Consider the following 72,089-nt stretch of genomic DNA (forward strand, 5'->3'; position numbering starts at 1 on the left):
GTTCCTTCGCAGGTGACCTAGCGCTTCACTTATAGGCCACTTCCTTGGTCCCTAATCCGCTGTACCAAAAGCTCACCATTTTAATTGAACCAAGGCTGGTCAAGACTTTGACCGACCTTGCCATGCAAGACATCCTTCTTTGACTCTCCGTCAGTTGTTGTAACATTTTCCACTTAGGTCCCCACAACCTCATTCCATAAGATAGTCAAAATGCTTCCCCCAACATTCTTGACGTAAAACAATCTTTAAAAAACAGGTTTTACATATAAATACAATGTCCAAACAAAATTCCCATCTTTCCTCATCATTCCACATCCTTTCTCATCATTCCATATCATTCCACGTCATTTCTCATTATTCCACATTTTTCTTCATCAATTCACATCACATCATTTCACATCCATTTACATCCATTCACATCATCCCACATCAATTCACATCCATTCATATCATCCCACATCAATTCTCATCCATTCACATCATTCCACATCAATTCACATCATTCTCACATTCATTCACATCATCCCACATCGTTCCCACATTCATTCACATCATCCCACATTCATTCACATCATCTCACATCGTCCCACATTCATTCACATGATCCCACATTCATTCACATCATTCCACATTATTTTCACATTCATTCACATCATCAAACATCATTTCCACATCATCTCACATCATTTCCACATTCATTCACATCATCCCGCATCATTTCCACATCACTCCACATCATTTAACACATCAATCCACATCACTCTACATTTTTCCACACATCAACCAGATTAAAAGTACAGTTACTCTACTTTTTATACTGACAGGACTTTCTAAGTCTCGACCATTACTTGGCTCAGTTAAAGACAACTTTTCTCGACTCAATTCAGTTAAGTCTAAATTTCCATTCTCTTTTGGACCCTTAATCCCTTCAAGTATTCTAGATTCCTTTCCCACAGGGAATCTAGGAATAAGTCGGTCACAAGTATACATGTTCATCTAACTAAGCGTGTTTCTATTCTTTTTATGGAAAATCCTTTTCCCATTCAGAATGTACTCAAGATTCTACTTTTTGAGAATCTAGACGTATTCCAAAAATCAATTATGTTTGTGATTCCTCTTTTCGATTAAAAGTTTATCCATAGTTTCCCGATGCATTCCTATGAATATTTTCACATTCTTATCTCAATTTTTCCAAAATAAAATATGCTCAATATTCCTCTAAAAGATTTATGCATGGGATTTACAAAATCAATTATACCCATAATTCCTCTTTCTGATTAAAATTTTGTCTATGTTTTCTCTATGCACCCCTATGAATATTTTCACATTCTTTTCTCTATTTTTTCAAAATAAAATATCATGGAAATTCCTCTTTTAGCATAAAATATTTAGGCACACCTACTAATCTATTTTTATCTATAAGAATTATATTTATAATCATTTTTCCATTCAGAATGTACTCAAGGTTCTACTCTTTAAGAATCTAGACATATTCCAAAAGTCAATTATGTTCATGATTCCTCTTTCTGATTAAAAGTTTATCCATGATTTTCCGATGCATTCCTATGAATATTTTCACATTCTTATCTCAATTTTCCCAAAATAAAATATGCTCAATATTCCTCTAAAAGATTTATGCATGCGACCTCATGGGATTTACAAAATCAATTATACCCATAATTCCTCTTTTTGATTAAAATTTTGTCTATGTTTTCTCAATGCACCCCTATGAATATTTTCACATTCTTTTCTCTATTTTTCCAAAATAAAATATCATGGAAATCCCTCTTTTAGCATAAAATATTTAGGCACACCTACTAATCTATTTTTATCTAAATGAATTACATTTATAATCATTTCCATAATTCTCATACTTTGAATGAATCTAGAAAATTTATGCATAACCTTCTTTATTTTTCTAGTAAATCAATAATGCTCAAAACTTCACTTTTAGCATAAAATTAATTATGGATAAACTCATTCTCTAATGATATAAATTTTTCCATAGCTTCCCCACATTTTCTATGAAATGATAATACTCAAAATTACACTTTTAATGCATAAATTCCATTTTCTTATGATAAAGATTTTACCATAACTTCCCCATATTTTCTATGAAATGAGAATGATTAAAATTCCACTTTTAGCATAAAAACTAATTATGCATAAATTTCATTTTCTAATGATAAAAATTTTGCCATAGTTTCCCCACATTTTCTATGAAATGAGAATGCCCAAAAATCCCCTTTTAATATGAAAATTAGTTATGCATGAAATTCATTTTCTAATGATAAAAATTTTGCCATAGTTTCCTCACATTTTCTATGAAATGAGAATGCCTAAAAATCCACTTTTAACATAAAAGTAGTTATGCATAAAATTCATTTTCTAATAAGAAAATTTTGCCATAACTTCCCCACATTTTCTATGAAATGTAAATGCTTAAAATTACACTTTTAGTATAAAGATTAGTTTATGCATAAACCTAAGCTTAAACATAAACATTAATTCATCATAAATCAAGAAAAGCATAGTTTTAAGAGAAAACCTATAAAATAAAATGCTTCCCAAGCATGAGGGAGGTTGGGAAGAAGATTAACAACAAAAAGAGAGCATAAACTTTATTGTTTAGGCTTACCTTTGGTTTGCTTGATTCTTTACCTTGCTAGAATTGTGTAGCCCTCAAAGAAGAAGCTTGGCCACCAAGGGAAAAGGGTAATCTTCAAGAGAAGAAGAGGTTTAGTGAAGCCCCAAAGCTTCACAATGGAGAGCCAATGAAGAGGGAAGAGGAAAATTCACTAAATTAAAAATTACACTAGCATAGTTACTCTAATATGAAAATACAAAGGAATGGGGGTCTATTTATAGGTGAGGGAGGCCCACTAACCAAGTCCAACTAGAATCTAGAGGCTTCCAACTTCAGTACGAAGTTTTGGACTAGTTAGGCCCACTTTTTTGATCTAGTTTGAAAGAGGTAAGAGGAGAGATGAAAATCCTCATTTTTTTCATTAAAAATTTGGACAAGTTTTGGACTAGTAATCATGAGGATTCTAGGTGCCTCCTTCATGAGCTCCACTCCCCCTCCTGAGGTGTCAAAAATCTATTTTTTTACTAATATATCCCTATTTTTTTAATATTAAGTCTTGTACTAGTCAACTCTTCATCTTGTGTGAGAATTTACTCCTTTTTGGGGATTTTATTTTATTCTTGCATTTTTGGCTCTTTAGAACACTCTTTGGACCTTAATCCATGCTTTTCTAAAATTGTGGACCCTTAGGCTAAGGTATCTAATGCACATTTCAATTAATTTCTAATGCACATTAGAAAACTCTCTTTAATAAACTTCTGTTTCAGGGTAATTCATCTTAAAGAAAAGGGATAAATTTATATCCAAAAATATCTTAAAATTGTATTATCTCTCTCTAGAATATTTTCTCTCTCTAGACCAAAAACAAGGGAAAACAATGTTTTCTTGCATTCTGAAATAGGGGATGATTATACGGGACTGAGAGGAGAACTTATATATCTTTTTGGGGCGGAGGAGAAACCTTACATCTGAGAGCTGTCCAGGAAAAAGGATACTGTGTAGAAATGGATATCTACACCGCCGTTTCAAATCCAGCAATGAATCAAGCCCATAGTCCACTCCTTCTAATCCATATTTAGCTAATTGCATGGATCTTTGAATCCTCTTTATTTGTGACAATGGTGTGATTGTCTCAAGAACCTGCTGAACACCAAGCTCATCCAACTCCTCAGTTGCTTCCTCTTACCAACAATCAACATGTCCATGACAATATCTTTGGCAACACCAACTTCAATATTTTTGCAGGACATGAAAGGGTTATTTCTTGCACGGTCTGATACCATTTCATCTAATTTTAAAAAAAAAAACCTCGACTGCTCCCCTCATCAATATGATGCTCATGAACTCCCACATGCACTGCACATCTTGAAGTACGTTCACGATCATGTGGAATGTAGTAGTAAATGAAAGATTTACATTGTGCAACATAGATTGGTATCTCCCCACAATGAATGCATACCAAGGAACCACACTCTCTATCAATTAGACCCACTAGACATGTTTTTCTCAATTTTCTTTTCCATTGTGTTTCATTGCATAGTTTTGTCCAATCGATATAAGGACAATCTAAATTGCAACACCTCAAGTAGCCCGCACATCTACTTATTCGAACCATTCCATTGAAAGAGTCTTGCGAGCTTGTAGAGTATAGCGTCAATACATGACCATCAGAATTTTGATCCATCCCAAACATTGCACACCCCAGAGGAGATGGCGGAAGCTCAAACACAATGTAGCCATTATAGTGTCGTGGCAACTCTCAAACCTGGTGGCACTCAAGAAAATAACATGCAATGAACTATTAAGTGGGAGCTTTTCAAGCAAGTTGATCACACTCATAGTTGTCCCTTGATTTGGCAGAAGGTGTAGCCTCCTATGTCGTTACTATAGAGAACACACAACCATACTTTGGCTCCACCTTGAATCCAAATTCTCTAGCTTCCAGCTCAAGTGCTTGATGAATGGCCCCTACATCTTGAAGTCCTTTCTCCTCTTGGAGGACAATGTCACTACTTTGTAAACCAAAGAAATCAGTGAGTTGTAGTAGTGAAACCTCACAAACAGCAGTGCCATATCTGATTTCCAAAGTCTGAGCACCATGGTTGATAATAAGGAAGGACAGCATTGTGAGAGCTGAGCAATGAGAAATCCAAAAAGATAAGGAATGGCAGGGATATAGAGAAGAGCAATGCTAAGGCAAGGATGGCTACTAGGAGAAAGAAACACAATGAAGAGCAACCAAGAATGAGAGATGGCATCCAAAAGTGTTGATATGGCATAGTCGAACTTGAACGTCGCAAACGGATATGGTGGCCAAATAATGACAACAAATGCCATATTCTGAATTGAATGCTCAATCAAGAAGTGGCGGCTATCTGGTTCACATATAATTTACAGGCACAAACAATTATGTTTTAGTATGCGCCATCTAATGCACTGAGGGTTGTGAGGAGATTGTGCTCCATAACATTTTTTAATTCTGCAAGTCATGGAATATTTTAGTGGATGAGAAAGGGTTTTCTCAACCCCTCAACAAGGGATAGAATGGCTTTGCCATTTATGGCCCGTAAATTACCATTTATGGCAGCTATACTAAATGGATTACTGTGGACCATAGAACGGCTTTCCATTTATGGCTCGTTAATTGCCATTTATGGCCCGTTAATTGCCACTAACCCAATATAGATCACATCATATCTTTGTGAATAATGTTGTACCATACGTCACATAACTCTTCTGCTTGTCAAATTCTAGCCGATTCTAGTTAGTACTTGTAAGTCAGTCTATAGGAGTAGTCTAGGTTAGTAGTTCTAGTTTAGTAGTTAGACTTTAGTCTAGTTTAGCAGTAGTCTTTACTCTAGTTTAGTAGTCTTTACTCTAGTTTAGTAGTCTTTAGTCTAGTTTAACAGTAGTCTTTACTCTAGTTTAGTAGTCTTTACTCTAGTTTAGCAGTAGTCTTTACTCTAGTTTAGTAGTCTAGGTTAGTAGTTTAGTTTTAGTTCTATTTTAGTTAGTCTTTAGTCTTCTTTGGTTAGTAGTTTAGTTTAGTTTAGTTAGTCTTTACTCCTCCCTCCCCTTAGTCTTTAGCCTCCCATCATTTTGTTTACTTCTCCACTCCCCTTAGTCTTTAGTCTTCTTTGGTTAGTAGTTTAGTTTAGTTTAGTTAGTCTTTACTCCTCCCTCCCCTTAGTCTTTAGCCTCCCATCATTTTGTTTACTTCTCCACTCCCCTTACTCCTCCATACCCTCCCTTACTCCTCCACATCTCCTCCCTTACTCCTCCACTCCCCTTACTCCTCTAGCAAAGCGGGTCACAGAGCAAGGGTCGCGGGTCGCACAATATCCTCCAGCAGCGCGGGCACGTCGCACGATGTCCTCCAATAGAGGGGGTGGGTCACACGACATCCTCTAGGTTAGTCTTCTCCAACCTCTTTTCTGCATTCCAGTGTGCCAAAAAAAAAGGGCAGAGAGGGCTCCTTGGAGGCCGCGATATCGCGGACTCCTAGGAGCCCTCTCTACCCATTTTTTTGGCCCATGAAAGGGCAAGGTGATAGAGAGAACTTCAATATTGTCCTTAAGACACTGGCTAACATGGCACCATATGGCCACTGTAGCATGCAGCACTACAGCATGCTAAAGTGGGGGGCTTGAGCTTCTTTGAAGGGCTCTAAAAAATGAGCAAAGGGGGCTCCTAGGAGGCTGTGATTTGCGGCCTCCCGGGAGCCCCCTTTGCTCATTTTTTATGGCCCTTCAAAGAGGCTTAACACTCTTAACAAAGAAGGTAGGATGTCATAACAGTGCAACAAGGTAGGGGTGGTGTGCCCATCTTGTGAAGTAGTGCCATCGTGGCTAAGCAAGGTGGAGGTGGGCAATGTTGAGAATCATGGATCAAGCTCTCCTAGAAACACAACATGTATGTAATCAAAAACTAATCTTACTCTAATGACAACAAGAAGTGATGGCCATCGTGGCTAAGCAAGGTGGAGGTGGGCCATCATGGTGGCTAAGTGAGTCAAGGCTAGCTCTGTCAAGGCATGGCTTTTCTATGCCAGTAAGAGAGAAGAAGGTGACTCATGCCAAGCTTAGCATCAGCAGGAGACACTGGCTGACATGGCACCATGCAGCCACTGTAGCATGCAGCAGTATAACATGCTACAATGGGGGGCTTGACAAGGGCCCTAAAAAATGAGCAAAGGGGGTTCCTAGGAGGCCGCGATATCGCGGCCTCCCGGGAGCCCCCTTTGCTCATTTTTTATGGCTCTTTAAAGAGGCTTACAATCTTACCAAAGAAGAGGAGGTAGTACGTCGTAACAGTGCAGCAAGGTAGGGGTGGTGTGCCCATCTTGTGAAGTAGTGCCAATAGGCAAGAGAAGGTAGGGGTGGTGTGCCCATAATGCTGTAGTAAAGAAGTGATGGCCATCATGGCTAAGCAAGGTGGAGGTGGGCCATCATGGCTAAGTGAGTCAAGGCCAGCTATGTCAAGGAATGGCTTTGCTATGCCGATAAGAGAGAAGAAGGTGACTCATGCCAAGATTAGCAGAAGTAGGCAACACTGGCTGACATGGCACCATGCGGCCACTGTAGCATGCAGCACTACAGCATGCTACAATGGCTGCTCTTCATTTTCTTGGCTAAGCTATGTCACCATGCAACACTACAACATGGTGACGTAGCTCAACCAAGAAAATGAAGAGCAGGTAGTCGGGTTATGAGGCGGTACTAGCTATCTCTCAACAATGCTAATAAGCACCCACTTTAAACTTCAAAGCCTTGGCAACATTGGCTTCTCTTAGCCCCATGTGTTGAAATATACAAGTGAATGGGTGTGTGCGTCGGGAACAAGCCCTTAGCAAGAGGCTGTAAAAGAGAATCTGTAATTGAGTGGGTAGCAGTGAAAAGGTGAGAGGTATCTACTAATGACAGAATCAAGGGTAGCATGAGTGAATATAGGGGTGTGGAAAGATCCTAGGAAAAGGTACCCCTAGATGTAGGTGAGGTGGCACAAATCAAGGAGAAATTTTTGGGATTAGATGCTTGGCATCTTGTGGATGTAAACCCTATAAATTGAGGCATTGGCCTAATGAGTATTTGCTGGTTTTTGAGCATCCATGCCTACATTATCTAATTAGATTAATTTCTCACTAATCTTATCTTAATCATCATCTAATCACTTGCTTATTATGTTGATTCTTGCATTTGATCCACCATAGCCCCTCATGCTTGCATTTTAACACCATGAAGGTGAAAAAAATGGGCAGAGGGGGCTCCCGAGAGGCCGCAATATAGCGGCCTCCTGGGAGCCCCCTCTGCCCATTTGTTTTCACCTTCATGGGGCTTAACTTAAGCATCAAGTATGCAATGAGATTAGCCTCTTTGAAGGGACCTAAAAATGAGCAAAGGGGAGGCTGCGATATCGCGGCCTCCCCGGAGCCCCTTTGCTCATTTTTTAGGCCATTCAAAGAGACTTACATTGAAAAATACTAGGGAATAATTGAGGCATTGTTCGGGCCCTTTGAAGGGAAAAAAATGAAGGCATTTTTTCATATGTAATTCTTTTCTACCGATGTAATTCTTTTTCATATGTAATTCTTTTCTACAGATGGATATGGGCGAAAGTACAACTCTTTGCTTAAAGACTAGAGGGAGGGGAAAAGACAAAACCTCAACACCTCCAAAGAAGATTGGGAGAAAGAGAAAGCGTCCAATTCGTGCAGACACTGAGGAGGGTGATCATGGTGGGGATAGATCCGAGATGGAGGCTCCTACAAGCATAGAGGACACATCTACAGATGTCCATGATTTAGATGGAGGGGGAGATGAGACAAACTCTTTTATTGACAACATTAGCTTGGATCTTGTGGGAGGGGGTGCCATCATTTCTAGATGTAGGCTACTCAGTTCAGAGATGAGTGCCCTAGAATCCCCTTGTGTAGACTCATTACCTATGCTAGAGTAAGGGGATTAAGAAGTGATGTCGTTGCACTTAAGAGTGTGTTCTAGTAGTATGAGGGATACCTCCAAGAAAAGGGTGCATTTATAATTTCTATCTGTACGGGGAGGAGAAGTGATGTCGTTGCACTTAAGAGTGTGTTCGAGTATGAGGGATACCTCCCATAAAAGGGTGCATTTATAATTTCTATCTATACAACAGGCAGTGGGAAGGAGACCCAGGTTACGCCAGCACTGAGGGAGTCTTGGTCACCCATGTGGAGGAAGGGGGATGAACTATTTGAGAAGGAGTTAAAAGTTAAGCCGGAGTTTGAGTACCTTTGTGGGAAGATGTTCTATGTGGGAGGGCAACCATAGAACCATGGCTTAGATGTCCGTGATTGCGGAGTCGTATAGAGAGACTCGAGCACGGCATATTCGAGTCATGTGCACTTTGATAAACCCACGGAAGACAAGTGAAATTATGTTGCTTACAGGGCTAGAGAGGATAAACTCATAATAAGCAGAGAAGTTCTCTGACACACAGAGTCGGAATGTGAGAGTTTTTTACACAGTCATTGATCCTAGGAAGGTCAATGAGATTACGTTGTTGACGGGACTTCAAAGAATGAACATGTGAGTCTTTTATGTTTCTTAATACTTTTTGTGTGGTCCATGTTTGGGTTTATTATCAAAATTTTATCTTCTCAATTAGATTTGTTATGTAGTCTCTCTGTGCATGCACTTGTGATGCCCTCTCTCAAAGATGAGATTGTCAACACTGCAAACATTTGCAAGGCTAACTCTCATGATTATTTTGAGAGAGATTCCGGATTTGTTTGTGAAGACAATAGATGCCATCTATCGGAGAAACACCAAGGGAGTTGAACCATGGTATCCCTTGACATGGGGTTATCTTGGAAAGCTTGTGTATAATGTAAGTTTCCATATGCATTATTAGATTGCCTGTGTATGGATTGTGTTGTGTTTCCTATTGAGTGTGATTTTTTGGTCGATGTAGGTGTAATATCAAAAATTAAAATGCATTGAAGAAGAATCTTGTTCCTTTCAAAGGTCAAGTTTTCAGTGTGAAGAGTTTGCTAAGTTGGAGAAGAAAGAAAATAAATACCTCACCAGGAAGTACTCAGACAGAATAGGCAAGGTATAATTTTTTGGAATCTTTGGCTTCTATTCCACAAAGCTCTTTCATAATGAATTAAGGGGGGAAAGGGTGGTAAAGACAATGGATGTCTTGAAAATCATTTGTCACCGTAGATTTGAAGATTGCTTTTGCTTTGAAAAATCTTAAATATTTTGGATCCAAGTTGGGTGATGAATGGAGGAAGGCAGTACTCTCTTTGAAATGGAGAGAGGATAGTTTTGTTTTGTTGGAGAAGCTTAATTTGCTAGCTATGTGCAATGTAAGCATGGATGTGAGGTTGGGATGGCTTTTTCTTTTTGAAGCAGACAAGAATATAAAAGCTATATTTTCTCTTCTGCTCAAGTGTAAGATTCCTCTCCCCAACTTTTGAGATGTAAAGATGTAAGAATCTTCCTTTCAGTCTCTGTAATCATCCCCTATTTTAGAATGCAAGAAAACATTGTATTTCCTTATTTTTGGCCTAGAGAGAGGTAATACAATTTTGAGATATTTTTGGATATAAAGTTATCCCTTTTATTTAAGATGAATTCCCATGAAACAGAAGTTCAAAAAGAATTTCCTAATATGCATTAGGATAAGGGTCCACATTTTCAAAAAATTATGGCCAATTGTGTTCTAAAGGGCCAATAGGGTTAATCCAAGTGTTGGGATGAGAAAAATGTAAGAATAAAAGAAAATCCCCCAAAAAGATGTAAATTCTCACATAAGATGAAGAGTTGACTAGTACAGGTACTTAATAGTTAAAAAATGAGGGTTTATTAGTAAAAAATTAGAATTTTGACACCTCAGGAGCTCATGAAGGAGGCACCTAGAAAAAACATCATTACTCTAATTTTTTAATCAAAAAAATGAGATATTTTCTCTCTCCTCTCACCTCTTTCAAACTAGATCAAAAAAGTGGGCCTAATTGGTCCAAAACTTGTCCAAATTGGATATGAAACTGAAGCTCGAAGCCTCTAGATTCTGGTTGGACTTGGTTGGTGGCCTCAATCACCTATAAATAGACCCCCAAATCCTTTGTATTTTCATATTGGAATAACTCTATGCTAGTGTAATTTTTAGTTTAGTGTATTTCTATTATCCTTCTACCTTGCCTCTCCTTTGTGTGAAGCTTTGGGGCTTCACTAAACCTCTTCTTCTCTTGAAGATTACCCTTTTCCCTTGGTGGCCAAGCCTTTTATTTGGGAGCTACTCAACTTTTGCAAGGTAAAGAATCAAGCAAACCAAGGGTAAGCCTAAACAATGAAGTTTATGCTCTCTTTTAATGTTAATCTTCTTCCCAACCTCCCTCATGCTTGGGAAGCATTTTATTCTATGGGTTTCCTCTTAAAAACCATGCTTTTCTTGAGTATGATGAATTAATGTTTATGTTTAAGCTTAGGTTTATACATGAACTAATTTTTATGTTAAAAGAGTAATTTTAACCATTTTCAATTCATAGAAAATGTGGGGAAGTTATGGCAAAATTCTATCATTATAAAATGAAGGTTTATGCATAGAATAAATTTTATTCTAAAAGTGTAATTTTAAGCATTATCATTTCGTAGAAAATGTGGGAAAACTATGGCAAAATTTTTAGCATTAGAAAATGAATTTTATGCATAATTAATTTTTATGCTAAAAGTGGAATTTTAAGCATTCTCATTTCATAGAAAATGCAGGAAAACTATGGCAAAATTTTCAACATTAGAAAATGAATTTTATGCATAATTAATTTTTATGCTAAAAGTGGAATTTTAAGCATTCTCATTTAATAGAAAATGCAGGGAAACTATGGCAAAATTTTATCATTAGAAAATAAAGGATTTGCATAAACTAAGCTAAGTGTAATTTTGGGTATTATCATTTCATAGAAAATATGGGGAAGCTATGGAAAATTTTATATCATTAGAGAAGGAATTTATGCAAAATAAATTTTATGTTAAAAGTGGAGTTTTGAGCATTATTCATTTGTCAAAAAAATAAAGAAGATTATACACAAATTTTCTAGATTCATTCAATTTATGAGAATTATGGGAATGATTCATTTAGATAAAAATGAATTAGTTTGGGTGCATAAATGTTTTATGCTGAAAGAGGAAATATGGGTGTAATTGATTTTGTAAATCCCATGAAGTTGTCTTTTATTCAAAAAGAAGAATATTGAGCATATTTTATTTTGGAAAAATTAAGAAAAGAATGTGAAATATTAATAGGAATGCATCGAGAAAACATGGATAAATTTTAATTAGAAAGAGGAATTATGAATACATTAACTTTTGGAATTATGGGGTATACGTCTAGATTCTCAAAAAAATAGAATCTTGGGTACATTCTGAACGGGAAAAGGAACTCCCTGAAAAAAGACCAGAAACATGCGTGGTTGAATGAACGTAAATAATTGTGACTGATTTATTCCTAGATTCCCTGAGAAAGGAATCTGGAATACTTGAAAGGATCGAGGATCCTTAAGTGAACAAAAATTTAGAGATTTAATTGAATTGAGTTGAGAAAAAGTTATCTTTAGTGAGTCAAGTAATGGCCGAGACTTAGAAAGTAGAGAAACTGTACTTTTAATCTGGTTGATGTGTGGAATGATGTGGAGAGATGAGAAGTGATGTGTGGGATGTGTGGAATGATGTGGAGAGATGAGAAGTGATGTGTGGGATGTGTGAAATGATGTGGAGAGATGAGAAGTGATGTGTAGATGTGCAAAATGATGTGGAGAGATGAGAAGTGATGTATGGGATGTGTGGAATGATGTGGAGAGATGAGAAGTGATGTGTGAGATGTGTGGATGATGTGGATTGATGTGTGGATGATATGAATGATGTGGAAATGATGTGGGATGATGTGAGTGAATGTGGGAATGATGTGAATGAATGTGGAAAGATGTGAATGGATGTGAAAATGATGTGGGAATGATGTGGGAAGATGCGAATGGATGTGAAAATGATGTGAGTGAATGTGGGAATGATGTGAATGAATGTGAATTGATGTAGGATGATGTAAATGGATGTGAATTGATGTGATGTGAATTGATGTAGAAAATGTGGGATAATGAGAAATGATGAGAATTGATGAGGAATGATGTGAAAGGATGTGGAATGATGAGGAGATATGAGAATTTTGTTTGGAAATTGTGTTGCCATATATATATATATATATATATATAGGCAGTGATGTGTGTGAACACACTTAGGACCGCCGGGGCACTTTTTCCCTCTTTAGGAGGTTTTTTCCCCCGGCTTGTATATACGCCCATCCTTCTAGGGCTAACTTATCTTTTGTACATTGACACAATCTAATACTTTTTGTGTTGTGTGCATTCTTGCTTCTTCTTCTCCAAGCTTTGTGTGCTTTCCTGCAACCCTAATTCCAACAATTGGTATCAGAGCAGGCATCGGCTTCCAGGGCTACACCGCCAGCACCCTCCGACTCACGTTCTTCGATTGAGGTGAGCTTTCACGAGCGCTTGCAGGTCCCTATACTCTACAAATTAGCCTGTAGGGCTTTGCGTTCTCAGAAATTGCATCTGAGGTCGTTTCGGGCTCCGTTTTTGCATTTCAAGTTCTGCACAGGTGGTTTCGTCATTTTCTGCAAAAATTTTGACAGTGCAGTTTTTTACAAAACAGGCATACGTATTCTATTGTGGACCGTGCTACATAGCACGAGTTGTTCTCTGTTCAGTCTTTGCTTCATTACAGGTAGCTTTTGCATCAGTTTCAGTCAGTGGCCATGGCTGATAACAGCAATGATGTATTTCGCATGTTGTCTGCTGAAGACAAACTGGATGGAGACAACAACTATCCACTTTGGGCATACATGATGCAACATGTTTTGGTTGCAAAAGGAGTGTGGAACATTGTGCAGGGTATGGATGTACGTCCAGGTTCTGTGGATGTAGGATTTGAGGATGTTGCAGGTTCTAGCAGCTCTACTGTTGCTACTGTTTTACCTGCTGAACAAGCTCATTGGGATGGTAGAGATACGCACGCTCATGCCTTGATTGCACTTTCTGTCAAACGTAACATCACCCCACATATTTGTTCAGCTAAAACAGCAAAATAGGCTTGGGATATTCTAGCTGGTTTGTATGCAGGTCGTAACGAGGCAAAAATCTCTTACCTGCGTAAAGAGCTAGAATTGAAGATTATGCAGGAAGATGATGACATGAATGTTTTTCTTGGTGAGATTAAAGATCTCAAAGAACAGTTGATTTCTGTAGGTGAGATTATTCCTGATCATTCTCTTGTGCAGACTGTTCTTAATGCTTTACCTGAGACATATCAGACTTTTGCTTCCACGTGGAGACTGGCTGATTTCATTGTAGTTGGTGTTCCACGGCCGTATGCTGTCAAGTATGATACTTTAGTCTTGCAAGAAGCGCATCCAGGCAAAACAGGGCCAGGTAGTGTGCAGTTGATCAAGCATTTATTGCTACCCAACAGCAGAGAAGAAGTGGTAAGGCAGCCCCTTCCACAGTTGAAGATGATCCGTTTATTTTGGTTCTTCGGTACCCCCAGGGCCGACACCTCTGTGACTATAGATGGTATTCGCATACCTCAGGATCGCTGGGTGTATGACCAAGTGATGCAGGTCTTACCTGACAGAGTACCTGTGTTGGGAAAAACCCCAATCCAGAGTCTACCACCCTTATCATCATTTTTTAGGTCTTAGAAACTACAGCAGAACCCCCATATTTCACCTATGTGGACCACTCTACCCTTATGTCATAGTCAAGCTTAGGAATTTCCCTTGATGGTAAATAAGAATAATTATATTAGTCTCAGATCTTTGTAATAAAACTCGTCCTTGTAAATATTTGGAAATAAAATGATTTTAATGTTTTACTCTCCAAAATAAGTGTTGTGCAAGTATGAATCTTGTAATCTTAAAATTGTTTTTACAATGATGGCCAGGACGATCACCCTCCACTTCCCAATGCGCTTTACACTGATATCCAGGAGAAGAATCTCTTGCTCAAGCAAATGCAATCTCCCTCCTTTAAAGGAGAAGGTTCAAAGATTGAGAAGGATGCTGAAGTCTAGATTGAAGCGATGGACGATTATTTCTCTGCAGCCAGTACTAGAGTAGCAAATCAGTCTATGCTTGCACAGTTTTGCCTCATCGGAGATGCTAAACTCTGGTGGAAACAGTGGTGCTGTGACAAGGGAGTCACCGAGCATTCTCAAACATGGAAAGACATCAAGTAGGCCACGAAGGAAAGATATCTTCCCCCATCCCATGAATCCATAAAGATGAATGAGTTTTTTAGTCTTAGGCAGTGCAGCTTAACTCTTGAGGACTACTATTCCAAATTTATCACTCTTCGAAAGTATGCCTCAGCTATGACTACTTCCCAGCAAGTGGCTCATTTTTGCCAAGGGTTAAATGAACCCTTGGCTCATTTTTGCCAAGGGTTAAATGAACCCTTAGATTCCCGCCTTGAAGCAATGAGGCCAAGCACATTACAGGATGCTCTCATACGAGCAAAGCCCCTTGTGAAAGAAATGAGAACTGACAAACCTAAGCCTCAAAAGAGATCTTACCCTGAGGCAAATCCTAAAGATCAACCCTACAAGAAACCCCAACAGAATTTCCCCTACTACAATAGAGGGCGACAAAGCAACTCTTTTATCCCCCGCTTGTATGCTGCTTCTTCCAAAGAAAGCCCTCTGTGTTTTGAGTGCAATGAGCTGGGACACTTTAGGGCCAACTGTCCCAAGATGGCAACATCATTTCCCCAAGGTGGCAAAGGAAATCAAGGCCGTGGAACCCCTATCCACCAAGGTGTAAGAGGCAGTGGATGTGGCAGAGGCCGCAGAGGAGCAGTTGCTAGGATTACCTATATTATAAGTGAAGAACCGCCCTTGGAAATGGCTGAAGAAGAGCGCACCACCGTCCATGCGACAATAGAACACCAAGATCTGAATAAACAATTTGGTGTAATCCAAACCCCAGCCACTCATCGCGGTAAGCCATTCTAGCTTTTGATTGATTGTGGCAATACCCATTCATTTCTTTCTCCTAGGTGTTTGCAAAAATTAAACTTGGGTCAAAAAACAGCTAGAAGAATGACTGTAGAGTTAGCCAGTGGGAAAGAAGTAGTATCTCGCCACTTTGTAGAAAACCTTGATTTTAAGCTAGGTAACGAGCAAACTCAGGCCACTTTAGAGTCTTGCCATTAGGATTTTACATTAGGACCTCAATGGAAGGCTTCTTGGGCCCTTTTATTTGGCAGTTTAAGGGAGTCAAACCTTTTCTCTTAAGAAGAGACGTTTTCTAATTAGAAGCTTCAAAACGGCTACTTTATTCGAATTTGAATTTTAGAGGGAAAATGGAATTTAAAATCTAGCGGATAAAACCATATCATGTAACATATCTATGGAAAGCTCTTGATGCGTAGATCACGGATCTGTAATCTCCGCTCAAATCGGAGCTTGTATGTAGAAGTTATGGAGGTCCGAAAATTGTAAAATTGCCCCCCTCCCTTTTTGGGGGAAAAAGTGCACCCTTTGACCACTCTTACACCTCTCTTAAAAACCCAACATTTCAATCCACATGGCAACCCCCCATTTGGCTATTCCTTAATCACCTTGATTAGGCTTGGGCAAATTAAAGGGCCCAAGAAGACCCCATTCACTTCCTAATGTGATGGAATCCTTGGGATGGATTGGTTAATTGTAGACAAAGCTAGCATTCATTGTAACCAGGGGAGTATCACTTTTGAAAATGAGCATGGCCAAGTAATATCCGTTCAGGGGATAACAGGAAAACCTAAATCTAGGGTAGTCAAGGCAAAACATCTTCTCAAGGGAACACGTAAGGGTCAGCAAGTTTTCTTAGTCAAGCTCAACAAAGCCATTGAACCTAGTAAGGAGACAGAACCCTCTTGGCTCCAAGAATTCTCTAACATCTTCCCTGACGAGCTTACAGGGCTACCGCCTCCTCGAGAAGTTGATCATGAAATCGAGGTGATCCCTGGAGCTCAACCCGTCTCAAAAACACCCTATAAAATGTCCCTTCCTGAAGCCATTGAGCTTAAAGAGCAACTTTCCCAACTCATTGAGCAAGGATTCATATGCCCCAGTAGCTCTCCTTGGGGGGCACCTGTCCTTTTCCAAAAAAAGAAGGACAGAACTCTCCGCCTCTACATAGATTATCGAGGGCTAAATCAAGTCACTGTCAAGAATAAGTATCTTATCCCTCGCATTGCGAGATGAACTTCTTGATAGGCTTCATGGAGTCAAAGTCTTCTAAAAAATAGATTTGAGGTCTGGTTACTGTCAGATCAAAGTCAAGGAAGTAGATATACCCAAGACAGCCTTCAATACCCGTTATGGCCATTATGAGTTTATTGTAATGTCATTCAGGTTAACCAATGCTCCTGCAACCTTCAACCGCCTACTAATGTAAGATATATTCCGTCCTTACTTGGATGAATTTGTGCTTGTTTTTTTTTATGACATCTTAATCTACTCCGAATCAATGGAAGAGCATAAGGAGCATGTGCGTAGAGTTCTGCAATTGTTGCACAGACACAAACTCTATGCCAAGAAGAGCAAATGTACCTTCTTTACTCATCAACAAATTGAGTATCTTGGGTTTACTGTCTCCAAAGATGGCATCTCAGTAGACCCCACCAAGGTCAAAGATATTCTGGAGTGGCCACCCCCTAAATCAGTTCGTGAAGTTCATGGGTTTTTGGGAATCATGGGATGGTATAGGATTTTTATCAAAGATTATGCCTTGGTAGCTGCACCTTTGACGGATCTTCTTAAGAAGGATTGCAAAATAGTGTGGCCTGCCAATCCATCAAAACAGTTTTGATCAGCTCAAGGTCATTATTACTTCTACCCTAGTCCTGAAACTTCCTGATTTCACCAAGGAATTTGAAGTGGTTATTACTAATGCCAGTAGTCTAGCACTTGGTGGTGTCTTAGGCCAAGAAGGAAGACCAGTCGCTTATACTTCCCGCAAGCTGAAGCAATATGAAGCAAATTATGCCACCCATGATTTGGAGCTCTTAGCAGTTCATTGCCTCAAATTATGGAGACATTATCTCTTGGGGGGCAAATTCCAGCTTGTAACTGACCACAAAAGTCTGAAGTGGATCTTCACCCAGCCTAACCTCAACATGTGGCAAAAGAGATGGATTGAAATTCTACAAGAATATGACTTTGACATCAAATTCTGCCCTGGGAAAGATAATGTGGTAGCAGATGCACTTAGCCACAAATCTTAAGTGCAATTTCAATGCCAAATAATCCCATACTGGTCAAGGTGGAAGAAGTCTCATCTCATGATCCAGATTATCAAAGGATGATGAAGTTAGTAGAAGAAGAAGGGGGAAATTTAGAGAAAGAGAAGAATCTAATCAAGGGATACTCCACTCATGAAGGAAGCCTCTACTTCAATCACAGGCTATGTATCCCTAAGGATCCTGCTTTAAAGAAACTAATCCTCCAAGAAGCTCACGATAGTCCTGCTGCTTTGCAGGACACCCAGGCTATGCAAAAACATTAAATGCCGTAAGAAGGAGCTTTCATTGGGCAGGCTTGAAAAATGATGTCCTTCTCGGTACTTGAAGCAATGTCTCTCATGCCAAAGGATCAAAGCTGAAAGGGTCAAGATGCCTGGGAAACTTCAACCCTTGGATATTCCCCAGTGGGAGTGCATTAGTATGGATTTTGTCACAAGTCTCCCCACTGTACAAGGAGGATATAACTCCATTCTGGTAGTAGTGGACTTACTTACCAAAGTAGCTCACCTTATACCAGCAAAGAAGACCTTCAAAGCTTCTGATGTTGCTTGAATATTCATCAAGGAAGTCCTCAAACTTCATGGTCTCCCAAAAAGGATTTTGACTTCACTTCAAAGTTCTGGTAGTCCTTATTTCAAGCCCTAGGAACTCAACTTTGCTTTAGCACATCTTATCATCCAGAGACCGATGGCCAGGTTGAGAGAGTCAATCAAGTAATTGAAGACATTCTCAGAGCATATTGTGGATGGGAACCAAGAAGGTGGATTCAATACCTTCCTCTGGTAGAATTTGCCTACAATGCATCATCAGAGCATAGGAATGTCACCATTCAAAGCACTCTATGGACAAGAATGCTTGTCTCCTCTAAATTTCTCTGATCCGACCATAAGAGTTGAGGCATCCAGGAAAATGCTCGAAGAGATGGAGGAACAAACCAAGGCAATCCAAAAGGATATTAAAGCTGCCCAAGATCGACAAAAGCATTATGCTGACACCAAGAGGTCTGAAAGGATCTTCAAGGAAGGAGACAAAGTTCTTCTACGTAGCGGTGCGTGTGGACCACACAGTGTGGATGACCATCCTTTGGTTCTTGTGCAGCCATCGTACAGGCACCCTGGTAAGTGTGTACGGTCCAAATTTTGGGGCAAGGTCTCCAAATTTGGGATGTCGGCCTCAATTTGCGTGCCGGACCGTCCTGAGGGTCGATTTTTTTTTGGTCCGGGATGTTCTTCTAGTCATTGGGGTGCAGACCATTCGTCAATCGAACGCCCGGTCATGCATTTATTAAGGTTTAAAGGTCGTCACTTTTTAACTAAAAATAGCCAAAATTTACGTATAAGCTTGATCCTGTGTCCATTTTGGATGCTGTAAAATCCTATAATAGGGTAAAATCGCACGCAGATTCCAAATTTGGGCTCAGAACTTGAAGATTCTAAGTAGAAATGGCTCATTTAATAAAATCATTGATTTTTATACCATTAAAACTCATAAATTCATTTACTATATGGACATTTCTTTATTAGTGTGACTGTCAGGCTAAAAATCTGCGCATGGCCACAATCGCAAATTCTCCACTGCTCGGATGGAAAATCTATCTACACGAATGGCTTTGAAAGGGGGGTAAAATAATTGCATAGTTGGTAGAACCGCTTCAGGCTCACCCATAGAGAAATTAGGGCAAACACAAACACTCTGTAGGCTGAAAATTTGCATGCGACCGCGATCACGAATTCTCCACTGCTCGAATGGAAAATCTATCTACATGAATGGCTCCCAAAGGTGTGTAGAACCCTATCACGGCTCAGCACTGATGGTGGAACCGCTTTAGGCTCACCTATAGAGAAATTAGGGCAAACACAAACACTGTGCATGCTGAAAATCTGCGCACAACTGCGATCGCAAATTATCTCTCTCTTCCCTCTCTCTCTCTCTCTCAAAATAAAATAGAAGAGAAAATATTCTCTCTCTCTCTCTCTATGTGTGTGTGTGTGTAAGAGAGTGAGAGAGTGATAGTGATATATATCGATATCGCTCTCTCTCTTACACACACACACACACACAGAGAGAGAGAGAGAGAGAGAGAAGAGTCTCTCTCTATCGCTCTCTAGCTCTCTCTCTCTCTCTCTTTATCTGAGAGAGAGAGAGAGAGAGAGCACACTTAAAAGAGAAAGAATGACAAAGAGAAACAATGCTAGAGAGAGAGAATCTCTCTTTGTCTCTGAGCTCTCTCTCTATCGCGCACTCTCTCTCTCTCTCTCTCTCTCTCTCTGAGGGAGCGATAAAGAGAGACTCTCTCTCTATCGCTCCCTCTCTCTCTCTCTCTGTCTCTATCGCTCTCTCTCTCTCTCTCAAAGAGGAGCGATAGAGAGAGAATCTCTCTCTGAGAGAGAGGGAGAGAATCTCTCTCTGAGAGAGGGGGAGAGAAGAGACTCTCTCTATCACTCTCTAGATCTCTCTCTCTCTCTATCTGAGAGAGATAGAGAGAGAGAGAGAGAGAGAGCGCGCGCTTAAAAAGAGAGAGAGAGAGAGCGCTTAAACAGAGAGAATGATAGAGAGAAAAAGCATGCTAGAGAGAGATTATCTCTCTCTGTCTCTGAGCTCTCTCTCTCTCTCTCTCTCTCTCTCTCTCTCTCTCTCTTTCTATCGCTCCCTCTCTCTCTCTCAAAACTCTCTCTCTATCACTCCCTCTCTCTCTCTCTCTCTCTCTCTCTCTCTCTCTCTCTCTCTCTCTCTATCACTCCTCTCTCTCTCTCTCTCTCTCTCTCTCTCTCTCTCTCTCTCTCTCTCTCTCTCTCTATCACTCTTTCTATTGCTCTCTTTGAGAGAGAGATAGAGAGAGAGAGAGTCTCTCTCTCTCTCTCTCTCTCTCAGAGCTCAGAGAGAGGCAGAGAGAGAGTCTCTCTCCTACTCTCTCTGTGAAATAGGTTCTCTCTCTATCGCTCCCTCTCTCTCTTACAAAGATAGAGAGTGTGTCTCTCTCTATCATTCTCTCTCCCTCTCCCCCTCTCTCTCTCTCTCTCTCTCTCTCTCTCTCAGACTCTCTCTATCGCTCCCCTGAGAGAGAGAGAGAGAGAGAGAGGGAGAGAGAGGGAGAGAGAGAGAGAGAGAGAGAGAGAGAGAGTCTCTCTCCCTCTCTCTCCCAGAAAGAGATTCTCACCAACCTAGTGGAGTCGAAGCATGCTAGCTATCAAAGGATTCAAGGGCACAATAACCTTGTACAATGCACTAGTGATCGATCTCGTAAATGCACTCTTGCATAGCACAAAGAAGCATGCATTCCAAAATGGAGAGCACCTCGGCTTGGGTCTTAGCATTACAAAGCTTATTAAGAGGAACACGGGCACGAATGTTGTATTGCCTAGTCTAATAGCAACAAGTAAACTTGTCAAAGAAACAGTTTGTAGGAACCCCAATACATCATGTTCCCAAAGTAGCATAGGTGACAACAATAAGACAATATTAAGAGGAACACAGGCACGAATGTTGTATTGCCTAGTCTAATAGCAACAAGTAAACTTGTCAAAGAAATAATTTGTAGGAACCCCAATACATCATGTTCCCAAAGTAGCACAGGTGACAATAAGACAATACAATGAAAATGCTTTCTAATAACCATCACAATAGAATATAATAATAGCTCCCATTGGCCAGAGTTCACAACCTCAAAATGTTTTATTGGTTGATGTCTGCAATTCAAGGGTCAGGATTCAAAGGAAGCAAATCCATCTATTTACTTAAACAAAGGCATCCAAAAGGTTAGGGAGGTCAAGATTAATGATACCATGTGAACAATCTACCACTCATGTACTAAAACAACATGGTTGCATGCTTAGGTGTTCAAGCGGGTAAGTGTAAGAAACCCATTAAGCAGTCAAGCAAAGGAGTTCCAATACTAAGCTTCCACGACTTACAAGAATGAAGTAGTGTACAACGAAGGTAGTTTATGTGGTTCTACAACATTAGCATGGACCAAACATGGAGAATCTACACAATGATCATAAATGCTCTAGTGAGGCCACCATTTGTGTGGCGAGTTCAAAAGGGAACAATCTAACAAAGGCAGAGGTAGGTTCACTAGAGGCCATGATTCATGTTGGCGATGGAAGATAATGCAAAGGAGCAAGATGCTAGATGATCGCAAAACCAAAAATGCTCCAATGAGGTCACTGTTTGGTCTTGCAAGTTCAAAAGGGAACAAGCACTGGAGCAAGATGTTGGATGGTCACAAAACCAAAAAGTACAGGAGTGGGGTGTTAGAGGTTTTAACAAGAGGATTGACCAAATTGTGGCTCAAAGGGTGATTAAGAAACTTGAGCATGAGATCTTTGTAATGGAGACAATGAATTTTTCCATTAGAGGTGAGAGATGTAATATCACTATTTCCAACACCCAAGTTGAACTTGTTGCCAAGACTTTTAGATTAGGGTAGCTAGGGGATGTGTATTCGTAGCATGCAAGCAATCGTACTTCATGTATTTTTAGTCTTTGCCTTGATGCTAACAACAATCATACACCAGTCCCAACTCAAAAAGGAAGACCTTCTAAGCATACTACTTGGCTATAGGGCAAACAATGTTATGTTTGATAGGTTTTTACATGTCTATTTGTAACTTTAGAGGCCAACTTGTAAATGTCTAACTTCTCTAGGTTTTTTAAATGTCCATTGTTTGTAACTCTAGAGGCCAATGTGTAAATGTCTAACTTCTCTATCTCTATGCTTATATTTTATTGACATGTTTAAATTGAAATTAAATTTTGAGAATACCCATTTACATCAAACTATTTAAAACTAGAGAGAGAGAGAGAGAGAGAGAGAGAGTGCTATATATATATATATATATATATATATATATATATATATATATATATATATATATATATATATATATAGAGAGAGAGAGAGAGAGAGAGAGAGAGAGAGGTATTAACATCGGTAGAATGCAACACGAGGGCATATACGACCAATGGTGGGACTTGAACTCAGGTGGATCATAGCCTTTGTAAGGGCATGTACGACCAACGGTGGGACTTGAACTCAGGTGGATCATAGCCTTTGTAAGGGCATGTACGACCAACGGTGGGACTTGAACTCGAGTGGATCATGGCCTTTGTAAGGGCATATACGACCAACGGAAGTTGAACTCGGGTGGCCTTTGTAAGGGCATATACGACCAACGGTGGGAGTTGAACTCGGGTGGATCATGGCCTTGATCATGGACTTTGTAAGGGCATATACGACCAATGGTGGGGCTTGAACTCATGTGGATCATGGCCTTTGTAAGGGCATATACGACCAACGGTGGGACTTAAACTCGGGTGGATCATGGCCTTTGTAGTAAGGGCCCTCGCACTAGCCAATTTGTCCCACTTGTGGTAGTGTGTGTGTGTGTGTGTGTGTAATAAAAAATGGACCCTTGCACTAGCCAATTTGCCCCACTTGTTGGGTGGTAGAAAGGTAGTGCGAGGGTCCTTTTTTTATTACATACACACACACACTAGGAGAGAGAGGCATTAATGTCGGTAGCATGCAACACGAGGGAATGTACGACCAATGGTGGGACTTGAACTCGGGTGGATCATGGCCTTGGTAAGGGCCCTTGCACTAGCCAATCTGCCCCACTTATGGGCGGCAAAAAGGTAGTGCGAGGTTCCTTTTTTTATTACACACACACACACTGGGAGAGAGGTATTAACGTTGGTAGAATGCAACACAAGGGCATATACGCCCAAAAGTGGGACTTGAACTTGGGTGGATCATGGCCTTCATAAGGGCCCTCGCACTAGCCAATCTGCCCTACTTGTGGATAGCAGAAAGGTAGTGCGAGCGAGAGAGAGAGAGAGAGAGAGAGAGAGAGAGAGAGAGAGAGAGAGAGAGAGAGAGAGAGAGAGAGAGAGAGAGAGGGTACACTCCTCTTATTCCAAAGGATATAACATTATAGAGACCATGCATTAAAAAGGAACATGGGCTCTCTTTATTCCAAAGGTTGTATCATTCTAGAAAATATGATTAAAAGGGACTATTAAAATATAAAACATGTAAAAAATAAAAAATTATTATTATGATTTCTACCACTCTTAAGAATCATAGTAAATTCATTCCTTTAAAAATGTAAAACATATAAAAAAATAAAAAATAATTTTGATAATTTCAGCCACCCTTAAGAATCATGGTTGAAGATCGATAAATTCATTCCTTTATATGAAATAATTTTTTATATATTATTGTCAATTACACCATCCTTGATATTCCTTCTCACACTCTTCCCAATAAACGTGAAAATATAGAGAGAGATGCGTGTACGTGCATGCGTGCACGTGTGTGTGTGGGCATGTGTGTGTGTGTGTGTGTGCGTGTGTGTGTGTGTGTGTGTGTGTGTGTGTGTGTGTGTGTGAGAGAGAGAGAGAGAGAGAGAGAGAGAGAGAGAGAGAGAGAGAGAGAGAGAGAGAGAGAAAGAGAGAGACTTATACTAACATTGTATTAAAAAACTATTTTTGGAAAAATGGGATAAACTAGAGCTAGTGACTCTACTAGCAAAGGAGACATATCTCGATTGCAAATGTGATTGTTGAGCTATTTGGTGGTCATGGTCAGCTTTAGATAATCCTAGCTTAGGATCGACACTAAATGTTCAAACATTATGGCATTGGAAATGGTTTGAGGGAGCGAACCTTGAGGTTCTTGGTCTTGCTCTTGCTCCTTCATTAGAGGTTCACCTAAAGATAGATCAGTTTATTAGCGCCCTTTTTATAAAGTTTATGACATTGTTTACAGGGCCAGTTGGTGAATCTAGGGCTTAGAGGATCATGGTAGCTCTTGTTTCTAGGTGTTTTATTGTTCCTTTTTTGATGCTTGCATTTAATTGGTAATTTTGTCCCAAAGCTCCTTGATGGAGGTGAACCATCCAAAGGAAGTTCACCTTCTTAAAAAGGAAGCATTGTATTAAGTGATAGTCATTTATTAGGACTAAAGGCAGGATGGGTTTTAGAAAGTGTGATTTGATGCACTATAGATATCTATATAGTCATTTCCAACAATTGGGTATTGGACTAAGGTTTTGGTGGTGAAATGGTCTCTAGTGCTTAAAGCAGGTTTAAAACTGATTTCAGGCATGTCCTTTCTGCATAAACTACAGAAAAGGTCATTTTTTGTACTACAAAAGCAAGTTTTTTTTTTGGTTTTTTGAACCTTTTTTTTTTGGGCTCATGGATCTAGGTTCATGCTTCTAGATTCATGTGTTTAGGCTCACATTTGTAGGTTCATATATGCAGGCTCACGTATGCAGCCTCATGTTTGTAGGACCATGTTTGTAGGCTCACAACTTTTTTGTATGAACTAGTCTCACGTATTTTATTTCTATGAAATAGGCCTAGGTGGGGCCTATACGATAGATTCACATGTGTAGGCTCACGTATGTAGCCTTATGTTTGTAGGATCATGTCTGTAGGCTCATACCTTTTTGTATGAACTAGGCTATGGGAGTAAGTTTAATTTTAAGTTTATTTGCAAATTTAGGATAAGCTATTTTCAAGATATTTTCACTTCTTGGAAGGGGAATCCCTTGGTGATTTGCATGATTGTGGAGCCTAAAAGGCATAGAGTTCATTGCATTGAGCCAAGGAATAACTTTAGTAATTGTGATTAGGAGTGAATCCACTCTAAAAACTTAAGCATTAAGCTCTATAAAGTGTGGATTAGAGTGGGATAGTTAACTGTGTTCATGTATTTCATAAGTTTTTCATGCATTGCATGTATTCATAAGTTTTTCATGCATTGCATGCAAATATAATTTAAAAAAATTTAAAAACTTAATTACTTGTATTACCTCCCATCAAGTCCAAAAGAATCTTGAAAACTCCAAAAACTAGGCCAAACCAGTTCTCAAGTTAGGGGGCATAGGTCCACAATCTTGCACAAAAAGACATGAGCCTGGGCACCTGAGCCTATAGACATGAGCTTGGACACGTGAGTCTACAAACATGAGTCTAGAGGTAGGTATGCCTAATATTGTACCAACCCATTATTACCTGTCTTAAAGACTTGTAAGAACATACTTACTCATATTCTTTAAATATTTTCTTATCATACAATCTGAACCAGCTATAAATTTAAGGGAAAATTAGACTAGGCTTGGCATGATTCCCACATTTTTAACATGGTATCAGAGCGAGGTTTAGCTAAGCCTAGATTGGGTGCATTTATTTTTAGAATGTTCATTTATGTTATGGTTTGTGTATAGGAAAAAATTATGGCACACTCATTATTTTAGGGAGAGCAATTTGTGTGAGATTAAGCCCTTTTTATGGTTCATTGGAAACTTGGAGGTCTCTTGAAGCTATCATTATCAAGCTCATGGAGGCTACACCAAAAGAATTTGCAAAGAAAGAAGTCAACAAAGGAATTTTTACAAATACATTGTCTCGGTATGGTTGTAAGTTTCATTTCAAATTTTTGGTTGGAAATGTTGTTTTGGTGCTCATCTTGGTTGGGCACATGGAGAGTGCTTCAATGGGAAGCAATATTGCTACAAGAAATCTATTAGAAAAAATATTAGAAGACAAACTCAAGTGACCAAGATCAAGTTGATATAAAGAAAATTGGCACTAATGTTGAATCCAAATAGAGTTGTATATATTGATATATGAAAACTATCAACTATAATGTGTTATAAAAAAGATCAATGAAACCTTCAACAAGACTAAGGAAGATCATTCAATACCAGGGCTTGTAATATAACAAAGAGTGTATTTGTAACCTGTAATTTCACAATTGATCAATCTTTAAGCTCTTTTTTCTTTTTTTCCATGAGTGGGTTCATATGTAGTAGGAAGGTTTAGTACTCTCGACTGGCAATATCTTGGCCTTGATTCTTTCTAATTAAGTTACAAAAGTAGGTATATAGTTTTATCCCAAATTTATTGAAATTTCAAGTTGAACACTTACAAAGGTTACTAAATAATATCTATAGAAAACTTACAAAGGTTACCAAATTTCAAGTTGAGCATTTACAAAGGTTACCAAATAATATCTATAGAAAACTTACTTCAACCAAATAATGATGTTGTAGGTGATACTATGTAGAGCATTTTATTGCTTCACATCAAGTCATTTTCATAGTTGGATTGAGAATAATCATCTTTGTGTTATTTGCATCTAGTAAATAAATAGTAAATAGTATCTATAATTTAGCAATATTTTTCACCAACTTTATGTATGTGAGGTATCAAAACATGCACACCACATGGCCCACCAACATGCCTTAATGCTTATAGAAGAACAATAAACTGAGGGAAATGACATCAATAACCTAGCTAGACTTTTTCCATGTTCTTTGCTAAACACTATTAAGCCATGGTCAATCAGTGTGATGAGGTGCAAGAGATCCATCTCTCTATAGTGAATATAGTATGTATAGTGTTGTAGCTTGTGCAGTTTAGCTGCTATGCATCTTCATGAACTTGATGCCTACCAAGAGCTATGGGTCCATTATTATGTGTTGAGTTCTTCAAGGTACCACTTCTAAAAGGCTTGAATCAACTTTTGCTTATTCTACAAGTGCTGAGTTCTTCAAAGGCCTACTCCCATAGGTTTTCATTCTACTTTTGATTATTCTTGGCCACTTTGATTTAAAGCTTAGGTAATCAAGACAATAAATTAGGAATAAGTACACTTAAAGGATCAATGAAAGAACCTAGAAAAATAACATGAATTTTTTATTTCCAGCTCTAATAACATTCCGTGTGTTAGACATCATCCCATGAATTTCTCCCATTCTGGGCAAGAAATGAACAAATGTTGGATGATTTCAATCTTTTTGTGGCATCTCTTCCATTTGCTAAGACTGAAGGGCTTTGTAAACTATACAAATAGCATGATGCAAAATCAACCACATTGGAGGTAGCTCTTCTTCTCAGGAATACTTTTGGTCCAAATTTGAGAAATCTTGAGAACCCATTACTTAGGATTTATCAGTTGCTTCCATCTAGCATTAAGTTTAAAGTGGAGTCCATAATTAGAGGGAGAGGGGGCTTGGTATGGGCAATATCTTCTTTTGATTAGTCCATAAGATTTCCTCTACAAAGAAAGTCCCTCTTTCGACAAGAAAGGTCCAAAGATCTTCTCACTTAGCCTTTTTACTTTGAATAAGGTCTCTAACAAATTTGCAAGTCCATATATAGCTTGCAACTCATCCCTCTCTCTAGCACTGATTGGAAATGTGTCCCACATGATACCTGTTACTACAGGTATATATTTTATCATATTTTTGATGAATTAATAATCGTACAAAAATATGTTTAACTTAATTTGTGTATTCAGCTTAATGGAATGTGCAAGTGAGCACAAGATTAATATATGTGCAAATGTACACAAAGTTATTTTATGTAACAAGAACCACTAGCAATTATATTTGGGCAAAGGTTTTTATATGTACAAACCTTAGGGATTTTGATATGGTTAAAAATATGTAAGGCAATACCCCTCAAGTGTGTAGCTCCCTTCCACGACTTGAGTATTTAGAGAACTTTATTCATAAAAATAGCCCAAGGAGCTAAAAATAGATGAGCGTACATATTGGTCTTGCTTTTCCCACTTTTGGGGTATTATCTGTTATAGGTATATATTTTATCATATTTTTTATGAATTAATAATCATAAAAAATATGTTTAATTTAATTTGTATAAGATTAAGATTAATTAATTAATAATCATAAAAAATTATATTTAATTTAATTTAATTTATGCAGGATTCAGCTTAATGAAATGTGCAAGTGAGCACAAGATTAATATATATGCAAATTTGCACAAAGTTATTTTATGTAACAAGACCCAATAGCAATTATATTTGGGCAAAGGTTTTATATGTACAAACCATAGGGATTTTGATATGATTAAAAATGTGTATAGCAATACCCCAAAAGTGAGAAAAGCAAGCCCAATTCGTATGCTCATATATTCTTAGCTCCTTGGGCTATTTTTATGAATAAAATTCGCTAAATACTCAAGTCGTAACCTTGAGTTGGAAAGGTTGTTTGAGGGGATGCGAGATTATAAATGAAGAATGGATAACATGTCGGTGGTATTAAACCAAACAAACCAGCTCAATACTAACAATAAGAACTAATGGAAGAGGATTAAAGACATTTATGCTTGCTAAAATGGAGTTTTAATGATGTGGGTTATGACAAGAGAGTAATGAAAGGCTATGGAGTGATTGAAGAGCTGTGAACATGGCTCTGATACCATGATAACATTTATGGATCTAGCTCTCCATTACTATGTAGATGGTGAAGTAGGACTATTGTGGGTGATGCCTAATTGCACACATGGGGGCCAATGTGTGTAGTTATGTCTCAACTCAATTGAGCTCTAAGATTGATTAACTTGGAGGCATAAAGAGAATGTTGAGATAGTGTGTGTGTGTGTGTGATCTCAAGTGTGGAGAGCACAAAACATGAACTTGCATAAAACTTGAAATGATTGAATTGCTTGGAGAAGGTCTCCTTTTATAGGGTTTACAATATGGGATAATTCACCTTTGCCACATGGCAACATGCTCACTCTTGCCCTATCTCTTCACTCTGGCATCACAATTTTAACACCCCCCCTTGATGTTAGGAGGAATTAAATGGTTTTTGGCTTCTACTCTACCTACATTCCCCTCTATGCTAGAATTATTATGACCCAAGATACAAGTGTGCAACTTTGGTACTTCCTCCCCTATCTCTTCACTCTGGCATCACAATTTTAACACCCCCCCTTGATGTTAGGAGGAATTAAATGGTTTTTGGCTTCTACTCTACCTACATTCCCCTCTATGCTAGAATTATTATGACCCAAGATACAAGTGTGCAACTTTGGTACTTCCTCCCCTTGGTACAAACTTGGCTCTCAAGAGGAGGGATATAGCAGCTTTGGCTATGGATTGATTCTAGCTTAGGTACATCATCGATCCTATAGAGGCTAGTTACAATGATTAGAATGTTTTGTAGGAAGTAGGCATGAAGCTTACAATTCTCTTGCTTTAGAAGAGATGATCTGTTTGGAATCTCTTGCTCTTTGGTTGATGAAGACTCTATGTAATTTGCCTAGTTCTTTTATGGTAGCAATCTTCTTCTTTATGGGCCAATCTTTCCCTAATAATCACAAACAAGCTTAGGTTTATGTCTATTATGACATTCAATTTTGGTGTGGACAAGTTTGCCACACTGGAAGCATCTTGGAAGCTTTGTATTTGAAGATGGTGTGCCTTTTGATCTCCCGCCTTTGACAAAGAGAGAAGTTTCTCTTGTGTGTGTAATGGTGGGCTTGTGCTTAGCTTCATGCTCTAGCAAAGAAGATTCAATTTCTTGAAGTTTTTTTTCCACACTCTTTAAACTAGATATTAATGTGTCATAAGGTTTTTTTTATCCACACTATGTAATAAAACCACAATAGCCTCATCATTAGGGATTTGCTTTTTGATAGATGAGAGTTGTTGTTTGATGGCCTTGAATTTGTTGATGTGTGCCGCCAAGGTGTCGGTCTTTGCCTTATCAAGCTTGTAGAACTGCATAAGGAGGTTAATCTTGGAATGCTTGGACTTAGTGCCGAAAATCTTGTTAAGCTTGTCCCATGCCATCTTAGCTTCCTTGATACCTGTAATGTGACAAATGACATTATCGTCGAGGTTTTGAATGATGAGACCAAGTGCTTTTTGATTTTGAATTGGATCCATCATGGTGGATGAGGTTGTTTCATCCCCCTCGATAAAGTGCTATAGTCCCTTGCCCATAAGCAAGTACATTGTCTTGCTTTGCCACATGAAGAACCCATCCCCACTAAATTTGGTGATAAAATCCATGTGTTCCATGAACATGAAGGGAGGTCTTACCTCAAGCATAATTGTATGCTACTTGGGCAGTGTCTAGCCCTTTCAAAAATGCACAAAAAAAAAACAATGATGCAAGATTTTTTTATTTTTTTTAATGCAAAATAGTGAGATAGTAAGAGACTTCTTGATGTGTGAACACCTGACTAGGGACTCCTTTTTCTTTCTTTCTTTTTTGTGACCACAACTTAATGTGATAAGGTTTGATCCTCACCTCCCAGCTTCTCTTTCAGTCTACCGACATGAAAGACTTGATGAACTCTGACATATGGAGGTAGTTTTAGCTTATACACAACCGCGCCAATCCGACATATAACTCGAAATGGACCACAATATCTAGGAGATAATTTGAGCACTTTCTTGTTGACAAAGTCTGAGAATCTTTAGGAACTTTCAAATAAACCAACGCTCCTGGCTCAAAAGATCGAGATGAGTGTCGCCTATCTCAACATAAAACCATGCTCTATCGTGAGCACTCCTGATAGAATCCTGAGATTGGGTTAGCATTTCTTGTATATCACACAAGAAATCCCTTGATTCATCAAGCTCAATGTCCTTAAAACCAACATCAACAGGTGCTCTGGGCTGATACCCTTACATAAGCATGAACGGACTATAACCAATAGTCGTATGCTTAGAACTATTATAGGCAAATTCCATCATTAGAAGATACTTTTCCCAACTCCATGGTTTTCCAGAGATATATACACGAAGCATATCCTCTAAAATTTGATTCACATGCTCTGTTTGCCCATCAGAATGCGGGTAATCAGAGGAACTCATACTCAAAGTAGTTTCCAATTTCTTGAAAACTTGTTGTAAACCATTCGGAATAAAGTAGGAAGACATGGCATTATAACGGTAGGAACCAGGGATCCATCGGCGGCCCGACATACCCACATCTACATAGGGTATTATCGACGTCCCGAGTTACCCATATCAATATAGGGAGGCATTAACATCTCGATGAGTCACATATGTACATCCGTAAATCATCAGGTGGACTGTATAAATCACCTAAAGGACGAAACTAGAGAAAGAAATGCCAGCAAAGGAAGAATCCAAAATTCCTTAATCCAAACACAACAAGATAAACTCATTGACCTCTAAAGAAAGAGATTTCAACAAATGAAAATTCCGTCGAGATTACACCCATCAAAACATGCAGGCTATAGATAAAAGAAGTTTATCTGGAGAACGCCTACACTACGACTTCAAGTGAAGTTTATTTGGAGAACGCCTAGACTACAACTTCAAGTGAAGTCAAAAAACGAGATACAGGATTGTCTTTGAATGTTAGGGTCAACATGCCAAGTGATGTAAGCAGGGCAACAATCGTGAGCCCAAATTATCCAAGATAATATATGCGAGGGATTGCTAGCGTCCCATACCACCATGATACCACCCATACATACCTTACCAATTTAGAACTCCCTAGTATACCTTCTAGGAAATATGAACAAAATCATGCATAAAAGGAATTCGATGGCCTTATCCCAGACTTTCACATACTAAAACCTGTCTCTATATACCTTAGAACACATCAAGGAATAACTCTTTCCAAGTACATCATTAGAAAACAATTTGAATTATTGGCACCTTTCTAATGATAACTACCCAATAAACACAATAAAGCTAGGGTAGAAAAATAACATTTCGCCTAGATACATAAGCAACTACGTAAGTTGGAATATGTGCAAGAGTACAAGGAACATACTCCAAAATTACATGCAAAAATGAAGGCAAACGCTACCTTCAAAGCACATGATATTATCCAAAAGATCAAAAGATCCTCATAAAAGCATGGATAGAAGCATAGGAGCACCTCGAATCCATGAAAACCATAGTTGATCCATAAAAATCAATGCATGCTATCTAATGTCATGTGATCATGCCAAAAGAAGCATTAAAATCGATGGCCAACTCATCAATCCAGAGTGTATCAACATGGGGTCGTTCAAGTAAAACTCCCAAGTAAGCAAGTGAAACACATGTGTGTAGTACTCATTAAAAACCCCTAGCATTTGGTGGCTAAACAACGATAAAAAATCATGAAAACACTGTCTAGAATTAATTCAAATGGAAATAACTACTAATATTAGGCATACTTGCATTAATAATATGAAAAGCTTTGAATCAAAGCTTTTTTTTTTTAAAGAAACGTGGGGGGGCACAGGTTACTGCTCGGCCAGAAAAACCCCCCCCCCTCGGCTGTGCACACGAGGGAGGGAGGAGAAGCAAAAGCTTCTCTTTTCCCCTCCACTTCTCCATCTCATCACCCATTTCAACTACTTCTCTCATCTCTTCTTCTCTTCCATTGTTATTCATGGTTAATAACCACTAATGATGTAATTAGAGATTAATCCATTTTACCCACATAAGGGGTGTTTCCACACGGAAGAGAAGGAACAAGGGAGAGAATCTGGAAAAGAACAAAGAATCCATCGTCTCACAGACATCGGAGAGAACCCAATGCGCAAGCATGAAATCTATTACTGATTTTCAGCAGAAAATTAGCAAAATTTAGCCCACACGCCCGCAGAGGAAACCCGCAAAAACGTGACAAAAAAACTTAATTACCACATTCATGCTCAAAAAATGTCCTAAAAATTTAGGATAAATTCCTAAAAATTGTAGGAATGTAGAGAATCCTTTCTACCAAAAAATACTCGCAATTTTGGTTTAAAAAATCCGTTGAATGCTTATTTTAACCATAAAAAATTATCATTTTCACTCACAGAATTTCCCCGCAACATTGATATGTCCATCCAAGTCGAGAAGCACAACGTTCTGACCATATTGACATTCCTAACGCATAGGCCACCCAGACAAACCAAAAAGTAACATTTTTTGCTTAGTAAATGTTTAAAATTTACTTTAAAAAATGCTAGAAACTTGGTATAATGAGAGAATTAAGAGGAGAGAAAACACCAAAAATTAACTAGAGACCGCTCTGATACCACTGTTAAAATCCCATAGATCTCTCTAGCTAATCACTATGCATAAATACGCATAATCCAGACATATACTCATCCACCCGACCACCCTCGAGCCCAAGGGTGCACACATCAATTGAAATTTATATATTAAATTAAATATATTTATATAAATAATACAAAATATGACAAAAATGTATATATGAAAAAGCTATGATAAGCATATATGTATAACACATATACTATTATATGTAATTGTAAATTTAATCAAGTATTTTTATAGATAATATAAGTTGTTCATACATGTGTATAATAAACGTATGGTGTATAAATACTTGTAAATAAATAATCATAAATATAGATATAATTTTAATTAAATATTTATGAATAAATATATAAGTTAAGTACTTATACATATAGAGATACGCATGACAAAGATATAAATCTAAATGCTATGATAACCATATATGTAATTAAATTTTTTGTTTGTATGTGCTTAAGAATTGAAATAATAATTGCCATGCAACGTTACATATATATGTCTATTGGCATCTCTATATTTGATAATAAAAAATCCTATGTGAATGATATATCCTAAGGTATCTATGACAATAATGTATCTACGGTATCTATGATAATAATGTATTTATGGTATCTATGATAATTTATCTATGCATGCTATATCCTAAGGTATCTATGACAAGAATTGAAATAATAATTGCCATGCAACGTTACATGTATATGTTTATTGGCATCTCTGTTTGATAATAAAAAATCCTATGTGAATTATATATCCTAAGGTATCTATGACAATAATATATCTATGATAATAATGTATCTATGGTATCTATGATAATTTATCTATGCATGCTATATCCTAAGGTATCTATAATAATGTATTATTTTGGGTTAGCACCTAGCATACCAATGGGTCTGTTGGACCTACAAAGTTTTCTTTTTCAAGGATAAGATTCCAACAATTGTGACATACATACTGTTTGGAAAGCCCTTGAAATGTAGATTCTAAATTTACCACCTTCGATAAATTTGGAGTTGATGTGCTCAAGTTATGCCTTCCCCAGTAAAAGGTAGATTCTAATGATTGTGACATTCGTGCTGTTTTTGGAAATCCCTTAAAATGTAGATTTTGAATCTACCACCTCCGACAAATAGGTAAGGAAAAGTTATGTAACACTCCTTACATGAACATTTGAGCAAAAGCTTAAGACTATATATAATGTTTCTAACTTTAGAAACTCTTCATGAGGGAGGGAATATATGGGGTGTGAACAACCTTTAACTTTGAGGAAACTTCAAAAATATAATCTCCTTATCTGGGATAGTTGAGTGATTGTATTATCCTAACTATTAAACTGGTCAAGGTAATGGTGATTGCCAAGATCAAATGAGGATGAGAGATTGTCCAAAATTTTAAGTATAAGTGACATGGTATACTCACTAACCACTTAAGGGTGATAGAGTTAAAAGTATACCCGCTCATGAGATATGTATTTGGTTTGATCAATGAACACAACACACTTAGAAATCTTTATTATGGAATGGATTTGAGAATTAAATGAAGTTCATTAGCACGTGTCATTAGTGAAGAGATTGGGACCATAGGGTTCTAAAACGACCAAGGTTCACCAAAGGGTAGACCTACTATAGGTAGGATCTTCTTGTGTGACTTGGGTTTTGCATCAATGATACTTATAAGGAAACGATCCTAGTTGCTTTGGTGAGAAATAGATAGGGTTTGGATCAATTGCAAGATTTAAGATCTTTCAATTCTTTATCTCAACCTCTCTAAGGTGTAGGTTGATGTTGAGAAGGTTCTTGTTACCTAGCTTCTCAAATGATGTTGGTGGGCTCACTCATGTGTGAATACATGCATGGTATTACCAATAAGAGAATTGTGCACAACTGTATTACCTTGAGGGTATACAAATACCGACTTGAGCGTAAAACTTTTAAGTCTAAACATTGCCTTGGGTAATTGACTCAAGGATTAATAGATAAGAAATCAAGTATGGTTGGATCACCTGGGGTATTGAGACTTAAAGGTTTCTACCGAACTATGTGTCAGTGAAAATTATCACCAGGCTAGATAACATGTATGACTTGCGAAGGAGTCATAACATGAGTCAAAGGTAGACCTTATACTTCGCGCAATAAATCAAAGAAGCACAAATGATGGTTACATGGTCGAGACTAGAACACTGTTGTTAGGTATACAAATACCGACTTGAGTGTAAAACTTTTAAGTCTAAACATTGCCTTGGGTAATTGACTCAAGGATTAATAGATAAGAAATCAAGTATGGTTGGATCACCTGGGGTATTGAGACTTAAAGGTTTCTACCGAACTATGTGTCAGTGAAAATTATCACCAGGCTAGATAACATGTATGACTTGCGAAGGAGTCATAACATGAGTCAAAGGTAGACCTTATACTTCGCGCAATAAATCAAAGAAGCACAAATGATGGTTACATGGTCGAGACTAGAACACTGTTGTTAGGTTTCATATCTCGACACACAGACTCCTCAGTTGTATAAAGCATCACTTGAAAAGGCAAACTATGGACTCAAGATCTTGGGATAAATTTGTAGGGATTCGTGTTCTTGCTTGCTTGATTCATTTTCCACATACATACTTATAGATTGGTTAGAATTGTGTATGTGAATGTCGACAGGTGTGTAGTTCAACTGGTAGAACGGTTGGGTTCCACGATGGGGACCCGAGTTTGATGCCTGGGGACTACACGACGGATGGCATGCTTGTTGAGCTGATGGTATATATCCACCTTCCCAACAAGAGAATTGTGTACATGAAAGAGGAAGCTACTGGAGTGCTTCTAGAGTAATTGAGCAGCAAGCTATGGAAGTTGCATCAACTCTTCGACAAATCCCCACCATGGCTCATGCTAAGGCGATATAAGAAATATAGCTTAAGAGTTGGGGTGTGTGTGCATGCGTGTGATGATACGTGTGTTGTGTGTGCATGTGTGTGTGCGTGTGCGTGTGCGCGTTTTGATAAGTGTGTGTGTGTGTGGGTGATGATACGTGTGTGATGGTGTGTAAATGGGCACCAAATGGGCCTAATTTGTCCAAGCTATGATGGGAGAAAAGATTAACGATAATGATATAATGAAAAATAAAGTGGAAGAAGGATCAAAACCTTGCAAATTATTTCCAATCATATTCATCTTCCTCTGAGAAAGAGGATTAAAGCCCGAAATTTCCGGGTGAGTTTCTGTCTGCCTGTCCGACCCATGTTTTTCTGCATTTACAACAAGGGTTATGTTAATTGTGATTAACGGATTTGGACGATTCAACCCATCACTTATCAAAATCAGAAGTGGGTACACGCAGTTCTTTTTTTTTTTTTTTTTGGGGGGGGGGGGGTTGTTTTAATCATTTCTGTTGCAGAGCAGGTCAGGTGTATGCACAGTCTTTCAAATTGGCATGCATGTATAAAGGGTTTTTATCTGTATATAGAGTCTATATGTTTGGCCATGTATGAGAAGGCTGTATGTTTGTATGAGTATGTAGACGGCCATATTTATGCACCTACGCAAGGAATGTATTCATGTAGAAGGCTATATGTATGCATATCCATCCATATACATTGTATACAACGGCTGTATGTATGTATATGCATCCAAAAACAATCTATGTGATGTATTTATGCATTCATAAGGCCATATGTATGTAATCATGTGTGTATGTAGGTGTAATATGTCTATGTACGCTTCTATGCTCAAAGGATGTATGTGTGTATTTTAGCTTACATCATAAGGCCATATGTATAATACTTATGTCTGTATGCTAGTATGCAATCTTGATCTATGTATGTTTCTATCGTTAAAAGATGTGTGTGTGTGTATTTTACTTCATATCCAGAAGGCCATATGGATGTATTTATGTATGTCTGTTTGTCTGTATAAGCATGTTACTCTATTTTAGTGTTTTTTAATGCTTCAATTCATCTATGCAGGTAGTGATGTTGTAGTTTGATTCTTGGATAAGCCTTAGCTGGAAGGCATGAACAGTGCATTCAATGACCAGATTTTAGCTAAAAAGCTGAACAATTCGCAACAACAGAGTGTAAAAAGTACTCTTTCATACTCTCCAAATCAAGTTTTACATCACGAAAACAATCTATGTGATGTATTTATGCATTCATCTTACATCCATAAGGTGCAATGTGTGTCTCTGCTCAAAGGATGTATGTGTGTATTTCAGCTTACATCCGTAAGGCCATATGTATAATACATATGTCTGTATGCAAGTATGCAATCATGATTTATGTATGTTTCTATTTTCAAAAGATGTATGTATTTTGCTTCATATCCAATAGGCCATATGGATGTATTTATGTATGTGTGTACGTCTATATATCCATGTTATTATCTTTTAATGTTTTCTAATGCTTAAATTCATTTATGCAGGTAGTGGTGTTGTAATTGGATTTTTTTTTCCGAGGTTAAGCCTATGCTGGAAGGGATGAATAGTGCATTCAATGACCAGATTCTAGCTGAAAAGCTGAAAAAGTTGAACAATTCACAACAGAGTATAGAAAGTACTCTTTTATACTCTCCAAAATCAAGTTTTATGTTTTCTTGGTTCTCATTATCTCATGATGCTAAGTGTCAGATTTTGCTTCTAGTTAATTTCTGGCTGTTATGTTCAAATTATAATGTTTGACATCTTGGTGAAAGCAAGCGATGAATGCATCATACATCGTTTGATTCTGATCAGTACATATCCCTGGTTGGCTTGTCATTCTGAATTACAACCCAAATGGCCCATGGACTTTTGTATGCATGTATGTTGTACGTCTGTAGGTAGGTATGCTTGATGTTTGACACTTTCTATCTGTCATGGCATTATCTCCACTTGGCTTCTGAACTTAAACCCAAATTATATATGTGTTTGTGTGTGTGTATGATGTTTGGATTGTCAATTTCGATTTGTCATGGCATATCTCCAGTTGACTTATCGTGCTGCCAAAATGGATTTTGGCACTTCTGTATGTATGTATGTATGTGTATATTTCTGTGACAACTTTTCCTCCTTATTCCATCCAGCGCTGTCTCATTGGTGCATTTTCCACCGCAAGAAAGCACAACTGGTTGTGGAGACTTGGGACAAGCAGCTTCGAGAGCTACCAAAGGAGCAACGCATACCCTTTTTGTACCTTGCCAATGACATTCTACAAAATAGCAGGCGTCGTGGTGGAGAGTTTGTTACAGAATTCTGGAAAATACTACCCGGAGCCTTAAAGGATGTGATCGAGAAAGGCGGCGACCAAGCACACAATGTTGTGTTACGGTTGGTAAGTTACCCGAAAAGGTTTATCTTCATACACATGCTTGAGGTCACAGCCTTATTATTTGATGTCTGTTTGGACAGGTAGATATATGGGATCAAAGGAAGGTTTTTGGATCAAGAGCCCGAACTTTGAGAGAGGAACTACTTGGGAAAGACCCTCCGGCAGATTTATCAGAGCAGCGTGTCAAATCAAACCACACCATCAAAATCGTAAGGGTAACATCAATGCCAAGCACACGCGTGGGAGCAATTCGCTTTGAAAACATTTAGGATTTCTCTACTTTTTTTTTTCTTATGAATGTATTTATGCAAACGCATGCATGTATGTATGCATGCGTGAATGCATGCATGCTATGTATGTATATATGTTTGCATGCATGCGGATATGTATGTATATATTTTGGGGTATTCAATGAATGCTTCTTATTGATTTTATTATTGCTGGTTTTTTTTTTCTTTTTTCTTTTTTGGGGGGGGGGGGGTTGGGCTACAGAAAGTTCCAGCTGGTGGCATTCAGGAAAAATTGACTTCGGCGTATCGATCTGTGCATGATGTTGCATCTGATGAGGATGCGACTTTGGGTAGATGCAATGCTGCGGTCATCCGCATTGAAGGCTTGGAAAAGGAAGCGAATGCTCTTCAAAGTTCTCGTGAGTGTTTTCTTTTTTTTTTTGTTTTTTATCTACACACAAGCTTGCGCACACACGTAGTACATACATACATATGTATGTACGTACATATGTATGTACGTACATATGTACAACATATATATTCATAAACATACATACTGATGGTATTAGGGTCAGGGCTTACACAGGTGGAGGTAAGCTAAGGGGGATGAAAGCTATCCATGGAGTGTGTTGAGAGAGAGAGAGAGAAATGTGCGAAAACTCAAGAGACAGGGTATTGCATGACTCGATGATGATTAGATTGATTGTTGATGTGATTGACTCTCATGTTGAGCTTGATATAAGATCTTGACCCCACATGATTGTGCCTACATTAGTCTTAACCCCCTAGCTCTAAGCAAGGTATGACACGGAAACAAGGCCTTTTATAACATTAATGCATTACAAAATGGAAAACACACAGAGATTATTTAATTTAGTTTTTGGGGGACTTCTCGGGTAGAGAACCCATGACTCACACACAGAACAACTCAAAAGGCCTAATCATTATCTTCTTTCTTGAGAGAAAGATTATCCATTGCTGACAGCTGTGAATGCTTTGTCTTTTGTTGTTGTGGAAGCTTCTGGTATGTCTTCATCTTCTTCTTCTTGGACAAGATTGGCATGTGTTTGTTCTTGTTCTTTGGCCATCCTTTTGAAGCATCGGTCCTCTGTGTGTCCGAGCCTCTTACAGAAGTTGCACCTTGGATGTTTTCCCTTTGCCTCTCCCTGTGAACATGGCATTCTTTGGCTGGAATGCAGCTTTTTCTTGTTCTGTGAGGCGGCGGTATTCATCTACAAGGACGACTATCATTTCATCTTAGGATATTTCTCGAGCCACCCTCACTATAGTCAGGGTTTCGGAGTATTTTGAAACCCCTTCTATGCTGGATAGAAGCATTGTTTTCCTATCATCTTCATCACGTTTTCCTTCAGATTGGCAAGTTGTTGAAGGATTGAGCCTCAATGGCTCAAGTGTTCTCCCAGGGTAGTACTTTCATTCATTGAAATATTTTTTCTTGAGAAACAGCTTAAGAGTTATTAATTTTGTTACCAAATGGATTCTCAACTGCCAGGCTCAAACCTTATCGGAACCTTGATTTTTTGTAGGCTCCATGTCGGTGCCTGTGACCACATTCCACACTCCATCCCTCATCATAAGATGTTGGAATGGATTCTTGCCCTCCGCTTCTCACGTCGCCATGTGGCATTCTATTATCCCACATAGTGGATTGGGGTCAACTTAACTCGTCTATATAGGGAAAAATGCCCCTTGGTCTCCCCTCATCCCTCACCTTTATTGGTGGTCTCATGGGATGTTTGGGTGGGGGGGATCAGGCTGATTGATGGCTGTCTTCCGCGTGCTGCGCCTCTATTTCGCTTGGTGCTTTGTGTTCCACGTTCTTTCATGGTATCAGAGCCTCGTCGGCTCGTGCTCCTCGGCTTCGGGCTTCACATCCCAGGGGGTGTTGGAATGGATTCTTGCTCTCCACTTCTCACGTTGCCATGTGCAATCTATTATCCCTCATAGTGGGTTGGGGCCAACTTAACCCCTCTATATAGGCCACAATGCCCCCTGGTCTCCCCTCATCCCCCACCTTTATTGGTGGTCTCATGGGATGTTTGGGTGGGGGGGGACCCGGTCGATTGATGGCCGTCTTCTGCGTGTTGGTGCTCCACGTTCCACGTTCTTTGTCTGCCAGGTAGGAAAGTTGGAGCTATTGAATTTTTGTAGTGTAGTGTTGTACTTGTCGGTCTCCATAGATCTTCTCCCCGAGTTTCGGAGATGATAATGAGCACGATGATGCCTTATGTTGTCTTTCAGCTGCAGCTGCAGGTCATCCTATTGGGCTGCTGAAGGCTGAAGTAGGCGATGCAACATGGTAGGAGTGGGGAGGCTGTTAGAATGCACAAGCACGGAAACAAAACACAAACGAACACACTATCATGTGCAAAGGTTTTGCCCATGGACATGTCCTGAAGCTAGTCCTGAAGGGGCAGCCAGAAAAAGAGATTAGAACCAGGGATTTTGGAGCATGAAGTGCAGATTTGGCAAGTGTTGGACTAGGAGAAGGACAAGGATGACCCGTCATCTGCGTAGAGGTGCAGAAAGCTGCTGCTGGCTGCAAAATGGGCTGTTGGCTGCATGGAGAACAGGTCGGGAGCTGCATTTATTATGATGATGTCCAGTCGGCTGGCCGAATAGCAGTCGGCCAGCTCTCTAGTGTCAAATCCCCATAGGACCTCCTCGTAGAACTCTCTTGGTAACCGACTCGAAACCTGCAAACAAACCAAACAAACAAGAAGGGGGTGCAGGCCTGACTCACCCCCCAACCACGACAGCCGTGGGCAAGCCCACAGACTTGGTTGTCCCCACCGAGCCACGAGCTGAGCTAACTAGATGGACGTAGCAACCAATCTCTACCTCGCGACATCCCATACCGCCACGAAGCTACCTTCGCGGACCTCAAGACTGCTGCCGGCCTCGGCTGCATAAAGCAGGTGCACGTCTGCACTAGATCCAGGCTCCAGACCATAGAGCTCTCACAAATCACGCGAGACTCTATATGACTAATGACTAACCTTGGCCACCCTTTTATAAGCTCTTGGCCGGTCATCAGGCGTCCACACTTGGGCGCTCGCCCGTCCATACTTGGGTGCCCGCTTGTTCGTCTATCCCTAACTCAGCTCGCCAATCTGCCTGCCTAGCTCCAAGCTTCCCCAAACCTCAAAGTTAGTCTTGTGTGTGTGTAGCACACGGTAGATGCACACTGTGCACATGACATACTCCCCTTCCTCTAAGAGCTCACTCCTGAGCTCACTAAAAAGCCAGGGTAATCTCTCTGAAGAGTAGTCAATGTCTCCCATGTAGCGTTCTTCTCAACACGATCCTTCCACTTGATCTTGTATTCCGTGATAAGCGTATTACGTAATCTTCTTTCACGAAATCCAAGAATCTTTTCAGGTTCGTGTGGAACAAATGTCATGTCTTCGATATCTATGATTTCTTGAGGAGTAACTAACTGGTCTGTTCCATCCAGTACTTCCTTAAGTCTACTGACATGAAATATAGGATGAACTTTCACATGAGAAGGCAAATCCAATTCATATGCAATTGAACCAATCCGTTGTGTAATACGAAATGGTCCACAGTATCTAGGGGATAATTTCGGAGATCAACCTGTCCGTAAAGTCTCGGAATCTTTCGGAACTCGCAAATACACCATCGTTCCTTCAGAGAACTCTCTGGGTGAACGATGTCTATTAGAATAAAATCTGTCTCGGTCTTGAGCACTTCTAATAGATTCCTTCGCAACTTGTAACATTTCTTGCATATCTTGCAAAAAATTATGTGCTGCATCATGCTGAAGTCCTGAGAATACCACTGTAACCGGTGATCTAGGTTGAAACCCATACATAAGCATGAAAGGACTAAAACCTGTACTCGTATGCTTAGTACTGTTATATGCAAATTCTAACATAGGAGGATAATCCTCCCATGAATTCTGTCTTTTGGATACATATGCTCGAAGCATATCCTCCAAAATATGATTTACTCTTTCAGTCTGGCCATCAGATTGAGGATGATCTGAGGAACTCAAATTCAAAGTTGTTTCCAACTTCTCAAAAATAAGTTTTCAAAAATCACTCGTAAACTTAGAGTCCCTATCACTGACTATGTCCTGTGGTAACCTGTACAGTTTAAACAATTGCTCAATAAATTGTCGTGCTAATTGCATAGCTGTAATGGTCTTTCGGGTCGGTAAAAATCTAACCATTTTTGTCAAGCGATCTACCACAACCCAAATAGAATCGTGGCCTTGATGTGTTCTTAGCAATCCGGTAATAAAATCCATGGAAATACTTTCCCATTTATTACCTGGGATTTGCAAAGGATGCAACAACCCAGCCTGTCTAAAGCGTTGAGCTTTATTTGCTTGACAAATTTGACACTTGAGAACATAATCTTCTACATACCCTTTCATTTTTGGCCAATAAAAAGTGTGTTTCACTAACAATAGTGTCTTGTTTACACCAGGGTATCCAGCAGAAGGGGCGTCGTGACACTCCTTAAGAATCTTGGACCTAATGTCCGGGATCTGTGGTACACAAATTTTGTCATTACGGAATAGTAAACCATTCCGAATCATCCATTGGCCTCCTGCAGCCTGAATGGTAGACTGCTCAGTCATTTAGTCTTGGTCAATCAATGAGCTCCCGTCCTGGATCTTCTGCCAAAATGGACCAAAATAACTATCAGTCCTGCAAAGCCCTCTCAATGACTGAAATAAGTCAGTAGAAATCTCGGTGAACGACAAAGTATTCACCTCTCTAATTCGACTAAGCGCATCTGCAACACTATTCATGGACCCTTTTTGATAGCGAATCTCAAAATCAAATCTTGCATTAACTCAGCCCAACGAGCTTTCCTTCCTCTCAAATCATCCGCATCACACACATACTTGATTGACTGATGATCAGTCAATACCACAAACTTGGAGCCATATAAATAATGTCTCCAAACCTTGAGAGCATGAATCACAGCATAAAGCTCCTTCTCAAGGGTTGGCCAACGAGATTGAGTGCCGTCTAGCTTTTTATTTTCAAAAGCAATAGGTCTATCATCTTGAAATAGAGCAGCCCCGATGGCATAGTCGTTGGCATCAGTTTCAAGAACATAAGGCCGACTAGGATCGGGTAATGCTAAGATAGGTGCTTCCTTGACTTTATCTTTCAAAAGTCTGAAGGCCATATCCAAATCATTATTCCAAGTGATAGGCTAATTTAACTTACATCCACAACCTTTCAACAGGTCGGTCATCGGTAGTGTGAGCTGAGAGTACTCCCGCACAGATTTCCGAAGAAAAACAACAAGACCGAGAAAAGAACGAAGTTGTTTCACTATTCGTAGTATAGGCCAGTCCAGAACCTTCTGAACTTGGTCATAGTCAATGCTCAATCCATCTCTAGTGATCTTGTGTCCCAAGTAAATGATGTCTGTAATAAAAAACTCACATTTACTTAACTTAGCATATAGTCGATTCTGTTTTAAAATAGATAAGACAATCGTGAGGTGTCTAACATGATCCTCAAGAGTACGACTATATATCAAAATATCATCCAGGAACACCACCACAAATTTCCCCAAATGTTCACGAAAAAGATCGTTCATCATTTGCTGGAAAGTGACTGGAGCATTGGTTAATCTAAAAGGTAATACGAGAAACTCGTAATGGCCATACCTAGTCCAAAAGGCGGTTCTTTCGACATGCCTTTCATGAATACATATCTGGTGATAGCTAGTACGTAAATCTATCTTCGTGTTATATTTTGCTCCTGCTAACCGGTCAATCAGGTCATCTGATCTAGGGAGAGGATAACGGTTCTTAATTGTCAGCTTGTTCAATCTCTTGTAATCTATACACATTCTCCAGGTGTTGTTCTTTCTTCTAAGCAACACAGGTGCATCCCAAGGTGATTTACTTGGACGGATCTGGCCCATCCTTAGATAATCTTCGAGTTGTTTAGACAACTCATCTTCCTCAGCTTGGTTCATCCTGTAAGGTGGAATACTAACAAGATGAGCACCATGGATCAAGTCAATACGATGATCTACTCCCCTTTCAGGAGGTAAGCCCGATGGCAGCTCCTTAGGAAATACATCTTGAAACGAATCAAGTATCTTCTGTAATTCTTTGCTTTCAAATACACTTAATTCATTGACATCCATAGATTGTATGAGAAATGAAGAAAGTGGAATTAATACACAATGGAAAGCGGTATACAAAGAAGAATCCATTATATTTCCAAAATCAACTGTATTTACAAGAGGTCCCTGAGAGATATGTATATAATCACCTAAGATACTAAACTATGTACTAGAGCGAGAGAGTACAGTAACTGACGTACCTGTCAAATCCCCATAGGACCTCCTCGTAGAACGCTCTTGGTAACCAACTCGAAACCTGCAAACAAACCAAACAAACAAGAAGGGGGTGCGGGCCTGACTCACCTCCCAACCACGACAGCCGTGGGTAAGCCCACAGACTTGGTTGTCCCCACCGAGCTACGAGCTGAGCTAACTAGATGGACGTACCGACCAATCTCTACCTTGCGACGTCCCATACCGCCACGAAACTACCCTCGCGAGCCTCGAGAGTGTTGCCGGCCTCGGCTGCATAAAGCAGGTGCACGTCTGCACTAGATTCAAGCTCCAGACCATAGAGCTCTCACAAATCACGCGAGACTCTATATGACTAATGACTAACCTTGGCCACCCTTTTATAGGCTCTTGGCCTGTCATCGAGCATCCACACTTGGGTGCCCGCCCGTTAGTCCATCCCTAACTCAGCTCGCCAATCTGCCTGCCTAGCTCCAAGCTTCCCCAAACCTCGAAGCTAGTCTTCGGGCGCCCAAGTGTGGACGCCGATGACCGGCCAAGAGCCTATAAAAGGGTGGCCAAGGTTAGTCATTAGTCATATAGAGTCTCGCGTGATTTGTGAGAGCTCTATGGTCTGGAGCCTAGATCTAGTGCAGACGTGCACTTGCTTTATGCAGCCGAGGCCGGCAACAGTCTCGAGGCCCGCGAGGGTAGCTTTGTGGCGGTATAGGACGTCGTGAGGTAGAGATTGATCGGTACGTCCATACTTGGGTGCTCGCCCGTTGGTCTATCCCTAACTCAGCTCGCCAATCTGCCTACCTAGCTCCAAGCTTCCCCAAACCTCGAAGCTAGTCTTGTGTGCGTGTAGCACACGGTAGATTCACACTGTGCACATGACATCTAGTCACTTCAAGGGCCTATGTAAGGGCGCTAAAGCTCATAGTTAGAGTCATTCACTCCCTTATGGAGTGGGTCAAGGATTTAGAACTGTTTTAGGTGTTTCCACCTTTTCATGGAAGGCAGCCCATGGCTGCAAGAACCTATGTACCATATGAAGATACTGAATTTCCTTCTATCTCTCTCTCTCTCTCTTCTTTGTGCGTTTTTGTCAAATCCCCACGGATCCCCTCGTGATCGATCTTGGTTCGAAACTCGAATCCTGCAAACAAACAAACAAACAAACAAGCAAGGGGGTGCAGGCCTGACTCACCTCCCAACCATGACAACTGTGGGCAAGCCCACAGTCTTGGCTGTCTCCAACGAGCCACGAGCCGAGCTAACTAGGATGACGTACCGACCAATCTCCTCCTCGCGATGTCCCATACCGCCACGAAGCTGCCCTCGCGGGCCTCGAGATTGCTGTCGGCCTCGGCTGCACAAAGCAGGTGCACGTCTGCACTAGATCCAGGCTCCAAGACCATAGAGCTCTCACAAACTCGCGAGACTCTCTATAATACAATAACTAATCTTGGCCACCCTTTTATAGGCTCTTGGCCGGTCATCGGGCGTCCACACTTGGCCGCTCGCCCGTCCACACTTGGCCGCCCGTCCATACTTGGATGCCCGCCCGTTAGTATTTCCCTAACTCAGCTCGTTAATCAGCCTGCCTAGTTCCAAGCTTCCCCAAGCCTCGAAACTAGTCTTGCATGCGTATAGCACACGGTAGATACACACTGTGCACATGACATACTCCCCTTCCTCTAAGAGCTCACTAAAAAGCCAGGGTAATCTCTCTGAAGAGTAGTCAATGTCTCCCATGTAGCGTCCTCCTCAACACGATCCTTCCACTTGACTTGATCTTGTATTCCGTGATAAGCGTATGACGCAATCTTCGTTCACGAAATCCAAGAATCTTTTCAGGTTCGTACGGAACAAATGTCATGTCCTGGACATCTATAATTTCTTGAGGAGTAACTAACTGATCTGCTCCACCCAGTACTTCCTTAAGTCTACTGACATGAAATACAGGATGAACTTTCACATGAGAAGGCAAATCCAATTCATATGCAACTGAACCAATCCGTCGTGTAACACGAAATGGTCCACAGTATCTAGGAGATAATTTCGGAGATCTACCTGTCCGTAAAGTCTCGGAATCTTTCGGAACTCGCAAATACACCATCGTTCCTTCAGAGAACTCTCTAGGTGAACGATGTCTATTAGAATAAAACCTGTCTCGGTCTTGAGCACTTCTAATAGATTTCTTCGCAACTTGTAACATTTCTTGCATATCTTGCAAAAAATTACGTGCTGCATCATGCTGAAGTCCTGAGAATCCTACTGTAACAGGTGATCTTGGTTGAAAACCATACATAAGCATGAAAGGACTAAACTCTGTACTCGTATGCTTAGTACTGTTATATGCAAATTCTAACATAGGAATATAATCCTCCCATGAACTCTGTCTTTTGGATACATATGCTCGAAGCATATCCTCCAAAATCTGATTCACTCTTTCAGTCTGGCCATCAGATTGAGGATGATCTGAGGAACTCAAATTCAAAGTTGTTTCCAACTTCTCAAAAATAAGTTTCCAAAAATCACTTGTAAGAGTCCCTATCACTGACTATGTCCTGCGGTAACCCGTACAGTCTAAACAATTGCTCGATAAACTGCCGAGCTAATTGCGTAGCTGTAATAGTCTTCCGGGTCGGTAAAAATCTAGCCATTTTTGTCAAGCGATCTACCACAACCCAAATAGAATCGTGGCCTTGATGTGTTCTTGGCAATCCGGTAATAAAATCCATGGAAATACTTTCCCATTTATTACCTGGGATTTGCAAAGGATGCAACAACCCAGCCTGTCTAAAGCGTTTAGCTTTATTTGCCTGACAAATCTGACACTTGAGAACATAATCTTCTACATACCCTTTCATCTTCGGCCAATAAAAAGTGTGTTTCACTAATGATAATGTCCTGTGTACCCCAGGGTGTCCAGCAGAAGGGGCGTCGTGACACTCCTTAAGAATCTTGACCTAATGTCCGGGATCTGTGGTACACAAATTTTGTCATTACGGAATAGCAAACCATTCCGAATCATCCACTGACCTCCTGCAGCTTGAATGGTAGACTGCTCAGTCACCGAGTCTTAGTCAATCAATGAGCTCCCGTCCTGGATCTTCTGCCAAAATGGACCAAAATAACTATCAGTTCTGCAAAGCCCTCTCAATGACTGAAATAAGTCAGTAGAAATCTCGGTGAACGACAAAGTATTCACCTCTCTAATCCGACTAAGCGCATCTGCAATACTATTCATGGATCCTTTCCGATAACGGATCTCAAAATCAAAATCTTGCATTAACTCTGCCCAACGAGCTTTCCTGCTACTCCCGTACAGATTTCCGAAGAAAAACAACAAAACCGAGAAAAGAACGAAGTTGTTTCACTGTTCGTGGTATAGGCCAGTCCAAAACCTTCTGAACTCGGTCATAGTCAATGCTCAATCCATCTCTAGTGATCTTGTGTCCCAAGTAAATGATGTCGGTCATAAAGAACTCACATTTACTTAACTTAGCATATAGTCGATTCTGTCTGAAAATAGATAAGACAATCGTGAGGTGTCTGACATGATCCTCAAGAGTACGGCTATATATCAAAATATCATCCAGGAACACCACCACAAATTTTCCCAAATGTTCACGAAAAAGATCGTTCATCATTTGCTGGAAAGTGGCTGGAGCATTGGTTAACCCAAAAGGTAATACGAGAAACTCGTAATGGCCATACCTAGTCCGAAAGGCGGTTCTTTCGACATGCCTTTCATGAATACGTATCTGGTGATAGCCAGTACGTAAATCTATCTTCGTGAAATATTTCGCTCCTGCTAACCGGTCAATCAGGTCATCTGATCTAGGGAGAGGATAACGGTTCTTAATGGTCAGCTTGTTCAATCTCTTGTAATCTATACACATTCTCCAAGTATTGTCCTTCTTTCTCCTGAGCAACACAGGTGCACCCCAAGGTGATTTACTTGGACGGATCTGACCCATCCTCAAATAATCTTCTAGTTGTTTAGCCAACTTATCTTCCTTGGCTTGGCTCATCCTATAAGGTGGAATACTGACAGGATGAGCACCAGGGATCAAGTCAATACGATGATCTACTGTCCGTTCAGGTGGTAAACCCGATGGCAGTTCCTTAGGAAATACATCTTGAAACGAATCAAGTATCTTCTGTAATTCTCTGCTTTCAAACACACTTAATTCATTCACATCCATGGAAGGGATGAGAAAAGAAGAAAGTGGAATCAATATACAATGGAAAGCGGTATACAACGAAGAATCCATTATATTTCCAAAATCAATTGTATTTACAAGAGGTTCCTGAGAGGGATGGATACAATCACCTAATATACTATACTTGGTGTCCCTATGTTGAAAAGAAAAAATATGACTAGACCAATCTATCTGGACGTCGAGAGTCTTAAACCACTCAATCCCTAATAACAAGTCTACATTTTCCAGATGCATAACATAGCATTCGAGAGTATCTTTGTAGTCCTGAATCTAGATTGGAAGCATCTCCACCTTGCGATCCCAAACTTGTCTGCCCGCAGGTAGACGTACCTCATAGGTATGGTCGCTGAGTGTCGTATCAAGACTCAATTTCTGCACAAGTTTGCAGTTAATAAAATTATGCGAACTACCAGGGTCTAAACGCGGAGAAGATCATGCATGCCAAATACCTTAGAATTGAACAGACAATCAGAACAAGTACTAGGGCGAGAAAGTACAGTAATTGACGTACCTGTCAAAGACAACTGGTTAGCTGTCTTTGGCTTGGGTCCTGCGTTTGACTTGGTACCCTTTTGCTTCGGGCACTCGTTATGCATGTCCCCTTTTTCTTCGCAGATAAAACAACGTCCTTCCTTCTTGAGCTTCAAAGCCCTAAGGAGTCGTTTCTTCTTCGCTGGTGTCGAACTTGAATTCTTTGAAGGTTGGTCCGAAGACTTTCCTTCTGTCGTGTTAGCCATAGGTGCGGAGAACTTTCTTTTATGCTTGTTCCCGTGCTCGGTAACGGGTTTCGACTTGGAAGAGACCATCGTATCATCATAGATACGAGCTGAATGAATGGCCTCGTCCAAAGTTTTACATTTGTTATTTTTAACTTGTAATCGGTACGAGTCTAGTAAACCAGCTACGAAAAACCCCAAAAGAGTAGTGGGATCCATCTTTGTAGCTTTCATCTGCAAGTCACGAAACTTCTGGAGGTAGACCTCATAAGTGAGGTGCTGCGAGGTCATGGTCAAAGCTGAAAACCGGGCAACAACATCATAGTCATCCTCTTTCTTGAGGAATTCTTTCTTGAAGATATCTTCAAATTGTGCCCAAGTCGCTGGCTTTGGGTTCAGTTCCTTCCACCAAAGCAAAGCTTTGCCGGACAGGAAACCTGCTGCTAATTGGATCTTCTTTCCATCATCATATGGATGAAACTGAAAGTGAACTTGCCACTTATGTAGCCAAGTGTCCACGATCTCCTTGGTTCGCTGCTTTTGCTCGCCCCCGAACGGTTCCGGAGTAATATTGGGGCCTAAAGCAGAGGCCAAGGTATCCATTCCCGAGAAAGTAGAGAGGGTAGTGGTCAATAGAGCGATGGAGTTCTGCAAAGCTTGCATCTGGGCTGCGATTTGTGCCTGACGTTCCGTCGAAGAAGCTTCGAGAGCTACTTTGAACTCTTGGAAATCTGATTTTGACACAAAGTCGTCAAAAAAGATCGGCATCGGTACCTTCCGTAGCCGGCAAGCCTTCGCGTTCCACGAGGGGCTCCAACTCTGATTCTTCGGTCGACATCGTGAAGAGGGTACGTGCAGAGAAAATTCGATCTTTGCACGATGAAAGTGCGAGCGAACTTGAGAGCTTGAGAGCTTGAAAACTTGAGAACTTGAGAGATGTGTGGCAAGAAGCCCACGTGAGGGGTTTATAAAGGTTTCCCAAAAGCCAAAAAATCTCCAAAAGCTAGGCTTAGCTTTTGCTTTAGCTTTTGTGTTTTTTTTCTTGAATAAATATATAAATATAAATATATATATAAATAAATAAATATATATATATATATATGAATATATATATATATATATATATATATATATATATGGATATATGTATATTCTATTGTCTTTAAAAAAAATAAACATCTTGAAACCTTTGAAACCTTGGAGAGTTCTTTTAAAACTTTAAAAATTTTAAACTCTAAAAAAACGAAAGCTAAAAACGTGCTTTCCTTGTTTTTTTTTTTCTCCAGGAATAACCCGTCGGTAGCTGCTGACGTCAACCACTAGGTTTCCTGCCGGCCCTGCGCTTCTCGCCAGCGTGCTTTCATCAACCATCGCCTGCGAGACAGCTCTGCATAGGTGTGGTCACCCGTCCACGTGCGCCTGGGCGCTGCCTGGATTGGCTGCGCAGGCCTGGCCTGGGCGCTGCCTGGCTGGTTGTGCTGCCTGGCTGGAGCGCCTGCGTAGGCCTGGGCTGGCCTGGGCGCCTGCCCGCCTGGCCTAGGCGCCTACATGGGCCTGGCTGCCTGGCCACGTAGGCCCATGCGCCCGCCTGCAGGACCGCCAACACAGACCCGATAGACAACGCTAGTAGCGCACAAACGCTCTCTCTCTCACTCTCTCTCTCTCGTTCAAAGCAGAAAAGCAAACGTGCTTTTTCTCTTTTTTTTCTGTTTTCTCTCATGCGATTGCACAAAAACGACTCCTCTTCCTTGCAAAGCAAGCGACCCTTACTACACTACCATCTCCCATCAACATGGGTGTTTTTTATGAAGAAAAAACACATACAAAATCTGAAAACTGCAGTATGCACGGAAAAAACAGCAAGCTTTTTAACACATACCGTTCTTCGACCTCATCTTCTCTACCTACCGACTTGCTCGTTCACGAGGTATGCTCTGATACCACTGTCAAATCCCCACGGATCCCCTCGTGATCGATCTTGGTTCGAAACTTGAATCCTGCAAACAAACAAACAAACAAACAAGCAAGGGGGTGCAGGCCTGACTCACCTCCCAACCATGACAGCCGTGGGCAAGCCCACAGTCTTGGCTGTCCTCACCGAGCCACGAGCTGAGCTAACTAGGATGACGTACCGACCAATCTCCTCCTCGCGACGTCCCATACCGCCACGAAGCTGCCCTCGCGGGCCTCGAGATTGCTGTCGGCCTCGGCTGCACAAAGCAGGTGCACGTCTGCACTAGATCTAGGCTCCAAGACCATAGAGCTCTCACAAACTCGCGAGACTCTCTATAACACAATAACTAACCTTGGCCACCCTTTTATAGGCTCTTGGCCGGTCATCGGGCGTCCACACTTGGCCGCCCGCCCGTCCATACTTGGGTGCCCGCCCGTTAGTATTTCCCTAACTCAGCTTGTCAATCAGCCTGCCTAGTTCCAAGCTTCCCCAAGCCTCGAAACTAGTCTTGCATGCGTATAGCACACGGTAGATACACACTGTGCACATGACAGTTTTTTGCATCAGCATGTTCTAAGAGGTGTTTAGGGCTGAAAGAAGATTCTCAAAGCTTCCGCATGTAACACACACAGAGCAGTAGACTGCAAAGATCATAGACGGGAAACGGATTCCATTAAGACATGTGAGAGTATAACCAAGAGAGAGGCGATACGACCAATGTGGCACAACCACGCTCCTTCCTCCAGCCCACATGTGCTCATAGCCCAGTGCCCAAGGTCTGTACAATATGAGATAGAGAGAAAGCTCATGCTCCCCCTTTATATAGGCTAGGGGAGAGACAAAAATTCAGCTGGAAAATAAAGAGCACACTAATGTGATGAATAAATAACTCCAACACCCTCTCTCAGCTCGCTAGGTGATCAACACAGGATCAGCACGAGATGCACCATGGATACTCTAGCATCGCGAATACTATATACGCCTGGGTAGTAAAGCAGCAAGAAGCCAAAACTCGCACTCCCCTGAGCACATGAAGATGTTGATACCACATGCCGTGGTCACGCATAGCTCCATGGATAGCTTGTCATGACACCATAGAATCCCTCTCTTGAGCGTTACTATGCCCGACGTGTCCCCCCATGCGTGAACAAGATGATGAACCACACCGGCTCGATGTCAAAACACCCACAATGGACCTGAAGGCCATACCAAGCTTCAGGGATTTTCATATACGCCAGATGATGTGGGTGAACGCAAAACGCAAGGTCCATTGCACCATATAATGTGGGGCATTACCATGCCCACACCACTCTCTCACTAGCCCCTCTGTGGCTGGGAGCAACGTGAGATTGATGCACTGCTACTAGAAGGGAGAATCTGCTGTAGAGAGCAATACACAGATGAAAGAAAGAGAGAAGCTTGTGTAACTCTGCTATATACACCAATAAATCCCGGAATAATACAAGATGGAGTGTGTGGACAAGGGGCCATTTTATATAGCCCCTAGCTGCTGGTCGGCCAGCACTGAAAAAGGGTCGGGAGTCGGGCATCACAAGATACAGTCGGCCAATCATCTGGGGGAGGCCGACAGCCCATACACAGCTCCAGAAAAATACGAAAAATATGGAGTGAGGAAAAATGGGAAGACACCAAAACTTTCTTCGGAGGAGGAGGAGGAGCTAAGACCAATGCTCCCTCTGCACCACCACTAATCGTCATAGACGATAGCTTGCCCTGAGCTTGCTATACTGACTCCTCCTCAAGGAGCAAAGAGGTCAAGTTATCAAAGTCCAAAGCCCTTGATGACACCTGGCACCTCAATGCCTTAGCCACCATATCATAGTCCAGAGGAGGCTTCGTAAGCACAAGAGCGCTCAACTGCTTGGCAGACAAAGCAGCAGACAAGGTAAGTAGCTGATCATGGATGGATTTAACTCTCAAGAGGAACACCTGCATGGATTCTCCCCGAGTAAACTGGAAAGTGTAGAGCTGACCCTGAAATGTGACGGCCCTCATAGAGGACTGCCTCTCATAAAGCTCGTGCAACTTCGTCCATACCCCCCACAGCCGTGACGCCGTCTCACACATCCGAATGGCCGGTGAGATCTCCTTCGCGACGGAATGCACCAAAGCGGCAAAAGCCTTATCCTTCTCTTCCCAATCAAGTAGTGCCTCAAGATAAGCATCCTCCTGCACTGAAGTCCAGTGCGAAGTATCCCGTGGCTTGACCGGCTTCAGGGATTCTCACCTGTAGTCACAAACCAAAGATCCTTCTGGACAAACCAAGCTCTCATGCACAGCTTCCAATGAGCATAGTGAAAGAATGGCTGTAAAACAGAAAAACAGCAAATAGATCTTGCAAAGAAGCACATGTGCAAAAGAAACTGAAGTAGAAAACTTGTTATCTGCTGAAGTAGAGCACGAGGGCTGCTCGTAGGTCCATACAACCAACAGCAATGGCTGAATAATGAAGTGCTAATGATTGCAAACCCAAGCCACGCTCCTTCAAGAAGCAATTGCGTATAAAACGACCAAGTATGGTAGTTGGTGGCAGTCAGCTTCATGGAATCACTCACTGAGGGGGTGAATAGGATGGCACATGGGAAGCGGTTGAGATGAGGGTTTGTGGGAGGGGAGAAACAAGAGAAGTGGTGGTGGTGGGGAATATGGAAGGAAAAGAAACAGGAATCTGGGAAGAAGGCAGAGAAACAGGAAGCTGGGAAAGAAGAAGCCTGTGAATTTGGGGCTTGGAGCGGGGAGAAGAAAATAGAATCCCCAAGTGAGAAGAATGACTATGGCCAGAAGCCATATCTCTGATAACGCAGCAAAAATCCTCCTCTTCAACAAAGCTGATCAGAAATCAGCAAACTCCTCGAAAGCTGAGTGCAGCCAAGAGAAAGGAAGGAGAAGAAGGGATGGGAGGGTGGGAAACCAAAAGGAGAGGTAAGAAATGACTCCCCTGGGGTTAAAACCCTGTTGCAGCACCAAAATACGGGGCTGAGATCTGAAAACGTAGATCTCAGGCTGAAAACGCAGCACCTCTGTGGAAAACGCAGGTCCTCAACAGAAAATGCAGCTCCTCAGTGGAAAACGCAGCTCCACAACAGAAAATGCAGGTCCACAGCAGAAAAGGCAGCTCCTTTGTAGATGTAGATGCGGTGGATCTTTGCCTACAGTAGTAGATGTAGAAAACGTAGGTCCCTTTGCAACATTGGGCTCAGATACCATGAAAGAATCGCTGTAAAATAGAAAAACAGCAAATAGATCTTGCAAAGAAGCACATGTGCAAAAGAACTGAAGTAGAAAACTTGTTATCTGCTGAAGTAGAGCACGAGGGCTGCCCGTAGGTGCATACAACCAACAGCAATGGCTGAATAATGAAGTGCTAATGATGCAAACCCAAGCCACCTATATATAGGTTGGACAAGAGCTGGTCGGCTAGTATAAAAACAGTGGGCTGGCCGACTATGCAAAAAATACTAAAATAATGTCTTAAAAATAGACAAAAATAGCAAAAAAATATCTAAAATAAGATGAATGCATGGCCTCATAAATCTAGCCAGATACAGCATGAAATATGCACATATATGCCCAATCTAGAGATGATAATGCCAACACATAGTTAGGTCCCTTAAGTTTCTCATCAGATCTAGTGCACGGGGTGCCATAATGATGATGTGCAACGAGAAAAGCAAAACGTACAAAGTTACCTGAGCTGGAGCCGAGACGCACACGGTGGACGGTTGAAGCCACGAAACAACTGAGCAAGAGACAAATAGAAAATAGGTAAGCACAAAATGCAAACACAAACAACACACACTTGTTGAACAAGAGTGATGTGTACCTCTTCCCCTCTACCACACCGACACAGTTTTGTCGCTCAAGCAAACACAAGAGCACAGGAAGGTGTGCGACACAACGTTTGGTTCCTACGTGTGTAACCAGTAAGCTGACATGTTAACAACCCCTGTGAGTCTGTGCAAGACATGTGCAACGTGCAGACACAACTTGCACTATGTCAAATGCAGCAAATGGCCAAGGCAAAAGAAAAGGCTCCCCCTTACCCCAAAACACAAGCAAGAGGAGGGTTGAACAGCCGCCTAGGCACAAGGAGGGCCGCCCAAGTGGAGGAGGGGCAAAACGCGCATGCAGGCTGATCTGCAGCAAAACGCAAGTAAAGAGGCCGCCCAGGACTGCAATGAGGTGCACAGCCTGCAGCAGAGCACTACCACCCCCCAACCAGTAAACTAAGGCACATTTGAGGTTGACAAGGCAAAACGCAGCCATGTAGAGGAGAAAGAGCAGGTCTTCCCCCCCAGCAGTGCAATTCCTGCGATGACGTCACCAAAACGCAAGCAGGGACAGCCACCAAATGCCCAAGGACACACCTCAAGAGCCTGCAGCAACCAGCAAGAAGTAAGAGCAGCGAGGATCACGTCAACCATGAACGTTGATACCATATTAGAATGCACGAGCGCAGAAGAAAAACACAAACGAACACACACAGCAGTAGAACACAAAGATCATAGACGGGAAACAGATTCCATTAAGACATGCGCGAGTACAACCGCGAGAGAGGCAATGCAACCAATGTGGCACAACCATGCTCTCCTTCCTCCTGCCCACACATGTGCTCACAACCCAGCAGCCAAGCTCTGTACAATACGAGATAAAGAGAAATCCCCCCCCCCCCCCCCCCCCCCCCCCCTTTATATAGGCCAGGGGAGAGACAAAAAGTACAAGTTGGCTGGAAAATAAAGTGCACACTAATGAGATGAATAAATAACTCCCAACAGAGGTGCCAGCATCACAGGGTGCCAGAGGAGGTATACAATCAGCAGAAGGCAGCACAAATGGGCAGCTGTACTCTACAGGCAGCTGGTGGATGGTGGCACAGAGGAAGGTAGCGCAGATGGGCAGCTGTACTGCACAAGCGGCTGGTGGCGACTAGCAGAGGTGCAGGCGGCACAGCAGCGGTAGCTTGTGGTGCTGATGATGCAACGCCTACAGTGGGTGGAAGTGGCCAGAGAACCTTGGCAGCTGGTGGTGCGGCAGGTGGCTGCGGCAGTGGCTGCTGCACAGGAGACAGCTCAGGGTGGCACTGGCAGAGGCAATGGTGGTGGGTGGTGCTGAACGGCGGCAGCTGGTGGACGAAGGTGAGAAGGGTGTTGCAAGTCGGGAGTCATCAGGTGACGGACAGCTGTAGCAGTGCGCAGGTGAACAGCAATGCACAGGGCTAGCAAGGCAGCGAAAACCCTAAAAAGAGCTCTGATACCGATTGATGGTATTAGGGTTAGGTAAGCTAAGGGGGATGAAAGCTATCCATGGTGTGTGCGTTAAGAGAGAGAGAGAGAGAGAGAGAGAGAGAGAGAGATGTGAGAAAACTTAAGAGACGGGGTATTGCATTACTCAATGATGATTAGATTGATTGATGTGATATTAAGCTTCACTAAGTACAATGCTTTTATAGCGTTTGAGGCTCATCTGAATGACATCACTGCTTATGTCAAACAGGTATAATATCCTAACCACTCTAAGAGTGGGTTCACACACACACATACACACAAACATGGGCTCACACATATGAGAGGACATACATTCACGAGACTCCAAATCCCAACACATACATTGTCTTTATTTCAGTGCGATGTCTGTTCATAGTTCAAGGGTACCTGGGTGTGTTCTGGCAGGTGAGTTGCAGGACATAACCACTCTAGGAGAAGAGCTGCAGGAGCAGGAAAATATCCTCTCTCACTGTATTGAACAGTTAGAGATAAGTGAATTAGCAAGAGCAGCTCTCGTTTCTCACTTGAAGGAAGCATTGAGAGAACAGGTAATACCATTATTTCCTCAGTATGGAAATCTCCTCTTTTTAGAAACCTGTACTCCATTCTTATAGCAAGGGGGCTATGCCTGTGTCGTTCCAGGAGAGCAAGCTCGAGCTGATTCGATCCCAACTTCAGGTAAGGGTCTCTTCTCATGCTTTGTTGAAAGCAAAGTTAAGTCTTTACAATTCCTTGTGTTTGCATGCAGGACTCGCTGCTTTACAATTCTTTGTTTTTTCATGAGCTTGCTGGTTGAGTTCCATGCTATACTGGTGTCTTGGTCCATGTTATGCAGACTGCACAAGCTCAGGCCGAGCATTCCGGTGTTTTGCGTCAGCAGTTTTTGGCCAGCAGCAGCTCTGGCGCCGGGGAAATCGTTCAGTTTGCACCTAGAGAAAGCGAATTGGATGGTAACAGAGGTTCTTCCACAAGCCTTTCTGCAGGGGATAAGTACCAATGGCCACCTCTCCCTGCCACAGAGTGTGTGGCCTCTGTGATAGATGAATCCAAGAAGCCTGCGAGTGCAGCAACCTCTGCTGCAGCCGAAGTTGCAGCCAAGCTTGCGGCTTCGTCATCCTCAGCACAAGTGTTGACATCTGTGTTGTCGTCGATGGTGGCTGAAGAAGCATCCAACATGAGGACTGCCAGTGCACCTTTAGAGGGGCCCTCCGGCACCTTATTTTCAGATAAGAGGCGACGGATGGATGGACAAACGGATCATATCCGAACTACAGAAGGTAGCTCACCTTATGTCCACCAACAGCCTGTACCTCCCCTTCCACTACAAAGCACCAGTTTGCAACACTATTCTGGTTCTGTGCATCTGCATGCTTCCTCGTCTCAGCAGGTTCAACAGCATTATCCTCCTCCGCCCCCACTTCCACTGCAACCTCAGCACATGGGAACTTCTGCAAATATAAGCATGCAAGCATTTGGATACGCAGGAGTACTTATGCCTCCCCCACCACCCATGCAGGGCCAGTCAATGATGGGTACCCCTCAAATGGCTGCGAACCCTCACAATTCAAACGCTGGGATTTATCCAGTTCTGCAACCACCTGGAGTTGGATTTTATGGACAGCGGCCATTGCCTGCTACTCACCTTCCAAGGCATTAGGATGGTTTTTCTTCAATGTGAAGCCAATCTTTAGATCAAAGTTCACATACCAAGAATGCCTTTTGCCACAGCAGGAGTGAGTGGATATGAAATGAAATGCTCTTTTTGGGCAGCTATTTTCCTGGTCATTTGAGGCTTGCACCCGTTCATCCGAGAGCAGTAGTAGCAGGCATCGTCAAAGCCATGCTTTTATCAGGGGTTTTTTCACAGGCAGAGGCACAGCTGGATTGGGTTTGCAAGGAAGTAGAAGACGGAGGAACCAGATGGTTGACGTTTGGAGAAGCTAGAGATGCTCAGGTTATACGATAGATCGGTTTCGGCCTTTGGAAGCTATAATCTACGTCTCTCATGCCACCATTCTGTATGTGTAATGAATGGCTGGTTCCTTGTACAAACTTGTTTTATTTTCATCTCGCTTTTCCTCAGCAATGAGTGTGTCGGCTTCAACTAGGGTTTCTCTTTGGTGCGAAGACTTTGTGATTGGATCGATGAAGCTATATGGCATCTGGGCACTTTCAGTGCATTAGCAAAAAAGAAGTAAAAAGTCTGATTAGAGATAAGGTGATAATCCTCTAGTGTGTTTTTTGTGGATGCAGTTTAGTCTTCATCCCACATAACAATCTAATATCCTTTTTTTGGCACAATTTGATACTGTCTTACTGGGCACATGTCTAACAGGAGACTAGCTCGTGGGTTTACTTTAACTAAGTGCCAGGGTCTATTATTCAAGCCTAGCTGAAGGGCAGAGGCACTCTGATGCTTAGCAACCACTTTCTTAGAGTGGACACTTGGGGGCTTATTTTGATTTCACCTCAACTTCGACTTGATGTGATAACCCAAGCAGGTTCACTTCTTAGAGTACAATAGTTACTTGGTGAGCAGAAGTACCCTGCACAGAAGCCTCTGGCCATTGTCGTTTTAACCAATCAGGTTTGAATGATTTCTCAACTCTTTGGTCTCTGTAGTTTGTTGTTGTTTATCATCCAATCTACTTTGTTGGTGACCATTTCCTTGGTTATAGGAAGGCACAACATGGATTGCAGTGTAGAGTGGTGGCATTTTATTATGAGAGCCCCCTTTCCCACGTTAACTTTGTTCAGTTTTGCGAATGTGAACAATGGTCACAGTTCCTTATATTTGCACTTGCCTTTGTGCTCCTAGTGAAGGGTTGATAAAGTTGTGTATCTCAAAAAATAATATGGGATGAATATTTTATGTTATGGGCCCTAAAATCTTATTTTCTGAGGGGTTCCCTGCACATGGTATACCAATCATGATACCTTTAGTTTTTTGCTTAGCTATCATGGCCACAACATCCCAACATTTCATGTTGTCTTGCATCACAGCTCATGTTTCTTCACTATAGTTTTTATGACATTGTTGGAACTTTTGGGATTGTATGCTGAATTTAGTAACACACTTTTGTCGGTTGACCCTTGCAAGAGTAGCTATTGCACCATGTTTCTGAGTTAGGGGTGTGAGCTCGGACTCCAACACTTAAATAAGTAGTGTGCACAAGTTTGAATTATATAGTGTAGGCTATCAATCTACTTCTTTGCATTCATGCAAGGTGATTCTTAGTTCTGATAATTGTCTTTTAGGAACTGCCTCCCCTTGCCTTGCCATAATGTCAAGTTAGCAATGCGAAGAATGCACTAGATTTTCTTTTTCTTATTTCCACCAACCTTACATTTTAAATAGTGTGAAGCTTCCTATACCATGCTCTTGGTGCTTGTTTTACTATATAGTCTTTTTGATTTCATGGACTCTTCTCTACCATTGACCTAGGGTGGTCCATACCTTCTTCTTTTAGATCTCGGCATGGAAAGGTTGTTTTGTGTCCTTATGATTAGAGGACTGATTTAAGTGTGAAAAATGATGGTCATATTTATTGTGTTGAGCTTGGCTATTGTGCAAAGAGTTCCTTCGGAATCTTGCGTTCGTTTTGAGCAATATGCTTTTTTGATAAAGCTAGCTTTACAATCGTTAATGCTTCCCTCATTTTGGAGCTTTCCTTTGTAAATTTAGTCGTTTCAGATGATTGATTTACTAGGAGGTAAACCAAGTAGTTCCCAAGTTGTATTTTCTTGAATACTTTTGTATTCTTCTTGCATAGTCTCTTCCCATTTGGGATTTCCTTGCACTTTGTCATAACTCTTTGGTTATGGTATCCTCATCAAAAGTTAATGTTAGATTTTGTAGAGGTGACTCTCTAATGGTAGAAGAAGAGGCTATGCATCAAAGTTCAATGTCGAAATGCTATTTTCATCCCAAATTGGAACGCTATAAGAAAGATTGCAAAAAATGGCATTTGATAGAAAGAAGAAGACCCATAGGAGCTTTATAAATGAAAGGACATTAAATCGCGCCTTCCATTCCTAAGAATCTATTATCAAGTATTACTATGGTAGAGAGGTATTTTAAGGCAATTAATGCCTTGTCAGAGATGGAAAGAAAGGTTATCAACATAGACAATCTTTTCCAAAAACAAGGGGCACTTTTCAAGTTCAAAAAAAGTATTTCATACTTCAATGTGTTGAATGTGAAAGAGAGCAAGAAAATTCCTACTATAAAGACATAGCACAAAAGGTATGCGATAATAACTTAAATCATTTGCGTTTATACTACTTTCTTGCTTAAATTCACATTGGTGACTTTTCAAGTAGACTACATCAACAGATGGGATAAAAGAAGTAATAGAACTCTTATGAGCTAGATACTTATCAAAAAGTCATACAAAGACAACTTACTTGTGGTAGACTACAACAAAATGGGATAAAAGAAATAATAGAACTCTTATGAGCTAGATACATGCTTAATGAAAGGGAATGGAATAAAAAGATAGTTTAGCTGTGGTGAAACACATCAACAAAATGACAAATTTGAATAAAATAATAGAATGCTTATTAAATGAGCTAAAGCCATGCTTAATGAAAAGGGAATGCTAAACATATACTAGGCAAAGACTTCAAAGACTATTGCATGCTACTTTTGAATAGTTTCCTACCAAAAAATTTCATGGTATCACACTATTTAAAGCTTTCAAGAATAAAAACCTCATGCTGCTCACTTGGGAGCATTGCATTGCTCATATTGCATGTGAATAGAGAAGAAAAGGAAGCATGCTCATTTCAACTCCAATAATTTCCATGATAATTTGACACGTGGAAGAAATGCTATAGGAAGAAGATGGTGATGCCATGGATAGTGATGCCAAGGTGGAAGACAAAATTGCAGCTCTTAGAGAAGGGAGAAAAACAATTCTCCAAGGTTTGTATATCAAAGGATACGTGATAAGTTTCTCAAACAAAACATGCAAACTATGCATGATTTATAAACATCATGCAACATGAAGAGTGAGTCCTCTATGAAGGTACTTGTAATAAGAAGCAACAGTAACATGCTATGGATAGTAAAATGAATGCATTAACATTAAGATAATACTTGGGATTTATATGGAACATCAAAAGAGAAGAAAACTATTGGTGTAAATAGGTTTTGAAAATAAAGCATAATAAGGATAAAAAAGGTTGAAAGTCATATAGGTAATCTTGTATCCAAAATTTTTACCAAAAAGTATAGTGTTGATTAGAATGTAACATATGATGCATATCATGCATCCTTGAAAGGAAAGATTAAGGGAAGAGTTTTACATGGCTAAATCCTTGGCATATGCTGTTGAAGGCAAAGACAATGGTTGATGAGGAGGAGATTGTTTGATCTAAATTAAGATCATATGTCATGGTATGCAAGAATAGATAAGCAAATTTTAGGTATTTACTTAGCAATAAAAAAATATAAGTAGCATACTTTATTGCAAAGTATGCCACAATAAGTTGTTTAAGTCATTCTTCGTGTACATAATCTTAACGTGATTGGAAGTAACAAAATTATTATTCTTCTCCCAACAAGGGTATCTTGCAAATTTTTTGGATAAGTTTAACATGTCCTATAAACACTTGCATAGTTTCTTTGTTCGAATTATGCCTCAAAATTTTAAACTACTTTTCTTCAAAAAGGAAAAACAAAAGGGGGAAAAAAGAGAAAAATCTATATATCATGAGTTCTAAAAAGGAAGCAATATGAGTCTTTCTTACAATATTGTAACACTAAGCATAATAAGGCTAACATATTTAATGAGCCATTGGCATGAGCTCTTCATTAAAAAAAGAACTTATTCTTATCTTCTTGAGCTTTTCTCTTAAGGGGGTAGGGTTGAGATAAGTAAGGACATGCTTCTTACACATTGAGGATAATAGTTATTATTCATGCCATTGACAAGGAAGAAGCTATTCTCTACTTTGCTTCTTTAGAAATGTATTTTCTTTGTCTCAAGCAAACTCCACTTCTTCCATTAGTGTTCATGCCCATCCTCTATTGAACTCACTTGTAGGAGTATGTTCTACTTCACCACAACATTGTGAAAGAGTGCACAGAGCGGAAGCAGAGTGGCAATAGAATGTGCTGAACATAGAATGCAAGAGAGAGAGAGATATGGAGAAAACTATGCTGAATCAAATGGGCACCATAAAAGAGCAGAATCTGGGGATGAATGTGCTAACACCCCCTCTCAGCACCAAATGCTGAACAAACTCCAAGAATTCGAAGATGAGGAGCCAAGGAAGCCTCAGAAACTGGCTTGGTGAACAAATCTGTAGCATTCTCCGCGGAAAGATAATACTCCAAACGCAAATCTCCAGCAAGAACCCGTTCATGAACATAGTGATACTGAATCTCAATGTGTTCGTACGAGCATGAAACACAAGTTCTTGTTGGCGATGGCAATGCAACTCTGATTGTCACACCAAAGAAGAGTAGATCCGGTAGGAGGACAGCCGAGCACCTCCAATAATCTCCGCAACCATATCGTCTCACATGTAGCATAACAAACTGCACGGTACTCCACCTCGGTAGAGGAAAGCGCCACAATAGGCTATTTTTTATTGCTCCAAGAAATGGCTCCAGACCCAAGTGAGAAAACACAACCAGTGGTCGAACACCGTGTATCTGGATCTCCAGCCCAGACCATCCAACAAGAGTGCATCCTTGGCCATAAAAGATGCCAAAATCTAGAGTGCCATGCAAGTACCGAAGAACTCTGAGAGCACACCGCCAATGCTGTTGAACGGGGTTGAGATGAGAAGGAACTCAATAAGCTGATTGCGAAGCATATGTCCAATCGGGAGCAGGTCAACCATACCAAACAATCGACGAGAACCCGATACTGTCCCTCATCAGTCCCCTCAAGTGAAGAAAGCTTCTCACCAATATCCATAGGAGAAGATACTGGTTTGCACCCAGTTATCTAAAATTTGTCAAGAATCTCCCAAGTGTACTTCTGCTGAGAGAAGAAAATGCCCTTCGAGGTCTGCCAAATTTCAAAGCCAAGAAAATAATACAAGAGGCCAAGATCTGTCATCTCAAACTCTGTCTCCAAAGCATCCATAATAGAAAGATCACCTTTGCACTCTGAGCTGTAAGAGCACTCACTGATAAAAGGTTAAAAGCCAAATCTGGAATATACAGTACGTCAGAGAAGTACGTCTTATCCTTGTCAGAACGGAAGATGGGGATGGTGCCATGTCCATGCACTTGCACAGAAAAGGAATCACCCAGAGTGATCTCGCCTGATCTGGCAGTGAAGTCCTCGAACCAATCTCGATGGGGTGTCATATGAGCAGTAGCACCGCTATCAACAATCCAAGATCGTGACTGAGAAGTCACAAGAGCAAGGATATGCCGAGTACCTGTGCTAAGAGAAGAATGCCATCATCCTTCTTGGGTTGAGACACCGCCATTGAGGAAGAGTTCTTTGCTGCTTCATCACGCTTCTTCTTCGGACATTGAGGTGACTTGTGACCCTTCTTGCCACAATAATGACATTTAATGTCCTTATTCTTTGAAGATTTGTTGTCTTTATCCTTGTCGGAATCCTTGGAGTTCTTGTCAGAACCCCCTTTTCCTTTCTTTTGTTGATTCTTCTCTTTATCTTGCGCTACCAAAGCTCCATCAGGGCCACCAGAGGTGCTAGTCCGCTCCGCAAAGCGAGACTCAATCTACATCAAACCTCTCTGGAAGTTTGGAGAGTAGATGAATAGCCATGTCCTCTATGGAGATGTCCTTGCCCACAAACAGCAGGCTCGTCCCGGAGATCTTTCATCTTTGAGATGAAAGCAGATAAAGATGGAAAGGCAGAAATTGATAAGTTCATAAGTTGCGTTTCCAACACTTAATCTCATAGAGATCTGCAAAAGCCTTCCAAACTTCATGTGTAGCATCTTTTGTACGCACATGACAGAGAACAGAATCCTGACAGTTCAACATTAGAAAAGAGAAAACGTGTCGATCATTCGACTGCCAAAGATCAATTTGTGCCTGAGTCGCATCGCCAGAAGCAAGGGTGGAAGGGGTAGCATTGGCTGGTATAACAAGCCAATCCCAAAGATCCACGCCATGCAAGGCCGATTTCACCTTCACCTTCCATAGGGTGTAGTTGGAACCATCCAACTTTGCAAACTGAGCAAACATATGAAGAGAAGTCGGTGCAGCCATCACAAAAGCTTGGGCTCAATCTCAAGAAAACAAAACACACAAACTCTAAAGCAGAAGTGTCCTCCACAGGTACCAAAAGTGCCACCAAAGCCTAAAACACCACAGACCCCCTCTGCAAAGGGAAAAGCCCATTGGAGAGGAAAACGCAGCACACAGAAGGCTGTTGTCCTGAAAAAACAGGCCGCCTATGTTCAATCTCCACGTGGAAAAGAAAACACTGATCAAAGAGTACCTGATGGCTGTGTCAATGAAGCCAAAATGTAGGCAAAAAGACCAACAGGTGCTGTCCAGAAAACGCAGCAACAAAGGGCTGCAAATCTAGGAAAAATTCGAGAAAAATACTGGCACCATAAAAGAGCAGAATCTGGGCATGAATGTGCTAACACATTGGTGGAAGAATCTAGCCAAATAAAGTTGTTTGCCTCCTCTTGATACATACATACATACATGTACGTATGTACATACATATATACATACATACGTATATACATGCATGCATGCTGCATACATACATACATGCATGCATGTATACATACATACATACACATACATACATACATACATACATATATATATATATATACATATATATATATACATATATATATATATACATATATATATATATATACATATATATATATATATATACATATATATATACATATATACACACATATACATATACATATACATAAATATCTAGACACATATACATATATACACACATATACATATACATATATATAAATATCTATAGACACATATACATATATATAGACACACATACATATATATAGACACATATACATACATATGCATACATACACACATACATATACATATATATAGACACATATACATACATATGCATACATACACATACATACATACATATATACATATACATACATACATAAATAGACATAGATAAATAAAGATATTTATATATATGTATATGTATATGTAGGGAGGCAAGAGAGAGAGGATCTTAACATGAAGGAGGGGAGGCGAGAGAGAGGGAGTCTGATTATTTCCTTAATCCACTATAGAATCCTGCATTGGGGCATACCAACTACACATCTACGCTCACTCGCATCTCAAGCATAGTGGGGTTATAGCATTTATAACCTTTCTACTCAAGGAAATAATTAATGAATATATTATTTTCTTCCTTGGGATCCATCTCACGTCTCATCTCATCTAATACATGTACATAAGCAACGCACCCAACACTTTTAACTGTGCCAAATCTATTTTTTTACTAGTAGACTTTTATTCGACATCATGCCATCAACTGCTACAGTGGGAATTATGTTCATAATATAAACTGTAGGTCTACTACTACTTTTCAGCCCAAAAATAATGAGGCATCCCTTATTCATTCATAAATATATGGGAAATTCTGCAATATGCTTGTTTTTCCTTTTTGCAACCACATCAGCATGATATTTCATTTTGTCATCCTATATAGACAAAGTGACTTTCCCAACAAGCATAAACAGAAACCATGTTTGGCACATGAAGACATCACAGCAAGATACCTTATTTTGCTATCACAACGTGCACAATAGGGTGCATTATATCATCACATGTTTCTATATAGACAAAGGGACTTTTCCAATATGCACAATAGGGTGCATTATATCATCACATGTTTCTACATAACTTAGGTCTTCCAAATCCCTTAATTCTATGAATCAGTCACCATGGTTGGTCATGCGGTTAGAGGAACATGAGAGAAACGATGAGAGAGGAGGGAAGGACGGTTTTTAGAAAAAACATTTTTTACAAGGTGTGGGAATGGGCACAAGGAGAGAAACGATCAGAGAAAAGAAGAATTCATAAAAAGGAATTATGTATTTTTTGCAAGGTGTGGGAATTTGTTGAGAGAGAAAGGTATTGAGAAACTCTACATCACAAAAGATGACCTTCCCATGTGGCGGTTGATGTGGGGGATAATGGTTCCCACCACCTAGAGTATAATTATGGAAATAAAGACATAAAACATAGGGGATGATCTTCTTGTGTGGCTGATGTGAAGGATAATAATATTGGATTGTGGGGTTTCTCTCTCTCTCTCTCTCTCTCTCTCTCTCTCTCTCTCTCTCTCTCTCTCAGAAAAGATGATCTGACTCCACTTCCTTAGGAGTCTCCCCATGAAATTTACCAATGTCGTTCCTTCTCCACTGGGTTTGCTGTGCAGTCTCTTGCCATGTGTCTTGGCTTCCCACAGTTGTGGCAAGTGAAGATCCTTCCTCCTCCTCTGTCTTTTCCTCGTCCTCGTCCTCGTGAGAATCCTCCTCGGGGGTGAAGAATGCCTTTTCCTCTCTAGATGTTGAGTCCACCCATTTCTTCTCTTCGACCTTGGTCTCTTGCTCTAGCAAAGCTCCTTCTATCTCATGCAGCTTCAATTCAAGTACATTCTTTAAGGTTGCCACAATGTTTTCATATTCACCTTTGTCCACACTCTTCAAAAACACTGCTAGTGCCTCATCATCCTCTACCTTCTTACCAATGGCTGCTGCAAGTTTTTGCTTAATGCTTTTGTATTTGTTCAAGTGTGTGATTAAAGGTCCACTTTCCTTCATATCAAGTTTGTAGAATTGCATTAGCAGATTTATCTTTGAATTTTTTGCTTGAGTGCCAAATAATTTATTGAGTTCATCCCATGCATCTTTTGCCCATTGTATCCCTGTGAGATAAGGTGAATGATTTCATCATTTAAACTGAGCGCGATGAGTCCTAATGCTCTCTTTCGTGCTCTTCCACTCATTTTTCCCAATCATCTCTGGGCATTCATCTCTTCCCTTAACTAGCCCCCACAAATTTTTTCTCATGAGTAAATTAATGGTTTTTGTTTGCCATGTATAAAATTGCTCCCCATTAAATTTAGCTATCTCTTGTGCCGTGCTCATGGATGATGTGAAGGGAGTCTTACCTCTTGATCCAATTCAAGATTCAAGGGAAATGTCTACCCTTTTACAACTCAATCTGGTGTTTAGGTGATGATTACAACAGATTTATCAGCATAAATTCACCATAAATTCACCAAAATTTACATAAAGCTAAGGGTAACAAATCTGTACTGAATGGTTGGAGTATAAGTGATAGAGATTTGTATCAGATACCCAATGGTAAATTTGAACCCTCAATTGGACCAAAATATAGTGATTAGTGCTGATTAGTAAAATAATCCCCTGTTTTGTGTGTAAAAAATAGAGTGTGTAAGGAGGCCAGATCTGGGACCTTAGAGTTCAAATGAGCTCAACTCCTTTCAAAGGCATCAATAGCAGTTAGTCTAGTAGAGGATCAAGCCAAGAAACAAAAGATTTGACTAAACATTGAATGCTTAATCTCTGTTTTACCAAAGTCACTTGCAGATTTGATGCAGAGCTTGATGCTACTTCTCCTTGAGGAATTTCACAAATCTGACAACATCACCAGCATGTAGAGCACCCTTGAAAACCCCTGGGGCCAAGAGGAATTAGACCAATTGCTTCTGTGTAAGTGTAGATTTAAGTTTTTCTCTAGAATGAAAATGCCGACAAATTCGCGATTTTTCTGCAGCTCCTTTTTGCGGTTTGGTGATTTGTCTTGATGGGCCGGTGCATGGGCAGCTTGGCTAGGTGGGGCTAAGAGGCTATTGCCTAATGTTAAGCCTGGAGGGAGATCAAGCCCCTCCACCAGCTGGGGGTGCAGAGAACTTGTTGAAAATTGACTAAAAATTGATTATCTCCTAATCCTAATTAATAAGATGATTAGCAAGATAATAAGCTCATAAATTGGATGGATTCTAAGCTAGGCTCTGATACCATGTTAAAATGCAAGCAAAGTGATGAGCTATGGTGGATAAAATGTAAGAATCAATATCATTAACAAAGAGATTAGATAATGATTAAGATGAGATTAGTGAGCAATCAACTGATAGCTTAATGTAGGCATGGATACTCAAAAACCAACAAATTCTCATTAGGCCAATGCCTCAATTTATAGAGTTTACATCCACAAGATGCCAAGCATCTAATCCCACTGATCTCTCCTTGATTCACTCCACCTCTTTTGCTTGATTCTCTCCACCTCTTCACTTTTCCTAGAATATCTCCACATCCTATCTCATGCTACCCTTTATTCTCTCCCAGTAGATACCTCTCACCTTTTCATTGCTTCACTCATTTACAGACTCTTTGCTATGGGCTTGTTCCCGCACACACCCATTCACTTGTATATTTCAACACACATACCTATGATGATGTACCGTGCACACATACACATGAAGATATTGATGTATCGCACACACATACACATGATGATAGTCATACACGTGCACACGATGCCACTGACACATATGTACATGATGATGTATGTGATAGTGATAGAGCGAGAATGATGTGTGTGAGTTAGATCATGTGGGCATGATCTTGAGGATAGAGATGGTAGTGAGCATACCGAGCATCGACACCTCTATGCCTACCATCTTTCCTACGGATCATGAGGATATTCTAGTTGATCGTGGTGATGTTTTAGAGGATCGTGTACATTTGATTAGTGATGCATCCATTAGTGCATTTGGGATGGGTATATCCATTAGCACACTTGAGGATAGTGATACTCCGCATACGAGTCACGAAGACACCTATGAGCATAGGCCCGAGTCATTAGTGTTAGATGCATGAGGCTATTCTTTTAGGATTTCTATTTGTGGATATATCGCTGAGAACTGCTACTCTTGGTGTTCATAGCATTCCTGGCAGTGTTCATATGGATAGAGTTCATGTATTTGAGCAGTCAGGGATAGTGCATGAGAGTAGTGATGATTGTTCTCAGATTAGACCTCATAGGAGAGGTAGGATTGTGCATATGGATCTAGAGAGCTTTGTATTTGATTTGGGTATTTTCCTAGATCTAGTGATTAGAGAGATTGACCTATCTTTGGATCTAGGTTATATATGGATTCCATTGATGGATATAAACCATGATCATGATGATGATTTCAGAGATTATGAGGATGACATGGTCAGTGATTTGATGGTGGATGATGATCATATCCATAGTAGATTATATGCTCATCATATGGTATAGATCTTAAGAGATTTGCATTTGATCTAGACATCGCCTTAGATCCTATACTATTGGAGATAGATTTATCATGGGATTTAGGTCACATAGGGGTATCATTGATGGAGATAGACCATGTTTATGAGGATGACCTTGGAGGCCTTGGGGATGCCATAGATGATGATTTAGGAGATGATACCATTTAAGCCCATGCGAGAGAGGTCATAAAACTTGTCAATGTGGGTTGAATATGCCTAGAAAATATCCACAAAGAATAGAACATGTGTAGTCATCATTAGGAATTCACAATTGAGTATCTTAGAACCTTTGTAGGGTCCAACCACGAATATCTATTTGGAAATTTATTGTTGAAATGAGTGATGCTAGAGTACCAAGCCACCTAGCTGAGTTATCCCACATGAGCTATCATAGATTTGTTGTACTCTCCTCATATAAAAGGAGGACATTTCAAGCATTGGAATACAAGCATAACATCTCAAGTCTTTTTATGAGTACAAGTTTCCATCTTGTGATCTAACTAAACTTGAGTCTAAACTTAATTAGCACACACTCATCACCATGAGTATTGTTCATTTTTATCCACCTCACATTAGTCTTGTCATTAGTGTAGGATTATATTAAGATTAAGATCTAATTAGATAGTTGATTATCATTAGGGAGCTTGATCCATGAATTTCAGCATGGTATCAGAGCTTGGTTTAAGCTCCCCTTTAGCTTAGCTCTAGCATTATTCTTCACTAATCACATCATTACGAGACTTAATCTCATCTTATCCCATTCTTCCTCTTTGTGGCTCAAACTTTATTGCTTTTCCTCTCAATCATTAGCCAAGTCCTCTTAGGAGGAGAGTGTTTCTCAATCCTAGGCTAAACCACAACCGAGAGAGTTTCATTGATTTCACTCTAATCTGGCCGAAATCGACGCACTTTCGCGAACTGGTCTTTTTGATCATTCTCAGCATATGCTTCATAATAGGCCAAGCCCTACTAGGTGTGTCTTTCACAT

At 40.5% G+C, this 72,089-nt stretch overlaps 1 protein-coding gene across 3 annotated transcripts; it reads left to right on the forward strand.

The window, feature by feature from the left end:
* The first annotated feature begins 36,819 nt into the window (after window positions 1-36,819).
* Window positions 36,820-60,097, forward strand: LOC147634847 (uncharacterized). Of its 3 annotated transcripts, none has more exons than XM_086804033.1 (9): window positions 36,820-36,968; window positions 37,721-37,837; window positions 38,175-38,305; window positions 38,814-39,061; window positions 39,139-39,273; window positions 39,551-39,707; window positions 58,202-58,344; window positions 58,439-58,474; window positions 58,632-60,097. In XM_086804033.1, the coding sequence occupies exons 3-9, from the start codon at window positions 38,218-38,220 to the stop codon at window positions 59,451-59,453; spliced, it is 1,629 nt and encodes a 542-aa protein (XP_086660159.1). In that variant the 5' UTR covers window positions 36,820-36,968; window positions 37,721-37,837; window positions 38,175-38,217; the 3' UTR covers window positions 59,454-60,097. The 3 variants fall into 3 exon arrangements, with proteins under 3 accessions (XP_086660159.1, XP_086660161.1, XP_086660160.1); XM_086804035.1 differs by having other exon boundaries at window positions 39,139-39,267; XM_086804034.1 differs by lacking the exon at window positions 36,820-36,968 and adding an exon at window positions 36,969-37,081.
* The last annotated feature ends 11,992 nt before the right edge of the window (window positions 60,098-72,089 follow it).

This window comes from Cibotium barometz, chromosome 10, assembly GCF_041138505.1.
Source record: "Cibotium barometz isolate CiBa-2024 chromosome 10, ASM4113850v1, whole genome shotgun sequence".
Lineage (NCBI taxonomy): Eukaryota > Viridiplantae > Streptophyta > Polypodiopsida > Cyatheales > Cibotiaceae > Cibotium > Cibotium barometz.

What these genes read in the sequence shown, in the direction of transcription:
- LOC147634847 (XM_086804033.1), top strand. Translation starts at nt 38,218, where the DNA reads ATGCTGGAAGGGATGAATAGTGCATTCAATGACCAGATTCTAGCTGAA. An exon ending in ACACCATCAAAATCGTAAGG is followed by an intron (nt 39,274 to 39,550) that starts GTAACATCAATG and finishes GTTGGGCTACAG; the next exon opens with AAAGTTCCAGCTGGTGGCAT. An exon ending in GAATGCTCTTCAAAGTTCTC is followed by an intron (nt 39,708 to 58,201) that starts GTGAGTGTTTTC and finishes GTGTTCTGGCAG; the next exon opens with GTGAGTTGCAGGACATAACC.